The following is a 72089-nucleotide window of genomic DNA, read 5'->3' as shown; positions in this document are numbered from 1 at the left end:
CAACTTTCCTTCGTAATATACGTGCTCCATTCTGTGCGATAAAAGTTGTGGAATTTCCGCAAGGTTGGTATCTCTTTGAGTTGTTCATAATATCGCAGAGATATCTGCTTAATAACACATCTATCCACGTCGCCAATGGTGCATACTTTGCCTCTCCTTTGGGGGTGTTACTTGAAGCCCAGATCACTAAGCATTGCTTCTCCTCCTGCCACAATTTGCACTCCGTGCACTCACACATCCCTGGCGCTTTGCTGCACCCCCCTCCCCCCTCCACGGGCCCCTTTTCTGTCAGCACTGAAATTCCTTTCTTCTTCCCATTGTCAATAAATAGAATTACATTGTCATTCTTGAAATCTTCCAGGCGTAAAGTGTGTTCCATGAAGTTTCGAGATTGCAAAAAATGGCTCTGAGCACTATGCGACTTAACTTCTGAGGTCATCAGTCGCCTAGAACTTAGAACCTAATTAAACCTATCTAACCTAAGGACATCACACACATCCATGCCCGAGGCAGGATTCGAACCTGCGACAGCAGCGGTCCCTAGGCTCCAGACTGTAGCGCCTAGAACCGCACTGCCACTCCTGCCGGCTTCGAGATTGCACCTGGATGCGTCGACTACTTGTCGTGATATTTCGCTTTTGGCGAGTGTGATGCACTGGAGATTGCTAGTTCATAGAGCTAACTATATACCAAAAATTGGTGCGGAGACGCATGCGCCAAGGCAAACGCTTTATGACCGATCTCTGTCAACTTTCGCTCCTTTTGAATATTGCTCCATCTACGGCGCGCAGGCGCATGCGCAATGGTGGTACTGCATGAGCGTTCCCTGTCGGAAAGCAGACTCACGGAATTAAAATTCAGATGTCAAATTGGTAAAATACACTGTTGCTGAACGAGTCATTAGTCGTAAAACGTTTCCTTTCAGAAGATTTTAAGGAAATCACCGGGTTCCTTACCTTATCCAGTTGAAAGGCTCCATCAAGATTAATAAAATCTTTCGCCAATCGTACCTCCACTGATTCCTTACTAAATGAATACCAAAAGGATTTCGTCGAGGCCAAGATTTCCTTGAAAGAGTAATTCATGAAATGTTCTGTCAAGATAGAATGCTCGGTTATGGCTGACTTATTGAGATGCGAAAGGCGAATGAAGTGACCATGTTCAACGCACCTTTCAGGCACTGATCATGTTTTCTGACTAATATAGTCTTTGCCGCACTGGCAAGGTAGTCTGTAGGTTTCAGCCCTCCATTGTCCCAGATCGTCTTTTACCGAAACGAGAAGAGTGCAAGCCTCCGTTGGTAGGCGGAAGATTACTTTGACATGATGTTTTCTTATGATTCTGCCTAATTTCGACGAAATACTGAAAAGGTACAAGATGATAGACCATCTGTTAAGACGTCGTGGAATAACTTCCAAACTAATGGAGGGAGCTGTAGAGGGTAATCAAACCAGTCAGCAGACTGATGACTTAAAAAAAATCAGGTCTGCACTGCTTTAAGAAGGAGTGACCACACTCAAGACTTCAGTATCGAGAGGAGAAGGTGCGGCTCAAGTCCAGGTCATTCCTCCCATTCGCCAGCAGTATTTCTTCGTAATTAGCCTAACTCTTAAGGAAACATCAAGACAAAGAATCTTCCCTCCACCCGAAATACCTGAGCTCTTCCCTGTTCAGCAAAGGACGATCTGGGATTACATAGTGTTGGAATCTGCAGACTACTTTGGCAGTATGGGAAAGCATACATTGGTCGGACAACACACACAGTGAGTAAAAGTTGCGTTGAGTATAATCGCCACATACACTTTTTACAGACCAGTAAGTCAGCCATAACTGAGCATTGAATTTCCACAAGGCATACCATTGATTTACCGCCACGGATACCTTGACCTCGACGACATCCTCCTGGTATTCAGCTATTAAGGAATCGGTGAAAATACAATCAGCAGAAGATCTTACGAAGGGAGTTCAGTAATTAACGCAACACATTTTTTTTCTGGAAGCAGGTTGGTTTTATTCAGGGTTCCAATACACCACACTATTCTCCACTCTTCTGGCTATAGCTTCCTATTTTTCAACATAATCCCCGTTCAATGTGACGACTTTACACCACCTTACTGATCGAGATCTGGGCCAACGTCTTGTTGCATCAATAAACTTCTCATCATTCACGTGCTGCTTAACGCAGAGTACATCTTCCATTGGGGCAAACAGACTGAAGTCGGAAGGTGCAAGATATGAGCTGTAGGGTGGATGAGGGAGAACTGTCCAATGAAGTTTTGTGAGCTCCTCTCGGGTGCGCAGATTTGTGTGAGGTGAAACGCCCTGCTAAACCCGCAGGACAGGACAAGTAGCAGGAATTGCGGAAGGGGGCAGAATGAGCGGCTGTCAGTTGCACTCCAAACGTAACACTTTATTTAGTTGTCCAAACATTACAGCACAACTTCTAAGCTTGACTATCGACAGGAAACGTCTTTAATCCTAAAACGGCTAAGGCCTATGAATTAAATACAACCGCTTTTTTTTCAGACAGAAGGCTCTAGACTTTAACCTTAAATAGTATTTAAGGACAAGCGATGTAAGACTTGACAAGTCAGATAGCTTAAGTTTTTAAAAGCGGCTGAAGGCCCATAAATTTTAAAACAACATAACTACAATAACCTTTCAATAGGCAGAAGGTGCAAGCTTTGTGACTAATAAGAAACTTTACTTCAAACGGCTGAAGGCCTTTGTTTAAAATAAACTGCAACCAATTTTCCAAGGGAGAAGGCCCAAAGTTTTTAGCCTTAAATAGTATTTAAGCCCAAGCGATGTAAGACTTGCTAAGTAAGAATCCAAAATCTTAGTGCGGCTGAAGGCCCATCATTTTAAGAACACCACAACTGCAATAAATTTTAAACAGGCAGAAGGCCCAAGCTTTATCTTCAGACAACATAAGACTTGCCCAATTTAGAAAAGCTTACTTTTAAAACAGTTGAAGGCCATTGTTTTTAAAAACACAATTACAAGCATACAAATTCCAAGCGAGCCATTAAAAATACACAATTAAACTCTAATAAGAACGCAGTATAGGTAACGGCGCTCAGAAGTTTCCAGGGGGCTCGGTGTACCCTTGAAATATGAACATTCGCTTAGGTGAGACAACACTCGATCAGCCAGCAACACACCCAAGACATAGTCAGGGACCCACTGACAAGACGACTTGCTAACCACCGACCAGTATACGAGAATTACAAAACCAAAGCGTTACAGACATAGCCACCCACAACCAAAATACATTAAGCTGTCAAAACTACACACCTTGTTGGACAGCGACAACAGGTGATGAAAGACACTGCCTGAATTTACGTCAGCGACCAAGGCAAGTAACCGGAACATTAACGGCCTCAAGGCAGAAAATTCCGCTGGTGCACTTGAAATTCAAACCGACAAAATAGTTAATTCCACCACACGGCGGCTAAATCTTCACCAACTCGGACACTCGCTGTTACTCCCAGGAATACCGCCAACAGCGAACCAGCAACCAAGGGGACAACGTGAACAGACGTGGCGTCGGTAATAAAATCACCACTCAACTTTCATGTCCTGAGTCGGTGAGCCACGAACCTCGTAGCACTCAGAATAGTCCCCACACGCTCCGACACTGCATAGAGACCGCCAGCGGGCCCGGCCGAGTGCGCCACGTGGAGACTTACCTGCTGACCCGCTCCAACCAACCAACTGGCTGCACACCGCCTAGTCGGAACTATAAGCACTAGACCAAACATAGTATACGGTGCAAATATCGATACACACCGGTGCTGCCACACGTAGAAACAGGAAGAACTATGGCATAACCGCAATAACCACGGGGAACTAAACTTAAAGTAACAGCCAAGTTGTAAAGCTGCGGTCAGCACGGCTCATGAGGCCTTACATTTGCTTTTTGTGGCGACGAACGAGCTGAAACCATATCTTCAGTTCGCTGAGGGTAGCACAGTACACTTCCAACTTGATCGTTGCACCATGAGGGAGCGCATCGAACAGAATAACCAGTTCAGAGTCCCAGAAGATCGTCGCCATGACGGGTGAGGGCGCTTCTTTGAACACTTTCTTCGCAGGAGAGGTTGTGTGGCACCACTACATGGATTTTCAGAACCCATGTTGCATCTCCCGTGACAACTTTCGACAAGAAATGCCACGGTCAGCCCAGTAACGCGTAAGCAATTCCGCTCAGATGTTCTTCATGTTAGGCGGCGAGAAACCCTGCGGGCACCCCAACTGGTGGACGTGTACGTCAGCACTGCCACCAGAAACCTCCAGCTGAGCAGCGAGGTGTTCCATACTGATCCGTCGACCATCTCGAATGAGAGTGTCCTCCCTGTCTAACAATGCAGCAGTCACAGCCGTGTGCGGCCGGCCGGCACGCTGGGGGTCGGACTGGCTTTCAGGACCTGGTTGCGACGATGACATATGCCTCGCCCAATGACTCACCGTGCTTTTGTTCTCTGTCAGGTCTCCGTAGACATTCTGCAAGCGCTTAAGAAGATCGACGGTGCTTTGATTTTCCGCCAAAAGAAGCTCAATGACAGTCTCTGGTTGGATCACTCCTCCATTGCAGACGCCATTTTGAAGGCTATGTATAGCGTCGTCACCAATCGGCCCTTCATGAAACCACATCGACTGAATCGGGAATATTTCACGATGTCTCACAATAAATTCCGCATGTTTTTAGCTGAAAAAGATTTTGTTGCGTAAGTTATTGAATTCCCCGTGTACTAATTGTGATGGCTGTTTTCAACTGGATAAGGTATGGAACCCTGTGATTTTCTTAAATCTTCAGAAAGGAAACATTTCATGACTGATGACACGTCCAACTACAGATAATTTATTAAAATGACGTACGAATTTTGACTCTGCGAACCCGCTTTCCGACGAGAACGCGCTCGCAGTTTCACCACTTCGCATGCGCCTGCGGCTGCTCGCCGTAAATGAAGCAATATTGGAAGAGGTCGCTGATGCAGCGTTTGCCTTTGCGCATACGTCTCCGCATAGGTTTGGTATAAAGTTAGCGATTTGAACTACCAATCTTCAATGTAACACACTCGTCTGAAGATGGCTTAATGGTTGTCAGCCGAAAAATCGTGGGAGGAACACGATATCGTTCGGTTGCCATCCCGAAACTTCATTGAATGGAAGCAGGGTCGGTGGAGCGGTTTATTACTCTGAGATTTACTCCTCCTAACTACCATTAATGACTAAACCGAATGCTGGAATCTGATATAACATGAGTTGCATACTATTATTAATATATGTGCTATTATGAAGGTTGAAACTTAAATAGTGGCAATTATTTATTCACAAGCGATACGAAGGAGTTCCATGTTTGTATCTGTTACTGTCCTTCAGAGTAATCATCAGCGTTGTGTAGAATCCGTTGCCAGCGATGTGGAAGGCGTAGTATACCGTTAGCAGAGCCTGTTCTGTTGAAGGCGCGAATGAAGCGGTCTAAAGTTATGGTGATTCTCGTGTGCGACTGTGATGGTGTTATCCTAACGCAGGATACCAGGAGGCCTCGGAAAAAAGAAAAAAAAACATTTCAACTGATTATTACGAAAACACAAACTATTAGAAAACATATAAAAAAGGTTAGTTAAATTTCGTTCATAGTGGCCTAATTAGACCAAAATTCGATATGGCTCATTCAAGTACTTTCCAATGATGGCTGCAGAAATTTAATCGTTATGACCATGCCACTACGACCTTTCAGTCATTGATACTATCAGTACAAGAACATAACGCAAATCTAACACTTTTTCGCTGTTGCTTTGTGTCTTCGTGGAACAGCTCACCACCAAGGTGGCAAATCTTCGGCAACAGGGGGTAAACTAACTTAATGACAATTAGAATGTTCCTGTTGCCTATTTCCACTGAGACATCAGCCCATCGATGGAGCAGGCCCATCAATATCGATCTCACTGTACATGGTTTACCTGCTACATACGGCGGACAGTTGCGCAGATCTGCCAGACGTTAACATGTGGAAGCATGTAGTGCACTTGATGCGGTTTGCTAGTTTGTTGCATGCTGTCTTCATGGTGTTGGCCGGGCGTGGTGGCCGAGCAGTTCTAGGCGCTACAGTCCGGAACCGTGCGACTGCTACGGTCGCAGGTTCGAATCCTGCCTCGGGCATGGATGTGTGTGATGTCCTTAGGTTAGTTAGGTTTAAGTAGTTCTAAGTTCTAGGGGACTGATGACCTCAGATGTTAAGTCCCATAGTGCTCAGAGCCATTTGAACCATTTTTCATGGTGTTGGGATTTTAATTTCCATTACTGTGAAATTATTCGATATAATGAACTTGATTTCCTATTTACAGTTCCCAAATTTTATCCATGTTCGTTAATCTTCAGCAATCTGGCGCTCGGCGACCATTAACTCTCTGCACGGAACATCTTTTTTTTTTTTTTTCATCAGTTAAGCGGAACTACGGCCCTTCAGACCAGTATAATTTTGTTAGCCATTTACACGCTTTAAAATAGGTTTCAGTTACCAGGATTTTTAAAGAAATAATTACAACTTAATAGACTTTATTGATCAAAAATGTTCAGACGTGTGTGAATTCCTAAGGGACCAAACTGCTGAGGTCATCGGTCCCTAGACTTACACGCTACTTAAACTAACTTATGCTAAGAACAACACACACACCCAAGCCCGAGGGAGGACTTGAACCTCCGGCGGGAGGGGCCGCGCAATCCGTGACATGGCACCTTAAACCGCGCGGCCTCTCCGAGCGGCACTTCATTGTTCAATTCATATTCGTTTATAAGTGAAAATCGTTCTGATTACTACTGGAATACATGTAGCGCTACTGCTGTTGCTAATATTGTAGGATACACAATTATCAGAGGTGGTAATATGGACCAAAACAAGAAAAAATGTCTGATAAACATGGACTCTAAAATACATACCTTAAGAGAAAAGAGCGCTTGTTCAGTTGAGGAAATAGATTGCACACACAAGCGAAGACGAACAAGTGCTCATAGTCCCTGAGGTATGCATTTTATAACCCCTGTTTACCAGACACTTTTTCTTGTCTTGGCCCATACAAACACATCTGATATTGTGTAGCCTACAATCTTAACAACAACAGTACCGGTACATGTATTCCACTGTATCAGAATGCTTTTCGCTTGTTACTGTCTACTCGTTCGTTTCCGAACCAAGAACCCTTACCTCAAATTGATACATTTATCCTTCTGCATCAACCTTGAGGTTTGTAACATCATCACGGGATCACCCTATGTATGCATACATTTACAGGCACCTGAACCTATAACTTTGACGCTCTACAGCGTCGTTGAATGCCGTTTTCGGATGTGGGTTTCTACATCTACATGACTACTCTGAAAGTCACATTTAAGTGCTTGGCAGAGGGTTCATCGAACCACAATTATACTATCTCTCTACCATTCCACTCCCGAACAGCGCGCGGGAATTCAAAATATTATGTACTCACTCTCCTCTACAAGTCCTAGAAGTTTGTAAGGGGAATTCTCGAACAAAAGTGTGGTAACTACATACATAAAAATGTTCCTAGCTTCGTAACATAATGTTAGTTCGTAATTTGTGTTCCTTGAAATACATTTTGTATTATATATGTATAGGAACACAGATTAGGAATTTGTGCTCCTTGAAATGTATTTTATAAATACAGGAGCACAAATTAGGAACTAACATTATTTTATCAAGCTAGGAACATTTTTGCTCAGGTAATTACCACACTTTAATCGAAACGAAAATAAAATTACATACAGATGCCACTACGGAAAAAGCGTAAAATAAAAAGAAACAGAAAAAAACAACACATAAATAAGGGGAAAATGTACAGGGTGAAAAGTATTTAAACCGACAAACTCTGGGAGGTTGTAGGGGGTATCAAAACAAATATTTTTCCCTAATGTCATTTTTTCCTATGAGGATTATTTAAACCGGTGGAGGCCGTATTACGCTCTTCAGTTGTTAGAGGCCGTATTACGATCTTCAGTTGTTAGAGGGCGTATTACGCTCTTCAGTTGTAGACAACTGTTGTCCCCCAGTGTAGTAGTGCTTTGTCTCTGTTTACTAATGGAGCGATACACCTGGAGTGAGTACACTGATATGGATTGGTGCGAACTACGTAGCGCACCACAACGGACGAGCTGCACAGCGGGTTTATCAACAACAATATCCCAATCGCCGTATCCCGCTTCATACGACCTTTGCTGCTGTGTACCAACGTCTGCGTGAGACCTGCTCATTTAGCAGATTACCTGGACAGGGACGCCGTCGCACGGTAAGAACGCTGCGATTTGAAGAAGCTGTCTTGCAGCATGTGGAGCGGGATCCTTCAATCAGCACTAGTGCAAGTGCACGTAACATGAGGACGAATCAGACGAATGTAAGAACAGTCCTTCGAGAGCAGTTGTTACGTCTATTTCACTTACAGCGTGTCCACAACCTGGAACCAGTTGATCATCCACCCAGAGCACAGTTTTCGCAGTGGTACCTGGAACAGTGTGAAATGCATCCTACATTTCCATCCTCTGTGTTGTTTACCGACGAAGCAAAGTTCGGGCGTGATGGGGTCTTCAACATGCACAATTCGCATGTTTGGAGTGAGGATAACCTACATGCCACATTTACTAGCGCTCATCAAGTGCGTTTCATAGTTAATGTGTGTGTCGGTGTTGTTGGGGACTGTTTAATTGAGCCGTATCTGCTACCTAGGCCATTAAATGGCAGACACTATTACAATTTTCTCGCCAGAGCATTGTCAGAATTGCTGTAAGATGTCCCGCTCCCTACAAGACAAGGCATGTGGTTCCAACATGACGGGGTGCCGGCACATTTCAGTCGTCGTGTGCGTCGATTCCTGGACCGACAGTCCCCAGAAACGTGGATTGGCAGAGGTGGTCCTGTACCATGGCCTGTTCGATCCCCAGATATGTCCCCTCTGGACTTTTTCGTGTGGGGAGAGATGTGCAACCTTGTTTACGCAACTCCTATTGCATCAGAAGAGGATCTGGTTGCCTGGATACTAGCAGCAGCAGGAACAATTCAGGATACTCTTGGAGTTTTTACCCGTGTCAGACAGAACATGATTCGACGGTGTAACCTTTGTTTACGTGTCAATGGAGGCATTTTTGAAAATCTACTGTAATTGAAATTGGGTTGTGTTAATGTGTTGTGTCTTGTTCATAAAAGATGGAAAAATGTTTGTTGGTTTAATTAATTTGCCGCCAGAGAAATCTCCCTCCACCGATTTAAATAACCGTCATAGGAAAAAATGACATTAGGAAATAATGTTTGATTTGATGTCCCTTACAACCTTCCAGAGTTTGTCGGTTTAAATACTTTTCATCCTGTATAAAATAAAAAAACAATTTAGACCAAAAATGACACTCTCCTTGAGAACATCAGGGGTAAAATGAGAGTCCTCAAACGTCTTCAGCGCTGGGCTGAAAATTTATCACGGGGCCTTGGAATGTAGACGTTTTAATTTTTATAATATTTTTGCTGGAAAGAAAGTTTATGGATTGGGCGGGGTCTTTCTTCCAAATAAAATTCCTTCCTCTAAAATCACTCGTTGAAATGCCACTGTCTGTATCCTCGTGGCTCTCTTGGGTAGTAGGTGACCCCACCTCTTCTGCTCTCACTGTAGTTGCGCGTCCGCCTTCATCACACGAGAGCAGTCTGTCAGAGCTGTGTTGTGACATTTCCCCATCACCTCCTGAAGGACCATAAGAGTCTTTTGAGTCGATATTGATATCTGACTCCTCGTCCAAGCCAGCAACTAAAAAAAGTTCCAAAATTTTTCTGGTCCGCACAGAAACTTTGCTGAGTCTGCCAAACTAAAACAATCGATGCAGATGCGATGAATCACATTGTAGGAGTCACGTGCAGGCGGACGGTGAGCTGTGACGTCACCGTCAACCCTCTCCCCACGTCGCACTGCGTTGAAGTTTTAGGCATACGGTGCTCACATGTTTAACTAGTACGCAGATATCGATGTAATCAAGATCTTCCAACTTTTAGTGTCTTATTATCATGATTATTTATTATTAAGCTTTATGTTAGACTTTTCTCGCCTCGTTGGTGAAATTGTTTAAAAGCCAGTTCTTCCCTGAAACATTTACGTGATCAGTTAGTTTACCATTCAAATGGGCTAATTCGTGGTGTTTGCGTTTAGCTCTATAATTAACATATCCTGCCATCATCTCTAACAGCTCAACATTGTCAGTGTGTGTGGGTGTTGACGAGTTGTGCAACGGATTTATCTGACACGTTCCCTTTGGCTTCTGCAAGAAGCAGTTTCCACCCCACACTACTACAGAAGTCAGACAGACGCTCCTAACATACCAAAACGAAATGACTGACAAACCTTCAGCAATAAATATCTTCTGGAGTCGTCAGCTGTAAGGAAAAGACCCAAAAATATTCTATTTTCTTACGTAACTAGTGGGATACTTTGGTACTGGAGTATTGCTAGTTAATGTAAGAAAAACATTAAACGAACTGAAAATGTTATTTATTGCAAAATTTAAGAAAAATCAAATGAAACTTTTATTTATAAACTGATACACAAATTTCCAGTTTCTTTTACGAATAGGAGGTTGCCTCTTATAGATAGGAATCCTGTGAATGACATTTATATACAAAGTTTGAGAAAGCTCCTTTATCCCTTTTCTTTAAGAACGTTATTTACTTGGCAGAGTGGCTGAGAGCCGCGCCTACTCAACTTGAATAATTATTCGATTGAATTTTTCTAAGTACGGTCGAGGATGTCGCGTGAGAAATGTAATGAAGTGACATGAATGAAGTATGTTATTTCTAATGGAGGAAAGATAGGGCTCGCCTCTTGCTGTAGCGCACAATACCATGAGCTGCGACGACTGCTGCTTGCGTCGTTCGCCGCTGAAAAATAACAAAACTATCTCTTTCTATATGGATTAACCTTCGCCAATCGAACTCTCACTATGCCACGATGAAGTCAAGGACTTCTATCTGCCCCTAGGCTAACTATTGGCGTGGTACACCGGTCAGATAACCAGTCCACCGCGATGCCACTCAATGTTCACTTGCAGGCGCTAACTAATACTCTGTCTGTGTTCACACCGCACATTATGTGTCGCGGCCAACACAGTGAACAAGCGCTTAATCGTGAGCGACTCAATATAGAGTATCACTCCGATTCGCTAGCGAAAGAGGTGCTCTCTCAGTGCAGTACTGAGTAGAGACTTTGTTCCTCGCTCTCTGCGTACATGCACGAGCTCACTAGCTCCTACTACGTGTTCCTGCTACAAGGGCGTCACTGGAATGACTTCCCTCCACGCAAAATGCGAAAGGGTGTATCATCTGCTGTCTTTCCCTCACTCCTCCAGCTCATTGCATCACAAGTAGTCCACCAATCAGCGTTAATCTTACAAACAGGAGAATGGCTAAACCGACCAATCCGGAAATATATAGCAGCTGCATTAGGCATTTACTGCCCACTTGTGAGAACTCTGAAACTGCACAACTAGGTCCATCAAAGAAATGCATATGCTGGGGCTCTCCCAAATAATACAGCAGGTTTTGCTTTTAAGGTGAACACGAAGGCCATTATCCCTTTTCTCTGGCAAAAACTGTTTTGGTTCGTGGGCAGTCAGCTGGCCAGTGCAGCTGCGTGCTAACTCACCCTCCTACGGACTTTCCAATGGGCTGGTTGCGTCCGCTGAACAAAAACTCCCTGGCCGTTGTGTCTTGAATGTTTGTCCCTATCGAGTTTGGGCTTGAATGAAATGTCTTGATACGCAGAATACGATGGTGAGGTCGGAATACGTAAGAAATGAAGGTCAGGAGACCACGCCACCTTACAACATTTTCCTTCAAATCAGGAACATTTTCTCCTTCCTAATCGATGGAGTTCTCAAAAAAAAAAAATCCACCTTCGAAACTATCTCTTCAACTTCCTTGTTGTTGCATTCACTTTCCTGCAGACAACAAGTGCCTTGCTTCTCAAAAGATGACAGTTCTATAATCGTATCTTGAGTTTCCGCCAGTACTGCTGCGGTCACAGCAGTAATTATTTTCATGGCTAATGTTTTGTTAGGAAGTAATTTCTTAGTTAGTTGATAACACATTTACACATAAAATGTCTTCTACTTCTTTATGGTATAGCATCGTTTTTGTGTTCAAATATTTTTCTCTTTATTAAGCTCATTACTATGCCCTAAATCAGCTCTGGAATATGGTTGATTTAGAGTTGAACAGTATCAGCCTTCAGCTTGGGTTCGAAGGAGTATTCAGCAGTTCACGTTTCAAATTCCTTTCATAATCCGAATTTGTGAAATATATTGAGCAAACACGAGCATTCAACTGAAAATGAATCTGCCCGTTTACAAGCGTTTAACCATTTTCATTTTGTCTCATTTTTTTAGGAAATTTATGAAATTTAATTCCTAACTTACTTATTTGTCAGCTGCAGTTTGTTCAACTGGTGAACTCGCAGAAAATCATTATTTTTTACTTAAAAATTTACTCTAAAAAAACTCTCAATAATAATAATTATAGCGTGGCTCTGTGCTCACTAATAAAAATTCACTCTGCCATAAACAACTTTCTTTTCGTTCGTAACCACAGATACAATACAATGCATTATGGCAGTTGTGGGCTGCTGAGCGCTACATGGTTCCTTGCTACTGCACATGCACCTTGTGATCCGTAACATGTATGCTAGTGGCCGTGATACAGAGGGGTAATGGTTTGTCAGACCACTAAGAAACTTACCTTATAGGGAACACCAGTCCAGGAGACCCAGCAGGTGTCGGAATGGCGGGAATGGGTGAAAATGTGCTTCAGAGATCCGGACGCTGATAGAGCTTACCTGCTGTCCGAGGGTAGTATTGAGAGCCTCTTAGAGATGGGGCGAGTGGGGCGACAACCTGCGCACTCTGCAGCCCAAACTCGTAACTACATCGGTCCCTCAGGCTGGTGTTCCACGCAGAGCGTTAAAAACCAGCTGGTGTGTAAGAAGGGCTACTATCTAATTGGCACCCAACGAAGGGTTAACAAGGAACCACTTGAGTGCGAGGTCGCGAAAGGCCAATGATATTTATGGCACTCGACACCCCTCATGTTCTCTAACACGCAGCCACAATAATGGCTGCTAACGGCAACAGGGGGAGGGACTGGAGGTATGCAATGCTGAGCACAGCATAAGGGTATGGAATGTAGTAACTGCTTAGTCGACAAGTAACTCGCAACAGTGCTGCAGTGTTAGTGGTGTTGATACAAAGCAGAGCAATAGAAAATATAAACAAAGCAAAGATTCCATTATACCTACAAGAGTTACCGAAGCTGACATTTCGTCATAAAGAAACCCAAGGAATTTCGCAGAATGGGAAAGAAATGGCAGATGAAATATTAGCGTTTCTGCAAGATGAGTCAATAGAATGTGTGGTTTCATATACTCTCGACTGTGCAAACAATGTGCATCGGGAGTATAGTGGTGATGATAAGTGATTCACAAGTGAAAGTGATACTGAAACAGGTATCAGGTCACGTACTGCATCATTCTTGTCGGACAGAGAGTAACAAATACCGCTTCCAGTAAAGAGCAATCACTGTTCAACGAGCGGGTACTACACATGATTGTGTACCTGGAGGATCATCTGCAGCATAGTAAAAAATGAAAAAATAAAAAAAAAATTATGGACAGATTTCGAAGAAGTCCACGGTAATATGACCATGTAGTGCATAAGAAAACTACAGATGTTCAAGCGAGTACAGGGCACACTTGTTACAGAAACGTATTTGCGCGTTCCAAGGATGCTCGATACAATTTACAGTATGTGAATGATACTGTCTCACTGCGTTATGCCCATCAAATTGGGGGCAACATAGATTAAAGTGATTTCAAGGGAAGCAGAGAATGGTTGCGTAACTATAAACAGTGCAGCTGTATTGGAAAGCGTGCGATAACGAAATTTCAAACAACCGTCGACTTGAAGCATTGCAAACTGTGGAATCAGTTCGAAAAGTAGTAGATGAGATAAACAAACTTATCCAGTCGTTCAGTAAGGAATTTGTTTTGAACTTCGGCAAACAGGTATTTGAAGAGGAAACCACTGGAAAAATTCAGCCTCTCGATGTCTGTTTTTTGCGTGCTTATAAAACATGTTATTGCACTGTCTGCAGCTACGCCCTAAAGGATAGCCAGTTTCTGATAAGCTACACAACAGACTGTTTCGTATTCTGTTTTATGCCACCACATTCCATCAGTTACCATTGCCCAGTAATACCAATACGAATCCATATGCGTTCTTTAAGAATGAACACCTAGCTAAAATTGCTGCACAGTTCGTTACTCACCTTTGATGTGTATGGTGGAAACATTTATGGTCACTGTGGCGAGCCAGTTTTCATTCGGTGTTCATAGCAAATGGTTTGTTTTGAACATTTCTGGAATGTGGACAAGGTTCATTTTATGAAGTGTAATTCAGAAGGTCGATCTCTGCGCCTCCCCGACACTCATTTTCTGTCGCCCTCCTGATTCACATGATGAGTAATTAGCAGCTATTATCCAGGGTGATTTTTTCAACCGGGTATAGACGCTAGGGATTGATCGATGAGAGGATACGGAGCAAGAGAGGTCTAATGAACTTGTGCCCAGAAATACAAGGTGTCCATGCAAGAGATCATTTATTCAAGCACACATTGCTACAGAGACTACGGTGTCATACGGTCTGTACCATGCACCCAGAGTTACAGTATGTGTTGAAAATGGTTTCCATGCGCCTCAACGGATGCGTGTACACTCCGTAGCATGTTCTCTCTCACACGTTCACGTCAGCCAAGCTGCATCCGAACAGTGTCAAAGGCAGCATGAATATGCTGCTCCAGTGTCTACACATTGGAATGGGCTCTGCATACCCGGTGCTTTTTAGATGCCTCCATGACAAGAAATCGCGCGGGTTGAGAACCGGTGAACGAGCAGGCCATGCAAATGGACCCCCCTCCCCCGATCCATGGAACTGGGAAGACACGGTTGACATGCATCCGGACGTTAAAGAAGCACTATCATGTGGCAACCACATAACCCTTCAAATCATCAGTTGCACCTCTTCCAGCAGGGGAGACAGGGTCAAACGCAAGAAACGCCGATAGTCCCGGCCTGCTAGGCGATGCTGAAGGAAAACTGGTCTCAAAATACGATCGCCAATTATCCTGGCCCACACACGCTGGTTGCACCGAGGATGATGATTCGCTGTCACCATACCATGGTGGTTCTGTTATGAAAGTTGAAGATACTACTCCACATAAAAGTGGACTCAAAAATGGTTCAAATGGCTCTGAGCACAATGGAACTTAACATCTGAGGTCACCAGTCCCCTAGACTTAGAACTACGTAAACCTAACTAACCTAAGGACATCACACACATTCATGCCCGAGGCAGGATTCGAACCTGCGACCGTAGCAGCAGCGCGATTCCCGACTGAAGCGCCTAGAACCGCTTGTCCACAACGGCCGGGTAAAGTGGGCTCATCTGTGAGTCGGATGGATGACTTCCACAGTGTTAATCACACTTTCCTCCAAGTCTGGTCTCCAAACATTTCGGGTACGTCCTTCATGATTTCCTGCTTCCTGAAACGACCCTGTCTGACACAAACGGTGGAAAATTGTCGCAAACCTTGAATGCTGTGGTTGTTGTCGGCGGGGATGGGTCTCCTCGTACAGCCTTGCTGCGCACCGCCCGTTGCCATTTGCCTTTCCATAAGTAAACGCCATGTCGGCAGGCTCTCTCGACTCGAATACGGAACCACGGTGTACAACGCTGTACCACATCCACTACAAGGCGAGGCAGCAAGAGAAGTGAATCACCAATTACTATGGCAGGAGTGGGCGCTAGGGCATGACATCTAAGGAACATTAGCACCCTCTAGGGGGAAGCCACGCATACTGGAACAATGGCTGCATGGTACAGCGCGTATTAGACCCAGTTTCAGTAACGAAGTATGATTGAATAAATGGTCTCTAGCATGGAAATGGAAACCATGAATTTCCGGACAGAAGTTCGGTCTCTGCTCATCGATCAATCCGTGGAGTTTGTACACGGTGGAAAAAAAACCTGGCTGTGTTTTTTCTGTTATAATTGTTAACACACCACTTTCAAATGAAAGGCTCTAAAGACTGAACTTGGGATCTCGCAGTCAAGGTGTTCCTTGTGAAGAGGACGGGCGAGGACGGCGACACCCTGAGCACTCGGCCAGTCCCATAGGCCGGTGCTCCGTTCAGAGGGTTAAAATCCAGCTGATACGAGTGAAGGAAGGTGGCAGGGGTAAAATACAGGGAGCGAAAGGCTATTTACAATTTGTACAGTTATAAGAGTCGAGGGGCATGAAAGGGAAGCTGTGCTTGGGAAGGGATTGAGACAGGGTTGTAGCGTATCCCCGATGTTATTCAATCTGTATATTGAGCAAGCAGTGAAGGAAACAAAAGAAAAATTTGGAGTAGGAATTAAAATCCATGGAGAAGAAATTAAAACTTTGAGGTTCGCCGATGACATTGTAATTCTGTCAGGGACAGCAAAGGACTTGGAAGAGCAGTTGAATGGAATGGACAGTGTCTTGAAAGGAGGGTATAAGATGAACATCAACAAAAGCAAAACGAGGATAACGAAATGTAGTCGAATGAAGTCGGGTGATGCTGAGGGAATTAGATTAGGAAATGAGACACTTAAAGTAGTAAAGGAGTTTTGCTATTTGGGGAGCAAAATAACTGATGATAGTCGAAGTAGAGAGGATATAAAATGTATACTGGCAAGGGCAAGGAATGCGTTTCTGAAGAAGAGAAATTTGTTAACATCGAGTATAGGTTTAAGTGTCAGGAGGTTGTTTCTGAAAGTATTTGTATGGAGTGTAGCCATGTATGGAAGTGAAACGTGGACGATAAATAGTTTAGACAAAAAGAGAATAGAAGCTTTTGAGATGTGGTGCTACTGAAGAATGCTGAAGGTTAGATGGGTAGATCACACAACTAATGAGGAGGTATTGAATAGAATTGGGGAGAAGAGGAATTTGTGGCACAACTCGACTAGAAGAAGGGATCGGTTGGTAGGACATATTCTGAGGCATCAAGGGATCGCCAATTTAGTAGTGGAGGGCAGCGCGGAGGGTACAAAATGGTTCAGATGGCTCTGAGCACTATGGGACTTAACATCCGAGGTCATCAGTCCCCTAGAACTTAGAACTACTTAAACCTAACTAACCTAAGGACAGCACACACATCCATGCCCGAGGCAGGATTCGAACCTGCGACCGTAGCAGCAGCGCGGTTCCGGACTGACGCGCCTAGAACCGCTCGGCCACAACGGCCGGCGCGGAGGGTACAAATCGTAGAGGGAGACCAAGAGATGAATAAACAGATTCAGAAGGATGTAGGCTGCAGTAGGTACTGCGAGATGAAGAAGCTTGCACAGGATAGAGTAGCATGGAGAGCTGCATCAAACCAGTCTATGGACTGAAGACCACAACAACAACACGAGTGAAGGGTAACTAACTAATGTGCGTGTCATTTACGATGGCGGCCGAGTTTAGGTTCGTTCTGCGCATCTGACGGTCACAAAACACAGTCAGTCAGTGAACAGAGAACGACGTTGCCAGAGTTCGACTGCAGTGCAGAGCAGGGACGAGTGTCTTCAGTTTTAGAAACGTCCAGTCATAAATAAAGTAACTGAACAAAAGCAATGTCTTGATAGCAGACATTCTATGAAAGAATGTTCGGAAAAAGCATTCTTCATTCCAATTGCTTCATATTCTGTTAATTAATTAAACCAAACAAGCAATAAGACTCCTAATTCAGACAATAGCAAGAGCAGTAATTGTTTATTTCCTGATGTACTTCGATGAAACGTGAGTGATAGTCATACTAACAGTGTTTGTTGGTATTTTGCGTGCTGCTTTAAAGTCCTCAAGGAACTCTGTTGAATGACGAGCTATGTTAGCATAATGGTTAAAGTGTTTGGCTGCTAAGCAGAAGGTTCTGAGTTCAAACCTTGTTCGACTGCAGTGCAGAGCTCAGACGAGTGTCTCCAGTTTTAGAAACGTCCAGTCATAAATAAAGTAATTGAACAAAAGCAATGTCTTGATAGCAGACATTCTATAAAAGAATGTTCGGAAAAAGCATTCTTCATTCCAGTTGCTTCATATTCTGTTAATTAATTAAACCAAACAAGCAATAAGCCTCCTAATTCAGGCCTTGTTCGATGCTTAATATTTTCTTTATTTAAAAACAGTATTGAAGTGTCTTACTTCATGAATTTTATTCGTTTGAATGTAATTTTTTGAAATTTCTAGTGGCAACTAAAATCGACCATACGAAAAATATACGCTGTGGACTTTTGCCTCCGCAAACTCTTCAAAATTTCGTGCAGTGGTTTACTACATTTAATACTGCACAATAGCTGCGTTGAACATCGAAACAAAATTAAGTCATTTATGGGGGGAAGGTATCAGTCAAGAAGTGTGTAAAAATCAAATTTTTGGGCCAAATAGTTTTTGTGAAATCAAATGATAAGTGTGTCAAAACAGTCGAAACACCGGGTGTCTGCACAGGCGAGCAGTGCAGTGACGACAAAATCGCGCACAGCGCGGAATGCGGGGAGCACGTCTCTGTAGCAGCGAAAGGGTTAATGCGGCCATGGTGGCTTTACTTCATAAACTACGCTCTCCCCCCTAAACGTAAGTTTGCGAACTATACTATACTATGGCGCTGCTTCTCTCGGCGCGTGCAACTGGCAACGCAGCAATCTCCCGCGTCTGGGCGGGCATGCGCGAGTCACCAAGATAAAAGAATTGAACTATAGTACCCAGAGAAGGGGCAAGGAGTAGTAGGTTGTGGAGGTATGACGCACGCATAATAGCCTGCCCAGGGGGAGTATGTTTACGTGCGGAGGACACGCCATCCGCTTTAAGCTGCAGCCGCAGCCGCGACAGCGCGCAGGCTGGCCTTTGCCGGCATTATCCATTAGCCGGCGCTAACAGCCGCCGTGTAGACGGCCCCGCTCCCCTGGGTCGGCCGCAGCTACTAGCCCCCCCCCCCCTCACCCCCACCCACGCCACTGTGCTGCGGCCGCCACGAGCGCCGCTTTGGCCGTCGCCGCCGTAAAAGCGGCCTCCGTGCGCCCCGGCGGTCTGATTGTGTCAGTGTGGCCAGCCGCGTGTGTCCCGCATTCCCCCGGCAGGCGCCATAAACTGCCCGTGGCCGCGGCCGCCCTCAAAGTACCTAACGCTCCTTCGCCTTTCGATGTGATCGCGTTCGCTTTTAACGAGGCCTTTTAACCGCCCCGCGTTTCCGGCTCAGCGGAGGAGGCGACATTGCCGAGCCGTGTCGTTACGCTGCGCCTGCTGTGCCCTGCTGCTTGTCGATAGCGCCGGGAGGTGTGAACGGCGTACTGGAAGTCAAACTTCGCAGCAAGCTCCGGAGGTCACTGTGGTTCTGCCACAAATTGCAGCCTGCAATTTCAGTGTCAATAACCTCCCGAAGTCGTGTATGTCATAAGGAATACCTACTAACGTAAAAAGGAAATCTGTTACACCTAGCGATTATACAAGGATTGCCCCGAAAGTAATGCATCGCATTTTTTTTTCTTCAGCAATTGTTTACTGAACATAAGTTACACAACGAAAGAATGATGTTTTATCTACACACCCTGTTTTTCTAAGTGGCTGGCCGGTGTGGCCGAGCAGTTCTAGGCACTTCATTCTGGAACCACGCGACCACTTCGGTCGCAGGTTCGAATCCTGCCTCGGGCATGGATGTGCGTGGTGTCCTTACGTTAGTTAGGTTTAAGTAGTTCTAAGTTCTAGGGGACTGATGACCTCAGAAGTTTAGTCCCATAGTACTCAGAGCCATTTTCCGCGTGATCTCCATCCCGTTCTATGGCCTTCTTCCAGCGCGAAACAGGGGCGGCTGTGCCCTGTCTACATCTACATCTACATCTATATCTACATGGATACATTGCAAATTAAATTTAAGTGCCTGGCAGAGGGTTCATCGAACCACCTTCACAATTCCCTATTATTCCAATCTCGTATAGCGCGCGGAAAGAATAAACACCTATATCTTTCCGTACGAGCTCTGATTTCCCTTATTTCCTGTGGTGATCGTTCCTCCCTATGTAGGTCGGTGTCAACAAAATATTTTCGCATTCGGAGGTGTAAGTTGGTGATTGGAATTTCGTGAGAAGATTCCGTCCCAACGAAAAACGCCTTTCTTTCAATGATTTCCAGCCCAAATCATGTATCATTTCTGTGACACTCTCTCCCATACTTCGCGATAATACAAAACGTGCTGCCTCTCTTTGAACTTTTTCGCGATGTACGCCGTGAGCCCTATGTGGTAAGGATCCCACACCGCGCAGCAGTATTCTAAAAGAGGACGGACAAGCATAGTGTAGGCAATCTCCTTAGTAGCTCTGTTAAATTTTCTAAGTGTCCTGCCAATAAAACGCAGCCTTTGGTTACCCTTCCCCACAACATTTTCTATGTGTTCTTTTCAATTTAAGTTGTTCGTGATTGTAATACCTAGGTATTTAGTTGAATTTACGGCTTTTAGATTAGACTGATTTATCGTGTAACCGAAGTTCAACGAGTTCCTTTTAGCACTCATCTGGATGATCTGTTATTTAGGGTCAACTGCCACTTTTCGCACCATTCAGATATTTTGGTTCAAATGGCTCTGAGCACTATGGGACTCAACTGCTGAGGCCATTAGTCCCCTAGAACTTAGAACTAGTTAAACCTAACTAACCTAGGGACATCACAAACATCCATGCCCGAGGCAGGATTCGAACCTGCGACCGTAGCGGTCTTGCGGTTCCAGACTGCAGCGCCTTTAACCGCACGGCCACTCCGGCCGGCCTCAGATATTTTTTCTAAATCGTTGTGGAGTTTGTTTTGATCTTCTGATGACTTTATTAGTCGATAAACGACAGCGTCATCTGCAAACAACCGAAGACTGCTGCTCAGATTGTCTCCCAAATCGTTTATAGAGTTAAGGAACAATTACTACGAACTGTAACCTCTCTGACAGAAAATCGCAAATCCAGTCACATAACTGAGGCGATATTCCATGAGCACGTAGTTTCACAACGAGCCGCTGGTGTGGTACAGTGTCAAAAGCCTTCCGGAAATCCAGGAATACGGAATCGATCTGAAATCCCTTGTCAGTAGCACTCAGCACTTCATGTGAATAAAGAGCTAGTTGTGTTTCACGGGAACGATGTTTTCTAAACCCATGTTGACTGTGTGTCAATAGACCGTTTCCTTCGAAGTAATTCATAATGTTCGAACAAAATATATGTTCTAAAATCCTGCTGCATATCGACGTCAACGCTATGGGCCTGTATTTAGTGGATTACTCCTACTATCTTTCTTGAATATTGGTGTGACCTGTGCAACTTTCCAGTCTTTTGGTACGGATCTTTAGTCGAGCGAACGGTTGTATATGATTGTTAAGTATGGAGCCAACGCATCAGCATACTCGGAAAGGAACCTAATTGGTATACAATCTGGACCAGAAGACTAACTTTTTTAAAGTGATTTGAGTTGCTTCACTACTCCGAGGATATTTACTTCTACGTTGCTCATGTTGGCAGCTGTCGGTACCAATCCTTGCCAGGCTGGCTTCGCTGTGTGAATCACCTCCTCATCGTCCTCAAAATGTCTTGACAAATGCAGTCCAACTGCCGAGTCGTAATGCGTCTGTCCTCGCGAATGACATCAGCTCGCTGCATCATGTCAGGTGAGACAGCCGTGGATGGTCTCCCCGACCGCTGCAAATAGTTGAGCTCCGTCGAACCGCCTTCTGATGACCTCACCCTCCGTACCCAGCGACTAACTGTACTTCTGTCGACAGCAGACGCTCCGTAGACTTTGCACACATTTCATTTCTCTGCAGTGAGAAATTCAATGACCACACGTTGCTTGTGACGTACATCACCTACAGACGCCATTTTGACACTGTGCTGCAGCTACGCCATCTGTCGGAAGTGACGGAAACTTGGCGCGCTCACTCAGGAGGCTTCACGTAATATATATTTAACTTTTCGCATTCGTAGCGTTGTTTCCGGCTGAGAAAAAAAATGCGATGCACTACTTTCTGGGAAACCCTCATAATTAAAGTGCATCTACTCACAGAGTTTCAGTGTGGGCTGTAATTATCGTGAGGCAGCGAAACTTGGCAGATATTCTACTGCATTAAGGCAGAACCGATTTACGCTGGGGCCAAATTATTTCCTTTTTGTACTTGTAATGGGTTAGGAATAGAATGGGAGCAGTAAGGGTCAAACAAGTGAGGAAGGCATGATGTTGATTTTATTACTAACCACAAATTAACACAGTCGGCAAGATGCTGTACAGCGCCAGATTTGCTCCTAGTGGCCACAATTGGAACCAATTTTTTCCAGTGTAAATTGGTTCTGCATTGAGGGTTTGGCGTATCTACCAAGTTTCGCTGTCATACGATGATTACAGCCCACACTGGACCTCTGTGAGTAGGTGCAGCTTAATTATAATCACGCAGTATTTATTACTGGTCTCTGAGTACACCAGCACAGCCAGTTCAGTTTTACACAGCTGCTTCTGAAACAATAACAAATACATGGTATTGTATGGAAAAAATCGGCCTTCCTCGGAAGGATAGTCCTAGTACCCACAACTGCTGCCTGTCCCGCCTGTCGGCCAGAGCGGAATTCAAGGAAGGTAACCAGATTCAGTGTGTTATTCTACCTGCAAGAAACGCTTAGAGTGACGTACTTTGGAACGGACGCTGAGTTCCCCTTGGTCACGTTAAAGTGTTCACGCGCAATTTCGAGTAAACAGTTTAGTGTGTGCGGTTCAGAATGTGAGCGTGCCGGCCCATTTCATCTCTCCACTATCGACAGCTTCTAGTTGGCGTCTCACCAGCTGGCGCGCGTTACTCCCTTGTGTGGTTATTGCTGCCCTGGCTAGCCTTCAAAAGCGAGTACTAGACTGGCGTCTGGGGAGCCCTTCGAACAGCACATTTCAAGCAGTTTACGTGTAATCTTCGCTCAGTATAGAGCTAGGGCCAGTGGCAATGCTTGGAGCAACGGGCACGCAGTGCGGGTCGGCGTCGTTTCCGGGTCGTCTTTCACTCTTCTTTGCTAGGACGGGGTAGAAGGCAAAACGTATGGTTCGCCTATGCCGTGCGTATCTGCTTGTTCAGCTCCGTGCACCGACTTCCAATTTCGCAAGCTGTTTGAGCAGATGGTCGTGTTTGTATTCATTGAGTCTTCGTGCACGCCTTGATTATCTGACTCGGTGTGATTTAATGACAATTTAGTGCCCTGTTTGCTCTGTGTGTTTTTTTAAGTGACTTGTGTTAATCTGCTGGCTAGGGTTGTCCCTAAAAATTTGCCTTGGTTATTGTTGTAACGGCGATTTGTGTTACTATGTAATGTGCCCAGCTTTCACGCTTACCCGGCCGGGGTGGCCTAGCGGTTCTAGGCACTACAATCTGGAGCCGCGCGACTGCTACGGTCGCAAGTTCGAATCCTGCCTCGGGCATGGATGTGTGTGATGTCCTTAGGTTAGTTAGGTTTAAGTAGTTCTAAGTTCTAGGAGACTGATGACCTCAGAAGTTAAGTCCCATAGTGCTCAGAGCCATTTCAACCATTTTTCACGCTTAATTACACCAAGGGCCTATGAATTATCTACGTTTTTTTATTTTGCGTTTTTTATGCGAGAGAACAAACTGTTTTTGAATTTTAATATTTGTTTTGACAATATTTTAGAAGCTGATAATATTATTATTATTATTATTATTATTATTATTATTATTATCCAGCACTTTAAGTCTTGTTTCCTATGATCTCCAGCTAATGGCAAGACCGTAGTGAGTTGTCATTTATATTCCTCCCTTCACAGTAGCTTTTGAGCAGTTCTCTTTTAACCTTACACTATTATCTTGGCCTGTTTCCTATGGCGTATCGTCTTAATTGAAAAGGTTCTATACGTCCAATCGTGTTTAAAGAGTAACTTTCAGTTGTAGTGTAATTCAGTTGATAGCACCAAATAAGTTGTAGGGATAGCAGTCCCTGTTAGATGCTTCTTGCAGCGTTGGCCTGGTTTGCTTGCAGCCTTGTGGAGGCTCTCGAGCTTTTCCTAGTGCGTGATGATGATGATGTTTGGTTTCTGGGGTGCTCAACTGCGCGGTTATCAGCGCCCGTACAAATTCTCAACCTTTGCTCAGTCCAAACTCGCCACTTTCATGAATGATGATGAAATGATGAGGACAACACAACCCAGTCAACTCGAGACAGGTGAAAATCCCTGACCCTTCCTAGTGCAACTTCCTATTTGTCTGCGGTCTCGTGTCCCTACTGTCTGTGCTCATAATGAGTACCTTACGTTATCTGGCTTGCACTGTGCATGAAATTTTGCTGTCGGTCGAGAGGCCCTTAACTGATTCATTGGCTTCGCTCAGTGAAATTTCCCTTCAATGTAATTGTTCTGTTTTATACATATTGTAACCTTTTTCTAAATGTTATTTTAAATTATTTGGTGTAAACAACTTGGGTAAGCTGTAAAGGCGAAATGTTATGTCTTATTAAGTAGTAAATATTTATCCTTTAGTGGCCTGCCTAATATCTTGGTTTTGAGCTCGCCTACAGGAATTTTTTTTAGGCCATTATTGAATCTTTTTTAGGGCCGTGAAAAACTGCGTTATTCACATTTTCAACGCCAGCCGGAGTGGCTGAGAGGTTCTAGGCGCTACAGTCTGGAACCGCGCGACCACTACGGTCGCAGCTTCGAATCCTGCCTGGGGCATGGATGTTTGTGATGTCCTTAGGTTAGTTAGGTTTAATTAGTTCTAAGTTCTAGGGGACTGATGACCTCAGAAGTTAAGTCCCATATTGCTTAGAGCCATTTGAACCACATTTTCAACGCCTTTGAAGTGTGTAAATTTAACATGGTAGACTAACTTGTAAGTTTCCTAAAGGGGATCTGTTGTTACTCTGAAAAATAAATGTCTGTCGTCAAAAAGAGAAGTTAGTTAAAGGAGTCACTTTCCTGATTCTGGTAAAACCCGATCAATATCTTTGACGGATTTGGATAGCGATATCGGTATCAAGCCACCAGCAGAGTTTTAGGATTTCACGGTCTCACTGCGGTCGGTGTGGACTTGGCGTGAGTTGGTAAGACACTCTCATACAATAGGCAATGAGTAAAAAGAGTGCGCATTCCTCGGCCAATTGTGTTTACGTTTCTCAAGCTTTGTGGTCGTCGACGTCACTATTCACACACTGTGACATGCCTGTTTTAGGATATTCACTTGGTTTGTTACACAGGTTTTGCTGGTACGCCGAAGACAGCTTTTTGGCTTCATATCTGACTTCCTTTCGGTTTGTCCTTTCGGAAATGTGGAAGGCTAATCGGCGTCCACTCAGTCTTTTTCCGTCACTTACCGCGTTCCTGAGAGACCGCACTGCGGTGCTCCGCCACTGAGATAGCGCGTTACGAAAGTGGCGACAAGGCTGACTCCTGCATTCAAAATAGATCATAACGATCGATCAACACTTTCAGCAATGAATGTGGTCGCGACACCAAGTACAGCAGGAGCAGGTGCAGGAGCTGATCAAGCAGAATGCGGAGCTGATCAGAAATTTCGGAGGATAGCTTACGGGTCCAGCACCTGTGCGGCAATATTTCAAGATGCTGTAGAGAGGTGGGAAAATTACCTGCGCAGACTTAACGCTGATCAGCCAGAACATTATGGTCACCGACCTGCTACCGATATATACTGTAGTGTAACGACGTAAGTTTTGTATAAATGATTTTCTTTTGACATATGACCATGTGCAGACTTCGTCACCTACGTCAGTTACAACACACTTCAAAATTATTTAAATTCTTTTTAAATTGTCTCTGAATGGTTCTTGAACGAAACTGTAAAACATCATCATTTGAGTCGTATGCGCAGAATTACGTCACTCAGTCCAATTGGTTTACGCAAACTTTTTTCAATTTAGATGTCGTTTGTTTCTTCTCAGACATTATATTAATGCAAGTTATCTGCTTTGATAAATATTAAAACCACATTGAATAAACTTTCGAGACTCAAACTCGCGATGAACGTTGTCAAAAATTAATAATCTTGTCAAATAAATTGGTAATTCATTGACATAATTCTTCATAAATAAATTCTCGGAACACGTATTTCAACATTAGTAACATCCACTAGTTTAATATCTTCCTACATATAGACGTGAACCTGTGCCTTGACAAGATAGGACTGAACATTTACAACAAGATTAACTTTCTATGACGTCATTGTTGTGGAAACATTACAAATTCTTATTTTTTCAGTTTTTAGAAGCACGACGCAACAACTCGGTTTCAGGATCTTCTGTTGCTCTCTGGCTGTCGACCCGCAACGTATAGTGGCCAGCAATTTTCTCTCTGGCCCCGGCAGTGAAGATGCTGTCTCCGTTCGTTGCGCCGCCCTCTCCGTACATGAAACATAAAAAATAAATACAAAACTTTAGATAATTCACAACACTTACAAATATTACAAAATACATACACAAAACACTAAATTAAACTTATATTCACCTGCAAAGTGGGCTGACACTGGTGGATGGGTGACGCTTCAATTTCGCGTCCCACTACAATACCCGTTCAGGCGATAACAGCGTCACCTGGCGAGAAATGACTGTTAGTCAGACACACCCACGGTGCATGTAGTATCAGTGAGGGTGCTGTCCGTGTATAGATGGGGAAGGCGTGCCATCTATCTGATCTGACCTAGGACAGATTGAGACATTACAAATGTCGGATGTCGTAGACTGAGCTGACTAGAAAAACTTGACAGGTGGCGAACTGTGGCTGAATTAACATCAGACTTTAATGCTGGATGGAGTAGAAGTGTGTCTGAACACACAGTGCATCGAATAAACCTAATGGTGGGCCTCCGCAGCCGATGACTCATACAAGTACCAATATTAACACCACGACATCGGCATGTACGGCTCAAGTGGCCACCTGACCATCGGCACTCGACGTCGGAGCAGTGATACAGCGTTGCATGTTCTGATGTACCCCGATGCCTTCTTCTTCATGCCGATGGGAGAGCGCGAATCAGTCGTCTTCCAGGGGAACACAACTGTACTGAAGGACGGAGACAAGCTGGCGGCGGCTCCATTATGCCCTGGGAAGTGTTCACGAGTGCATCTTTGGGTCCACTGGAGCTCGTGCAATGCTCCACGAGGGCCAAGGAGTATCATACGCAGTTTATATACCACGTACACCACTTCATGGCGATCATGTTTCCCATCGGCAGCGGCACATTTCAGCAAGATAATGCGTCATGTCACAGCGTCAGGAGTGTCATGGAGTGGCTCCTCGAACACAGTCGCACGTTCCAATTTATGTGCTGACCCCCTCCCCAACTCGCCAGACCTGAACCCGATCGAACACGTCTGGGATTTGATTGAACGTGATGTCAGAGCTCCTCGGAATTTACGGGAATTAAGTGACTTGTGTGAGCAGATGTGTTGCCAACTCTCTCCAGCGACCTACTAAGGCCTCATTGTTTCCATGCTGCTGTTATCCGCGCCAAAGGTGGACACACTGGCTATTGCGTAGGTGGTCTTAATGTTCTGGCCTGTCACTGTATGCTGTATTGCAAAGCAGGAAACATACCAGATACTATGTCCAGGCTATTCCGTTGCTTAGCAGTAGTAGTAGCAGCTTCTATGAAACCGTGCGAAAGCTTCATCTGCAGACGGACGCTGAAGCATTGGAATTTACTGAATTCTGCAGTCTGTTTAGTAAGCATTTCTGCCATCAGACCTATACTGCGGGTGAGCGACTGCAGTTGAACCAGTATGTGAGAATAGTGATTAGTCTTATGTACTATGAATAGCGGATTTGCAACGCTTCGCCTGCAAATGCAAGTTTCAATGTATGGACTGTGGGGACTCATACACGATTCTTTAATCAGTGGCGTAGATGTCAGATTAACACAAAATAAGGAGGCCCAGTCAGTGGCTTTGGTATCATCAGATCCCGAACTAAGCACAATCGCGAATATTGTCAACATGTTTGAGATGACGGTAGCATGCATTTTCAGATAGTTGGCAAACAGCGTGCCGACAAGTTAGTCCTCTGCATGATGCTCAGGTTATAAGTCCTATGCAAGGAAACACTTCTTGCTCCCAAGTAGATTTCATTGGACGTAGTAAACACATGCAACATCGCCGGGCATCTCGACACAGATCACGTTCTTTAGATAGTAGGAAATGTTCCCCTGTTCCCCTCAGTATCAGATTCATTCCCACTGATACCTAAATCCTGTCTGCACTGTTGCACCCACAACGAATTTCGCTTGTGCCCAAATATTTTTGACACACGCTACGTCTGTGGCAATCGAGAACACTTAGCAGCAGTGCGTCTGGGCAGGGAAACAGCACTGTGGGCGGAAGTGCAGGTATTCTCCAGTCCACAGGAGGCAGCAGAAACTGACCAAGCGTCGGTGTTCGCCTTTACCCCTGTGTGAGCAGAACATGGCCCAGTGCCTGTCGAGCTCCTGATTGAGTTGATTTCTATGGTACTCCTCTCCAAGCTCTTCATCGCACAGCAGTTCTCGCAACCTACGTCCTCAATAATTTGTTGGATTTATTCCAATTTCCGTCTTCCTCTACAGTTTTTACTCTCTACAGCTCCCTCTAGTACCTTGGAAGCCATTCCTTGACGTCTTAACACATGTCCTATAATCCTGTCCCTTCTTCTTGTCAGTATTACCTATATATTCCTTTCCTCTCCAATTCTGCGAAGAACCTCCTCATTCCCTGCCTTACCAGCCCACCTAATATTCAACATTCTTCTGTAGCACCACAACTCAAGTGCTTCGACCTTGTATTTTTTTGGTTTTCCCAATGTTTTACTACGATGCCATGACCTGTTCCAAACGCACATTGTAAAGTTCCTTCCTCAAATTAAGGCCCATGTTTGATACTTGTAGACTTCCCTTGGCCAGGAATTTCTTTTTTGACAGAGCCCGTCTGCTTTTAATGTCCTCCTTCCTCCGTTCGTCATAGATAATATTGGTGCCTACACAGCAGGATTCCTTCACTTCATCTACTTATTAATCACAAATCCTGATGTTAAGATTCTCGCTGTTCTCACTTCTTCTGCTTCTCATGACTTTTGTCTTTCTTCGATTTATTCTCAGTCCGTATACTGTACTCGTTAGGCTTCATATCATTCAGCAGATCCTCTAATTCTACTTTAACAGTTTCCTCAGCTAATCTTATCGTTCATATCCATTCACCCTGAATTTTGATTCCACTCTTGATCCTTAGTTTTATTTCCATCAGTGTATAGATTGAACAGTAGTGGAGAAAGAATACTTCCCTGTCTTATTCCATTTTTAATCCGAGCACTTATTCTTATTGTTCCCTATTGGTTCTTGTACATATTGTATATTACCCGCCTTTCCCTATAGCTTACCCCTATTTTTGTCAGAATTTCGAACATTTTGCACCATATTACATTTTCGATCGCTTTTTCCAGGTCGACAAGTCCTATGAGCGTGTCTTGATTTTTCTTCAATCTTGCTTCCATTATGAACCGCAACGTCAGAACTACCTCTGTGGTGCCTTTCCTAAAGCCAAACTGATCGTCATCTAACCCTCAATTTTCATTTTGTTTCTTCTGTATATTATTCTTGTCCACAACTTGGATGCATGACCTGGTAAGTTGACTGTGCGATAATAGTCGCTCTTGCCGGCTCTTGGTATCCTCATAATTTTGTGGATGATGTTTTTCCAAAAGTCTGATGGTATATCGCCAGTTTCATATATCCTACACACCAGTGTAATAGTCGTTTTGTTGCCACTTTTCCCAAAGATTTTAGTAATCCCGACAGAATGTTATCGGTCCCTTCTGTCTTATTTGATCTTAAATCTTCCAAAGCTCTTTTAAATTCTGATTCTAATACTTGATCTCCAATCTCTTCCTTGTCGACTGCTGTTTCTTCTTCTACTACATCATCAGACAAGTCTTCCCCTAGTAGAGGCATTCAATGTATTATTTCCACCTATCTGCTCTTTCCTCTAATGTAACAGTGAAATTCCCATTGAATTGTTTGTGGTTTAACCGAAGGCTGGTTATGCTGCCCTACCGACAATCATTTATTTTTCAGTTTCTTCACTTTCTCATGCATCCATTTCGTCTTAGCTTCCCTGCGCTTCCTCTTTATTCATCCTTCGGCGACTTGTATTTCTGTACTCCTGAATTTCTCTGATCGTTTTTGTACTTCGTCGATCAGCTGAAGTATTTCTCCTGTTGCCCATGGTTTCTTTGGCGCCTATGTTTTTCTTCCCTATTTCTGTGATTGCCCTTTACAGAGATGTCCATTCCTCTTCAAGCGAACCACCTATTGAGCTATCCATTATTGCAGTATCTATAGCCTCAGAGAATGTCATCATTCCTTAGTACTTACGTATCACACTTTTCATGTTGCTTCTTCTTGACTAATCTCTTAATCTTCAGTCTGCTCTTCATCACTATTACATCGTGATCTTGAGTCTACATCTGCTCCTGGGTACGCAATACAATTCAGTACCTGATTTCGGAATCTCTTCCTGAGCATGATGTAATCTAACTGAAATCTTCCCGTATCACCCGGTCTTTTCCTAGTATACCTCCTCCTCTTGTGAGTATCGAAAAGAGTATTCCGTATTACAAGCTGAAATTTATTACAGAACTCAATTAGTCTTTGTCTTCTCCCATTTCTTGCCCCAAACCCGTATTCTCCTGTAACCATTTCTTATATCCCTTCCGCTGCAACTTGCAACTGTATTCCAGTCCTCCATGATTATTAGATTTTCGTCTCCATTTACGTACTGTATTACCCTCTCACCATCCGCATATACTTTCTGTTTCTTTTCATCTTCAGTTTGCGACGTCGGCATGTATACAGTGTGTTTACTGTAAGACGGCAGAGTTGCGAGGGGAGTGCGGGGAGAGGAGGAAGCAAGCATTGGCTGGCGACGGGAGCGCAGCCGTTGGGGGGGAGGGGGGGGGGACAAGGCACGCCTACCAGTTGCAGTGCTGGCACTACAAATTGCGCGTCATGCTTACACGAAAGCAGACGAAAGGCTTGGAAGTAAAACTCGCTTTAAATGTTGTTCGGAACGAAACTGAAAGCGTCATATAAATGAATGTATGTATGTTTGTCTACTATGCGCTCACAAACCATTCATCCGACTGCAATGAAACTTTGGTGAGTTGTTCTCCGAACTGGAAGCAGTGTTCGCAGGCTCGGCACAATCTTCCGCACTGAATAAAATTCCGCTGTCGTGTCGCGAATGACGTGCTGGTTGAAATAATCGATCATTACTTCGGTTTATCCACTTCTTTTCCTAAGTTAAAAGAGAGAGAAAGATTTATAAGAAAATTCCTTCTACACTGCATGTATTTTTTTGAATTTGGAAATGTACTGTAATATGAATGTGTTTCGACATAATACAGTAACCAGTGGTGTTTCCATACAAAGCAATACGGTGGCAAGGAAAAATGAAATATAAGGTAATTCGGACGAAGTAGGGGGCTCCTTCAAAGTGATCGCGAACAAAATATCTGAAATGTAAACTCACCTTTTCTTGCCAGGCATTTGTGGTGATACTGAATCTTCCAATGCTACGCATGCTTTGTCCTGTATATGTAGCAGCTCTCACAGAAGATTTGTAAATGGGGTGAAGCTATTTTTTGTGCTCCCTTTTCCTTTCGCAGTATTCAATCACATGCAATATAATTTTGCGAGCATCGCTACGTAATATTGGTTTCCTTCTAACCGTAGGCCTACCGGTAGGGGTTGTTGGCGACTCCCGAGATGGGCCAACAACTGCCTCTTCACTCATTTTGATAATGTTTAGCACAACTGTACAATAAAAACACGCAGAACAGTACAGCGCAAAACAATAACGAAGCAGACGACAATGGCTACCTTGTACAACACAGTCAGCTACGTAATGTTGGTAGCAGTCGAAACTGCGTGCCTACCGAAGCCTCCCGACGTTTACCGACTTCTACCGATTCAGGACTAGGGAGAGATCTGCCATCTAAAAGTTTACAAACTGTACCTAACCATTGTTGCTGGTGGTGGCTTGCTATCGATCCTTGTAAGAACACTGAACTGTTCACAGTAACATGCTCTCTGCCCCACCTTCCTATTCATAACGAATCCTACTTCCGTTATACCATTTTCTGCTGCTGTTGATATTACCCTATACTCATCTGACCAGAAATCCTTGTCTTCTTTCCATTTCACTACACTGGCCCCCACTATACCTAGATTGAGACTTAACATTTCCCTTTTCAGATTCTCTAGCTTCCTCAACAGGTTCGAACTTCTGACATTCCACACTCCAACTCCTATAACGTTATCCTTTGATTTCTTATTGAACCATTTCTTAGGGTCACCCTTGGCAGTGCACTCCGGGAGATCTTAATCGGGGACTATTTCGGAATCTTTTCCCAATGGAGAGATCTTCATGGCGGTTTTTCAACTTTAGCCCACATTTCCTATGGATATACATTATATGTCATTAATGCAGTGGTTTCCGTAGCCTTCTGCATCCTTATGCCGTTGATCATTGCTGACTTTTCCGCCTTGAGGGGCAAGAGAGTGCCCTGAACCTCTGCCCGCTCCTCCGACCTTTTTGACAAGGCCGTTGGTAGAATGGAGAGTGACTTCTTATGCCGGAAGTCATCGGCCGCAAGTATTGATGATTTTTATTCAGAATTTAAGCTGTAGCAGGGTTCAAACGTCGGTCCGAAGACAATTAAATTTCTAATTAAAGACGCTACCCCTAGACCACGGGTGCTATCCCTGTATTTCACATAGTTGACAAAACATGCCTTTGCGAAGGCAAATTTCTGTATGGACCAAAAACAAGAATGTGGAACGGCAAGTGACTTCGTTGATCGTAAGTTCGCTGTCGGCTACTCATATTCTTAGTTGAAATACGTTAGTCGCATTTGGTTTCCAAGTATTGAATGAGGTGATCCTGGTATCCAGCTCAGTGGCGTTCCAGGATTTAGAGTTTGTTGTTATAAGCCAAAATTTTATCCTGGACGGCAGTTCCGTTCACAACGCATGGCGCAGTACAGGCCATGTTACAGAGATCACAGGACTCGGGAGTCATTGCGCCAAACTCAACTAGCCAGTAAGCGAAGAAAGCAAATTGCCCCATCAGAATTTGCTGTGACTTTAAGGTCGTGATTAACGCACAAAGTAAGCTCGACATTTACGCAGTCTCTTGGCCAAAGGAACTTTTAGTAAAGTGAGCATGGAAGCAGTGTTTTTCGTAGACTGACCTGGAGGATGCGCACTTACAGTTACCTCTAGACGCAGGATGCATACTTGCCGTTACCTGCCTCTAGACCCAAACACCCTGAAAATCCTGGTACGAGATACTCCATGCGCTTGAAGGACACCTGAGGTCGGCCCCATACACAGGGACATTCGCACCTTGCAAGATTGTAATCGACGTATCACGATAAAGGGTTGGAGCCATTCTCTCTCATAAGAGTGCCCTTCGGCAACCAATTGCAGGCACAAGAAATTTATTCAAAAATTGAGACGAAGACGTTGGCCATTGTGTTGTTGCCGTCTAGAAACTGGTTTGATGCAGCTCTTCGTACTTCTCTACCCTGTGCAAGCCTCTTGATCTCCGAATAACTACTACAACCTACATCCTTCGGAATCTGCTTATTCTACTCATATATTAGTCTCCCTCTACGATTTTTACCCGCTCCCCCACAAACATACTCTCTTTCCTCCAGTACCAAATCGGTGATCCCTTGATGTCTCAGAATGTGTCTTACCAACCGATTCCTTCTTTTAGTATGATTGTGCCGTAAATTACTCTTCTCCCCATTTCTATTCAGTACCCCCTAATTAATTACATGATCTACCCATCTGATCTTCAGCGTTCTTCTGTAGCACCACATTTCAAAAGCTTCTGTTCTCTTGTGTACGACGTTAAAAAGTTTTGCAGTCTCCTATGCGGGAATAAGTTTCACTTACTTAGAGGCAACACACCCCTCTTATTCACATTTTGGTCTCTATTCTCGTCTTCCAGACAAAACGGCGCAGTATTTATGAAGTTTGCCTCTGTTCTTAAGTAGTTTCCATTATGATACTTACGACCTACTGCACAGCATGCAAACGCCGATGTATAATTTCTCATCCCTATAGGTCCTGACGTCGAGTTTGACCGTCTGGAAGAAATGTGTTGTGCCGTAGACGAGGCTATGCACTACACCTTGTAAGATTTCGCACTTTCTGGAGCCCTTTCTGGGTAGAATTGTGTCTAGGGGACTTATGACCACAGCAGTTGACTCCCATAGTGCTCAGAGCCATTTGAACCATTTTTGAACGTTGTCAAAATTAATGATCTTGTCAAATAGATTATTAATTCATTCACATAATTCTTCATAAATAAATTCTCGGAACACGTATAGTAGTATACACTACTTTATTATCTTCATACATATAGACGTGAACCTGAGCCTTGACAAGATAGGACTGAACACTTACACATGATTAAACTTTCTATGACGTCATTGTTGTACAAAACATTAAAAAATCACAATTTTTCAGTTTTTAGAAGCACGACGCAACAACTCGGTTTCAGGGTCTTCTGTTGCTCTTTGGCTGTCGACCCGCGACGTATAGTGGCCAGCAATTTTCTCTCTGGTCCCGGCAACGAAGATGCTGTCTTCGTTCGTTGCGCCGCCCTCTCCGTACATGAAACATAAAAAATAAATACAAACTTTAGACAATTCACAGCCATTACAAAAATTATAAAAAATACAAAAACAAAAACTAAATCAAACCTATATTCACCTGCAAACTGGGCTGACACTGGTGTAGGGGTGACGCTTCAATTTCGCGTCCCACTACACCGGACAGGGCGGAAAGGTTTAGGGTTCCGGCACGAGGCGTGGTGTTGGGCTTTTCTCGTCACGCAGTGCATGTTGAGAAGAAGAGCTTGCCAGAGCGTGGCTTGCGTTAACCATTCGCCTGGGCACATGGTGTGTGTTCGACTGAAACAGGTGCAACTGTGTGCTTATGCATATTTGTTAATGGTTAACTAATGTTGTCTTCAGTGACGAGTCTATGTCAAAGTTACGTCACACGTGACATGATAACGGGGCTTGGGCTTTCCATCTTAGTTTCCTACCACTTGATGACGGATCTGCAGCTATACCAAAGGAAATCCGGTGAACTAGTCATTATTGAATGATGGTATATCTAAAATTGTTGTAACCTTGGTGATTAAGTACCAAAATTTATTTTATTTTATTCTTTTACGTAATTTGAATGTGCAATCGAAGATGTGCTGTTGTAGTTGATTTATGTTTCAGTTGGGCGGAGCGCAGTGTATTTCCGCCGGTAGGGTGGCACTTGACACCGGGGCTTGACTATTTGGCCGTTGCCAGTGGAACTGTGTTTCGTTAGAGCGGGCTCCATGTTGCTGGCCTTCTGCCTCAATCTCGTTCTTAAGTTAAGTATTGCTGTTCTCTTCGTTCCTGGCTCTGTCCGGTCGTTAAGCTTTGTAGCTAGTTCTTCCGCCGCCTCGGCTGATGCACCTTTCGCTCGAAATATGAATTTAAATTTGTAAAACAGAGTCACTCTGTACTTAGTGACCGATCAGATTGCTGGAGGCTCGTCCTTATTAATTCTGTATTCCCTTATCTGCCATTCCTATCATATTTCTGCCTTGTACGCTGATCGTGAAGTTTAATTCTTAGAAGGGAGGGTTTCGTGTGCGCATGTGCTCAGGAAATGTCCAGATACCGAGGTGCTGCTTTTTATTAATTTTTTGTTATTTAATTGGTGCCTACCTGTACTGGCATCAACTGGATTATTCCTGTGCCAGAAGTTCGTATGCCCGGTGTCTTCATTGCTGAGCGTTCAAGTTGCCTTATTGTTACTTGTGTGCTTTATGTTATGACTTAATGTTATACCTTGATATGAATTTATATTGCAAAAGAGAAGTCATTGTAGAGCATAGTCTTTCTGATTCAGATTGTATTAACAATTTACACCAACAGAAATTTTCTTAATGTTTTATGCAACTTTTATTTTGCTTGTTAAATTGACCGATTTCATTGTATTTAAATTGTGCAATCTAATAAACACTGTTTAGCACAAGCTGTGTGTGTTTGGTAATTAAGGCCCTGCTGCTTCTTGTCGTATTATTGGACGCAAATAGCGTGATCCAGAATCTCAGTGTAATGGCAGGGGTTGGCGGGCAGAAATCACGGACTGAGCCAATCGCGACGGTGGTAACTAACGCCCGTGTCTTACGTGGTGACTGGCCATTCTTACACGGACATCGAATATGATTCTAAAGGACAATCTCTGGTCAGTCATGGACTGGCGAAGTCTTTCATCTGAGGGAGCACCTCGGAGCTACGCCGCGGGGAACCAGCGTTGAGCCGTCTCCATAGCTTAAAGGCCACAGGTTAGAGGCCAGCGAAGGGTCGACTGCAAGTATGATGCTTTTCTTACTGAGCCGGAGTCGACGGATGATCTGGTAGGCAGCCGTAGCAGTATTCCTCAAGCATGCCAAACAACGTGATGCACTTCATACTTCTGACCTAGTTCAAGCGACCCCGAGAGCAGTGGTCGCTATTATTCACATTTGTAAATTATCCCTCCACACTCCTAATAAAAACGTTGATCCAGCGTTAAATCTATTTCTGGCTCGTAGGGCTGGAGACGATACAAGATGACGAACTTAACGATGCGAAGATGAGAGTAACTAGAGCAATGAGAGAAGCGTTCCATTACTTTGAAAGTAAAACTTTGTCAACCGATCTGAGTAAAGCACTAAGAGGCTTTGGTCACATGTAAAATCAGTCAGTGGATCAAAATTCATCTGTTCATTCACTCAGTGACCATACTAGCACCGGAATGGAAAATAACAAGAGAGAAGGCCGAAATATTGAATTCAGCCTTCCGAAATTGTTTTACCGTGGAAGCTTGTAACACGGTCCCTCCTTTCAATGGTCGTACGAACTTCTGAATGTGCAGACATTGACATAACCGATCGTGGAACAGAAAAACAACCACAATCGTTTAGTAGTGGGAAAACGTCAGGTCCAGGTAAGATACCTATAAGATTCTACAAAGAATTTACGAAAGAACCTGCTCGGCTTCTAGCAGTGAATTATCATAAATTGCCTCAGCAACGAAGGGTAGCTAGTGACTGGAAGAAACGACAGGTCATTCCAGGTTTTAAGGAGCACTGTAGGACAGATGCACAAAATTAGACATACATCGATGACGTCAGTCTTTTGTAGAATTGGTACATGTTCTATGCCCAAGAATTATGACGTTTTTGGAGACTAAAAGTCTCTTCTGTAAAGATCAACATGGATTCTGCAAGCAGAGATCTTGCGAAACTCAGCTCGCTCTGTTCTTCCATGAGATTCAGAGCACAGTAGCCAACGGCGCACAGTTTGATGCCTTGTTCTTTGTCTTCAGGAAGGTATTTGACACCGTCCCGCACTGCCTTTTAGTGAAAATAATAAGAGCTTAATGAGTATCGGAGCAGATTTGAGACTGGATTCAAGACTTTCTTGCACACAGAACTCAACACGTCGCTCTTAACGGAACAAAGTCGATAGATGTAAAGGTAAATTCCGTAGCAGGCCAAGGCACCGTTCGTGTTCACATGATATATAAATGATCCAATAGAAAGCGTCGGATGCTCTTTACGGCTGTTCGCAGACAATGCGGTTGTCTATAACAAAGTAGCAACGCCAGAAGATAATAACGATTTGCAGGATGACCTCCAGAGAATTGATGAATGGTGCAGGCTTTTGCAGTTGACCCTGACCGTAAATAAACATAACATATAGCGCATACATAGGAAAAGAAATCCACTACTGCACAGGTGCACTATTGATAGTAAACCGTTGTCAAACAGTAACTGCCGTAAAATATCTAGGAGTAACTATCAAGAGCGACCTTAAGTGGAATGACGACATAAAACGAATAGTGAGAAAAGCAGATGCCAGGCTGACATTCACAGAAAGAATCCTAAGGAAATGTAACTGATCAACGAATAAAGCGGCTTACAAGGTTCTTCTTCGACCGACTGTTGAGTATTGTTCATCTGTCTGGGATCCGTACCACCTAGGACTGATAGAAGAAGATCCAACGAAGAACGGCGCGTTTTATCGCGGGATCTTAAAAGTCAGCTCGAGAGAGTTACGGAGATGCTCAGCAAAGTCCATTGGAAGACGTTACAAGAGAGTCGTTGCGCATCAAGGAGAGATTTACTATTGAAATTTCGAAAGAGCACTTTGCAGTAAGAGGCGGACAATATATTGCGTGCCCCCACAAACGTCTCGCTTAATGCCCACGACGACAAAATTCGAGAAATTAGAGTCAATACAAAGGCTTACCGACAGTCATTCTTATCATTCTTACCACGGTCTATTCGCGAATGGAACAGGGTTGGAGGGCTCAGAGCTCTTTTTTTTTTTTTTTTTTTTTTTTTTTTTTTTTTTTTTTTTTTTTTTTTTTTTTCCATCTGACTGGTTTGATGCGCCCCGCTACGAATTCCTCTCCTGTGCCAACCTCTTCACCTGCATGTCAGAGTAGCTCTTGCAACCTACGTCCTCAATTATTTGCTGGCTGTATTGCAATCTCTGTCTTCCTCTACAGTTTTTGCCCTCTACAGCTCCCTCTAGTACCATGGAAGTCATTCCCTCATGTCTTAGCAGATGTCCTATCATCCTGTCCCTTCTCCTTATCAGTGTTTTCCACATATTCCTTTCCTCTCCGATTCTGCGTAGAACCTCCTCAATCCTTACCTTACCAGACCACCTAATTTTCAGCATTCGTCTGTAGCACCACATCTCAAATGCTTCGATTTTCCTCTTTTCCCGTTTTCCCACAGTCCGTGTTTCACTACCATACAATGCTGTGCTGCAAACGTACATTCTCAGGAATTTCTTCCTCAGATTAAGGCCTGTTTGATACTAGTAGACTTCTCATGGCCATAAATGCTCTTTTGCCAGCCCTAGTGTGATTTTGATGTCTTCCGTTAGTGATACAAAAGTACTGTCCACCACCTTTAGACGGCTTCCAGAGTAAGATGTAGATGTAGGTCAATCTCAAGGTCAATATTATTCTCTCTTTAAGTAAACAGTTACCGAAGAAAAATGGTCACAAAGTCTGTGCATTTCAGATCAACAAACTAGTTGCCAAGTGGAGTACGCGAAATAAACACACACACACACACACACACACACACACACAAATCCAGACTAATCGGCTATATTTTAATGCCATCTTATAACAATAATTCCATTAACCATTTATAAATATTTATATTCATTTTTGTGAAGAGCATCCACAAATTGAAGAAAAGTAAGTATTTCATTTCAAATAGTTCGGGAAGTAGCCAGTCTCATTTCTTCCTGTGTCTAGGACAGGCTAAGTACACACGTGGTAAACATCTTGGATCTCACCGTAATGACAGTGCGATGTCGGTATGACTTGAATTCAGTGGAGGTGCTGTTAGAAGTGGCAGTGATTGAATTTCAGTTTGACAGTGATTATTACGAATAATCTTTTGCTCACTCTGCCATTGTAGTTCCGTTTTAAGTCCCACTTTTCAGCGTACCTTGCTCATTCCAATTTTTCTTTGGTCTTCAGTCTACGTTGATGCGTGCTGAAACTAATTCCTCTTTTGCGCCAAAATTTCAGAGTAGAACTTGTACATTAAGTTCTTAATTACTTCTTGGAAATAATTCAATCTCTGTCCTCCCCTACGATTTTTACGTTCTACAACTACATTTAGTACCATGGAAGTTATATCCTGCGCATTCTTCTTTTCAGTGTCTTCCATCTGTTCCAAGTCTAAGCAATCTAAGCACTTTTGGAAAAGCGTATGGGAGGGCAGCAACAATAGGTACGGCAGTTAATGGAGCCTGGCCAGTGGACAAAGATGTCTTTAAGGATCACCACTTTCCTGTCTGTAGTGGAGTTCATTCTGATCCATCCAATGAAGAGCTACCAGGACAGATAGGGACAACATCACCAGCACCAACATTGGTGGAAGAGGCGTTAGGATCAACACCATGCTTAGAAACCTCAGAAAGACCACGAACAACTGCATCATGCTTAGAAACCAGCAAGACCACCAACAGCCGCACAGGACATCGAAAAAATACTGCTGGACCAAGTCTTTAGGCTGTTCCTTTAGCAAACATTTTTCCTATTCCCAAAGCTAATACGTCACTGAAGCTCAGGTTAAGAAAAGGCACACAATAAGATTTAATACCGGCATGTTCTCCATACAAGGATCAATTAGGGCATATTGCTAACCTAAAGAGAAAACTGCCTATAGCGAGTCAAACGAAACAATTGAGAAGCACCAGCACCAGTGATTCGTTTTGTGCACTGTGTCAAAATCGATCAGTAGAAGTCATGATTCAGTGCATGGCACGTAGAAGTACTGCATGAAAACTACTCTGGAGTTAGGAAGAAGACTAAAAGATGCTTTTGTTTTAATTGCAGATAGGCTATATCTGTGTGCTATGGAAAAGTGTTTGATCTGGCTGATAGTTTGTCCACAATTATAACCAACGTCAATAATTTGAGGTAAACTAAATTCAAATTTGCCAACAGTGTCAGATTAGACGACCTATTTAAGGAGAGACCGCTGTGATATTAACATTATAGGGGTTACAATAGAAGCAACGCGGCAAACAGCTGCGAATAACCTACTAACAGAGCTATTAAGCCGCTTTTACTCTGATAAATTGTGTCAACGACGAAGGGCAGCCAATATTGGATCCTGTAATTAATGAACAGCAGTGCGAGAGTTCAAAAGAACATTTGCTGCGTAATCGACCATCCAGCGAAAGGCGAATCAATTTGCTGCAACCCGCCGCCTTCCATATTTACCGAGTGAAATTGATATTCGGCTCCGACCACGGGAATGTGTGTAGAGCATGTACCCGTTTAGCACTCTGAGCTAATCCAACAAATGGCATCACACGTACTGAATTTGCTAACAATTTCTCTCTAAAGCTTATCTCACAGTACACAAACACTAGAGAAGCGATTTATCCAGGAGTTGCGAACAAAGTGTGATGCAATTTTTGCACCTTCCAGACTATCTGTATTTGTTAACTAATAGTTTTACTTTTCTACTGAAAAATATTGATCCCGCCCGTATACGTAACTCCTGCTCGCTATACACTGAGTAGCCAAAGCATTATGCCGAGAGAGGTGGCGCAGTGGTTAGCACACTGGACTCGCATTCGGGAGGACGACGGTTCAGCCCCGCGTCCGGCCATCCTGATTAGGTTTTTCATGATTTACTTAAATCGCTTCAGGCAAATGCTAGGATGGTTCCTTTGAAATGTCACGGCCCGATTTCCTTCCCCATCTTTCCCTAATCCAATGAGACCGATGACCTCGCTATTTGTCTCCTCCCCCACATCAACCCAACGCAACCACCTCCTTAATACCCTGTTTGTCCGTCTTTGGAATGAAATACATCACTGATTCTGCGTACCAGGGATCCAACAGTTTGTCGGTAGGTTTGTGGAGATATATAGCATTAGATGACTACGCACAGCCATGTAATTCACGTAAATAACGGGCCACTGATTTGTGTAAGCGGTGATGACGCACGGTAATGAACAAGATGGGTTCTACAGGACTTGCATCAGGCGAAACTGATCACCGAGACATCAACGTGAGTTCACTATAACGCACCTCAGACTACCGTAGCACTGTTGTGGCTCCGAGACACGGACAGTTACGCTGCTGAAATATGACATCGCCGTCGGGGAAGACATCCAGCATCAAGGGATGCAAGTGGTTCGCATATGTCAGCGTGTCTTCGATTACTACCACAGGTCCCATGCAGAAGCAAGAGAATATCTGTCATAGCATAATATTGCCCCCACCAGCGCTGCCCGTTTCGAGCCGCCGTTCACACGATGACGGCGTTTGAGGAGACGATCATCGACCTAATGTAGACAGGTTTCCATTGATCGACAGTCGAATCCCGGTTGTCGAATACCCACTGTAATCGAAACTGACGTTGTTGGGTCAACATGTGAACACGTAGCGGTGTTTTTGTTGCAATGAAAACACTAAAGTGGGGGTTAGTGATGCTGTTATTGCTTTCAATGATGGCAACATTGGTAGAGTGTAAGTGCTACAGCAATGACAATTAATCCTGTAGCAAACTGCACCAGAGAACTTGAACGGATGGACAGGGTTCGCATTGATAAAGCAGAGTATGCAGCACAGTTGGCCACTAAGGAGTCCAGAAGGAAGAATAAAAGAAAAACCTTGGAAAAAGATCAAGAGGATGATATACAGTATGCTGCAGGGTGATTCTGAGAGACTAAAAATAAAAAATTAAGCATATATTAAGTGAGTTACACTTTTGAAACTTTAGAAGCCGTTAATGAAAATTTACATTTTCTGTTGCATTTTTCCCTAAATCTCAGAAACCAATTCGAGTATTCAAACTTCAGGGAGTAATAACATACATGAGTCTACTGAACTAAAAGAAGAACATAATGTTACACTACTGGGCATTAAAATTGCTACACCAAGAAGAAATGCAGATGATAAACGGGTATTCATTGGACAAATATATTATACTAGAACTGACATGTGATTACATTTTCACGCAATTTGGGTGCATAGATCCTGAGAAATCAGTACCCAGAACAAAAACCTCTGGCCGTAATAACGGCCTTGATACGCCTGGTCATTTAGTCAAACAGAGCTTGGATGGCGTGTACAGGTACAGCTGCCCATGCACCTTCAACACGATACCACAGTTCATCAAGAGTACTGACTGGCGTATTGTGACGAGCCAGTTGCTCGGCCACCATTGACAGACGTTTCCAATTGGTGAGAGAACTGGAGAATGTGTGGCCAGGGCAGCAATCGAACATTTTCTGTATCCAGAAAGGGGCGTACAGGTAATGCAACATGCGGTCCGGCATTATCCTGCTAGTATGGCGATGACGAATACACGCTTCTAATGTGCGTTCACCGCGATGTCGCCAAACACGGATGCGACCATCATGATGCTGTAAACAGAACCTGGATTCATCCGAAAAAATGACGTTTTGCCTTTCGTGCACCCAGGTTAGTCGTTGTGTACTCCATCGCAGGCGCTCCTGTCTGTGATGCAGCGTCAAGGGAAACCGCAGCCATGGTCTCCGAGCTGATAGTCCATGTTGCTGCAAAACGTCGTCGAACTGTTCGTGCAGATGGTTGTTGTCTTGCAAACGTCCTCATCTGTTGTCTCAGGGATCGAGACGTGGCTGCACGATCCGTTACAGCCATGCGAATAAGATGCCTCTCATCTCGACTGCTAGTGATACGAGGCCGTTGGGATCAAGCACGGCGTTCCGTATTACCCTCCTGAGCCCACCGTTTTCATATTCTGCTAATAGTCATTGGATCTCAACGAACACGAGTAGGAATGTCGCGATACGATAAACCGCAATCGCGATAGGCTACAATCCGACCTTTATCAAAGTCGGAAACGTGATGGTACGCATTTCTCCTCCTTACACGAAGCATCACAACAACGTTCCACCAGGCAATGCCGGTCAGCTGCTGTTAGTGTATGAGGAATCGGATGGAAACTTTCCTCATATCAGCACGTTGTAGGTGTCGCCACCGGCGCCAACCTTGTGTGAATGCTCTGAAAAGCTAATCATTTCCATACCACAGCATCTTCTTCCTGTCGGTTAAATTTCGCGTCTGTAGCATGTCAACGTCGTGGTGTAGCAATTTTAATGGCCAGCAGTGTAGTCAAAAATTGAGAAAACCATCAAAATATGCCAAAGTTTTCTAATTAATTGCTATCTCTCTTGGTGGGGTACAATATCGTGGAGTATTTTTCTATGCTTCAGTGAATCGATAAGATTTCAGTGCAATAATGGGATTCAGTAGTCTGTTTCAAAGAAAATAGGATTATTTCTTACCAGATTTGACTTGAGTGGTTTTATGAAACGTCTGCAAAATACTAAAGTGTGATCTGCCAAGTAGTCGTTTGGATATAGAATGCCTTAATTTCCCCATAACTGTGGCGTGGATATCATAATCTGAACAATACTCTGCAACTAGTTCATAAAATAAAAGTTGTAAATAAGCCGAATGACCGAGGTGCCAAGGTTCTGAAGAAATATAATACTTTATTTACAAAAAGAAGAAAAGTAGTAGTGCTGTTTGCTTCTGATTGTATCTGAAAATCTTCATGTTTCTTGAACATAAAGAGAGACTTTATAAGCATAGGTGCTAACCTTGCATTACTGATGTTGTTACAGCAATATTATTAATGAACTTGAAAGTAGTGAAGTTATTGGTCTGTCAGGTATTTCTGTACAGTATTTAGTGAGACAAAGAAATGACTGAGATTACCTGCTAGTGGGAATTGATTTAAATCATTGAGGAAAGTTGAAAATACGTGTCAGACCAGGATTCGAACATAGGTCTCTTGGTTACTCGGAAGGTGCGCCGACCACTGCGCCATTCAGACACAGTGGCCATCGCAGCTGCGCGGGCTATCATAGTGCGCCTTTCGCGAGGCCCAAATTCTCAAGTTATCTACACGCTACTGATGTAGTGCCTCTTTCCCATTATCCTCATTACTCGTGCCATTTCCTGGAAGAGTTCTAGCGTGGTCTGCATCTGCGCTGAAGTGATCAGTTGGTCCCCCTCGGCTTAATTTTCCACTGAAGAGCCAAAGAAACTGGTATAGGTATGCATATTCAAATACAGATGTATGTAAACAGGCAGAATACCGCACTGCGATCGGCAACGTCTGTATACGCTACAATGGTACGTTATTACAATTTAAGTGACTTTGAACGTAGTGCTGTAGTCAGCTCACGAACGATGGGACACAGCATCTCCGAGGTAGCGATGAAGTGGTGATTTTCTCCTGCGACCATTTCACGAGTGCACCGTGAGTATCAGGAATCCGAAAAACATCAAATCTCCGACATCGCTGCGGTTGAAGAAAGATCCTGCAAAAACGGGACCAACGAAGACTGAAGAGAATCGTTCAACGTGACAAAAGTGTAACCCTTCCGTAAATTCCTGCAAATTTCAATGCTGGGCCATCAACAAGTGTCAGCGTGCGAACCATTCAACGAAACATCATCGATATGAGCTTTCGGAGGCAAAGATACAGTTGCAAACCCTCGATGACTGCACGTCACAAAGTTTTACATCTCTCCTGGGCCCGTCAACACCTGATTTTGGAATGTTGATGACTGGAAACATATTGCCTGCTCGGACAAGTCTCATTTCAGATTGTAACGAGCGGATGGACGTGTACGGTTACGGAGACAACCTCATGAATCCATGGATCCTTCATGTCAGCATGGGACTGTTCAAGCTGGTGGAGGCTCTGTAATGGTGTGGGGCGTGTGCAGTTGAAGTGATATGGGACCCCTGATAAGTCTGAATACGACTCAAACAGGTGAACGTACGTAAGATCTTGTCTGATCACCTGCATCCATTCATGTCCATTGTGCATTCCGACGGACGTGGGTAATTCCAGCAGGACAGTACGACACCCCACACGTCCAGAATTGTTACAGAGTGATTTTAATATTTCCGCTGGCCACCAAACTCCCCAGACATGAAAATTATTTAGCATATCGTGGATGCCTTGCATGGAATTGTTCAGAATAGATCTCCACCCCGTCATATTCTGACGGATTTATGAAGATCCCTGCAAGATTTATGTTGTCAATTCCCTCCAGCACTACTTTCGTCATTAGTCGAGTCCATGCCACGTCGTTTTGCGGTACTTCTGCGCGCACGCGAGGGCCCTACACTATATTAGGCAGTTGTAGCAGTTTTTTGGCTCTTCAGTGTGTATATCGTGTCTGTTCTTTCAGAGATGTTGAGACTTTGGGTCTGACGGAAGGCACGCTAGGATAGTTCGTGCAATTGCAATGACCACGAAAAATATACGTATTCAAAAAAGAGAGTAAAAATTTATTTGACGCCTCCCTGATAGTCTCCACTCCTTCTAATTTAACAATGTAAATATAGACAAGATGTGGCTTTAATTCAGAGAAATGATATTGACAACAATTAAGAGATATATACCAAATAAATTAAGAAACGACGGAGCTGATCCCCCACGATACACAAAACGAGTCAAAACACTGTTGCAGAAACAACGAAAAAAGCATAAGACGTTTAAAAGAAATCAAATTCTCCAAGATTGGATATCTTTTACAGAAGCTCGAAATTTAGTGCGAACTTCAATCCAAGATGCTTATAATAGTTTCCACAACAAAACCTTGTCTTGAAATCTGGTAGAAAATCCAAAGAGATTCTGGTCGTATGTAAGGAATGCTAGTGGCAAGACAGTCAATGTCTTCTCTGTGCGATATCAATGGAAATACTATCGACAACAGAGCTGCCAAAGCGGAATTATCAAACACAGCCTTCCGAAATTCCTTCATCAAAGAAGACAAAGTGAATATTGAAGAATTCGAAACAAGAACAGCTCTTAACATGAGTAACCTAAAAGTAGATATCCTCGGAGTGGTGTAGCAATTTAAATCACTTAATAAAAGCAAGTCTTTGGTACATACTTTACACCAATTAGGTTCCTCTCAGAGTACGCTGATGCAATAGCTCCATACTTAACAATCATATACAACCGCTCGCACGACGAAAAATCCGTCCTCAATGACTTGAAAGTTGCACAAATCACACTAATATTCAAGAAAAGTAATAGGACTAATCCACTGAATTACAGGCTCATAATTAACGGCGATATGCAGCAGGATTTTGGAGCATACGTTGTGTTCGAACATCATGATTTACCTAGAAGAGAACGGTCTACTGACACACAGCCAACACGGATTTAGAGAACACCATTCTTGTCAAACACGACTAGCCCTTTACACACACGAAGTGTTGAGTGCAACTGACAAACGATTTCAAATCGACTCTCCACTTCTAGATTTCCAGAAGGCTTTTGGCACTGTATTACACAAGCGGCTTGCACTGAAATTGCATGCACAGTGAATATCACATCAGTTATGTGACTGGATTCGCGATTTCCTGTCGGAGAGGTCACAGTTAGATGTAAAGGTCATAACTTCAAGTAAAAGAAGAATTACAGTCATGAATAACTTAATTTGAAAAGAACACATAGAAAATGTTGTGGGGGAAGGCAAACCAAAGACTGCGTTTTATTGGGAGAACACGTATAAAATGTAGACTGCCTACACCACGCTTGTCTGTTCTCTTTTAAAGTACTGCTGCGCGGTTTGGGATACTTAGCAGAGAGTATTAACAGAGTTAATCGAGAAACTTGAAAAAGGGCAGCACATTTTGTATTATAGAGAAATAGGGTAGAGAGTGTCACTGACATGATAAGGGATTTGGGGCGGACACACATTAAAACAAAGACGCTTTCGCTGCGGCAGAATCTTCTCACGAAATTCGAATTATCAACTCTCTCCATCCAATGCGAAACTATTTAGTTGACGCCAGCCCACATAGGGAGAAACGATCATCGCAATAAAATAAGGGAAACCAGTGCTCGCATGGAAAGATATAGATGTTCGTTCTTTCCGAAGGCTGTTTGAGAAAGGAATAATGGAGAATTAGTGTCAGTAGCAGAAAAAAGTTCGTATGGCCCCACTCTCCAATGTTGGCAAATTTATTTAAGATGGCGGATCCAAGATGGAGGCGATAGATATGGCAATGTTGCAATTGCATCATTGGGAAGTTCAAATTTTGGCGGGAAAATAAGTCAATTGGGCAACCTCAACTAACATAGCACTCCCCCCCTCCCTCTACCCGTCCACTCCCATCCCCAGAAAATGAAATTGAAATTCCATCAGGACAATGCAACACACCATGGCTACCTCCATTAACCTAAGAAAATGGTGGGAAAGTAGGTCACTTTGGCTACTTCCACTAACATAAGTAATCCGACTGCCACCTCTTCCTAGGGATTGTTGGGAAAAAGCATCAGCCTGTGCTGGATAAGATGGACGTAAGTCTTTTTAATTTGGAGGCAGTCCTTATTTAAACAATTAGAGGCACTATCTCCATGCATTGTATTCACTATGAGGTTCAGAGTCCAACTGACCGAGTACACAGTACTGCCACCAGAGGGCACTGTCATCCCACCCATTATGTACTGCAAGATGGCGGTCTGGAGGGGCAAATAGCGGGAAAAGGACTCAGCTAGTTCTGGGCTACTGCAAAGAGGAAGGAGTGTACTGCAATTATTTTTCGAACAATTTATGTAGAGACGGATTTGACATAGTATACTTATTACACTGATACAAAAAAAGTGTACTTCAATTATTTTTCGAACAATGTATTTAGGGACATATATTAGGGACATAGTATATTTGACATAGTGTATATTTATGACACTGATACAAAACACTCCCTCTCACATGCTTGGGGTCACAAAACACAGTTTACAGACCTGCAAACTACTCGTAAATAATGCAGTACACTGATGTATACACACGCAGACAACTCGTAAATTACCGAAATAATGCAGTATACAGCATACAGACCCACAAACTACTCGTAAAACACCGAAATAATGCAGTACACTGATGAAGAGACATGCAAACAACTCATAAATTACCGAAATAATGTAGTACACAGCATACAGACATGCAGGGAACTCGTAAATTGTCAAAAAATAATGTATGTGTAACACTATGCAAAAACGCTCACAACGCTTAAACAGCCAAAAATAATGCAATGCACAAACACTCAATGCACTTAAAAAAACACTTTCGAACTATCATCAACCGCAACGTATCACAGGAACCAATGCTCGTACACATCGACCCCACCATGAGCCACTGTTGTTGCCGATGGCAGCCAGCAGGAGAAAGTCGCATCTACGGTTAGAGTTCTTCTAGTGTTATACAGACGTCACAGAACTCCAACGCGCGCATGCACCACCCGCTATCATCTGTCGGTTGGACCACACAGGAAGTGAAGAGACACGTACAGGTCTCCGTTCAGGTCCTGCAAGCGTGAGGTGTCGTATCCCCTTCATACTTGACACCAGAGAAATTCCTGTCGAAATATATGTTCACCTAGGCACTGTTGCTGGCATGATGACGCACAGCTGTGGTCTGGGTCCAGCACGTTAGAGATGTTTGCTTAGCAGCTAAAACGTTCTCAGTGCTATACTGATGTCACATGTCTAGGTAAATAACAGGCAAGTCACCACTCTGGATGCGCTATAGCAGTCTGTCCCAGAATAACATCGACTGCTTTCTCCCTAGATATCAAGAACATGGCAATATCGTTTCCATATCAATATCGTTCACGCAACATAATTCCGAAGCTACAGACTGAAAATTATTTCTCTAGAAACCTGTAACTTTAGTGGGATGAAGTGTGCTGTGAACCGCTGAGTAACTAGAAACTTATCCCGTCTGTAAAGACCTTTACGTGAAAACTCGAAAAAACTAGGGGAAACTGATATTTTCACTCACAAATATCGATGTCAGTGATGTAACAGATTCCCAATCATCCCTATAATTTACAAAGTCAACAAAGGTGTTTCTCATGTCTAGAGAACCAGCAAACATTTCTTCCACCTGTCTTTCACCTGCTAGATGCGCACACCCCAATCGAGTTCTCTCAACTAAATAAAGATGGGAAATGTGAAGAAGCAGGCTATCGAAAAATTTACATTTGAGGGAATAATGGTCCAGCGCAAACACATATCCATAATGAATCTTCTCAAATTTCCATGCGATCATGAAAGCTGTCCAGCACATACAAAGTATCAGTTCGCTAGTTGGCCGTCTAGAGGACGACACAGTTAAGGCAGATACATTCCTGCATCCCAATAGGTATCTCCACTGAGATAGCTCATACCGTTAGCAAGAAACGTGAATCATTCCCGTCACAGGCCACCGGCACTGCATGGCCCAACCCCCAGTCAGAGAATCATTCGAGGAAACCGGTCGCATATAAGCTACATTGAGACCTGGAATGTAGCGGTCTACTTCTGGTCGGCTGCAGATTAAATCGCTAATACTGCTGCAGGGCAGGCTGGTCAAAGACAGTGCGAGGGGGTCTTTCAATCTCTAATTTTATCCTAAGACTGTGTGACTCCCAACTGCGTAGATATAGATCGTAAATTATGCACTATGCTCGAGGCATTAGAAATATGCAGAGCACTGTCTGGTATACTTTGATGATGTATGTGTTCAAGAATTAACAATGAATGGACGTATTGCACAGCGATCTATCTACATTCGCAATGATACCCACAAGTTTCAGTTAGACCATCAGCGAGAGCGCACTGCTAGTTCCTGCTACTAATAAGGAGAGTACAGCGTTTGCTTGTTACGTATTTTTACGAGGTTCAAACAGGAGCGACTGCAGTAATGGATAGGAACTGTGATTGTTGTGTACATATGCGAGCTGAGCTGGCGACCCTTCGCTCACAGCTTCAGGCTGCGTTGGCCTCCGTCACACAGCTTGAGGCTGCTGCCAGGGGGCGTCACTGTGGGGGATCGGACGCAGGGATGCGAGGATCGTCGAGCACGACCCACGTGTCCTCCAATCAGTCCACTTCTGTGACTTCCTCGGGTATTGCCTGCACTGAGGTTGACCCCTCACCCGTGGTCCAAAGTCTGGCAGGCAGCAAAAATATTCCGAGGGGCCGATCGTAGGGCCCGCTCAGTTCGTTTGACGAACAGGTTTCTGGTGTTATCTGTGGCTGGCGATGTCTCTGAGCCGGATGCAGTCGTCCACCCTTCTCTAGGGGAAGCTTCTCGGCCCGCAAGGTCTGGACATTCACAGAGGGTGGGTTTGCTGGTAGTTGGGAGCTCCAACGTTAGGCACGTAATGGGGCCCCTTAGGAACATGGCTGCCAAGGAGGGGAAGGAAGCCAGTGTGCGTGTGAATTCTGAGGGGGGTCATCCGGATGTGGAAAGGGTGCTTCCGGATGCCATGAAGAGGACAGGGTGCAACTAACTGCAGGTGGTGGCTCATGTCGATACCAATGACGTGTGTCGCTTTGGATCGGAGCAGATTCTGTCTGGTTTCGGGTGGCTTGCGGAAATGGTAAAGACTGACAGTTTTGCTTCCGAGGTTAAGACGGAGCCCACCACCGACAGCATCGTCGATAGAACCGACTGTGTTCCTTTGGTGCAGAGCCGAGTGGAGGGTCTGAATCAGAGGCTCAGGTGCTTCTGTGACCGTGTAGGCTGCAGATTCCTTGACTTGCGCCATTGGGTGGTGGGTTTACGTGTTCTGCTCATTAGGTCAGGAGTCCACTACACACAGGAGGCGGCTACACGGGTAGCGGGGGCTGTGTCGAAGGCACTGGGTAGTTTATTAGGTTAGAGGGTCTCAGGGAACCACAGAAAGGACGTCCGTCAGAAAGTGGGCAGGTCAAACACAGTAAGGTAGTTGTAGAAAGGATTGGTATTGTAGTTGTAAATTGTCGTAGCTGTGTTGGGAAAGAACTAGAGCTCCAAGCCCTAATAGAAAGCACTGAAGCTCAAACAGTTGTAGGTACAGAGAGCTGGCTAAAGCCGGAAATAAGTTCAGCCGAAATTTTTTCAAACGATCTAACAGTGTTCAGAAAGGATAGATTAAATACAGTTAGTGGTGGAGTATTTATTGCTGTCAGAGGTAGTTTGCCTTGTGGCGAAATTGAAGTAGATAGTTCATGCGAAATAGTATGGGTAGGGGTTATAGCTGACAATCGGACTAAACCATTAATTGGACCGTTTTACCGACCCCCCCCCCCCCCCCCCCCCTACTCAGAAGACATAGTTGCTGAACAGTTCAAAAAAAACTTGAGTCTCATTTCAAATAAGTACCCCGTTCATACAATTATAATTAGATTAGATAGATTAGATTAGTTCTTGTTCCATGTATCTTGAATACGACACTTCGTAATGATGCGGAACGTGTCAGGTTAATAAAAGGTGTCTATACAAGATATTAAATTACACAGAATATTACATGACAATATTTTAATTCTTTTGTGGGTGTTGGGGAAATTAACCACTTACTATATCCAAAAATTCATCTAATGAGCAGAAGGAATGGCTATTAAGAAATTCTTTTAATTTCCTTTTAAATGCTATATGGCTATCTGTCAGACTTTTGATGCCATTAGGTAAGTGACCAAAGACTTTTATGGCAGCATAATTTACCCCCTTCTGAGCCAAAGTTAGATTTAACCTTGAGTAGTGAAGATCTTCCTTTCTCCTAGTGTTGTAGCCATGTACACTACTATTACTCTTGAATTCATTCGGATTGTTAATAACAAATTTCATAAGTGAATATATATATTGTGAGGCTACAGTGAAGATCTCTAGCTCTTTAAATAAGTGTCTGCAAGATGATCTTGGATGAGCCCCAGCAATTATTCTGATTATACGCTTTTGTGCAATGAAAACTCTTTTACTCAATGATGAGTTACCCCAGAATATGATGCCATAGGAAAGCTGAGAATGAAAATAGGCATGGTAAGCTAATTTACTGAGATGTATATCGCCAAAATTTGCAATGACCCTAATAGCTTAAGTAGCTGAACTCAAACGTTTCAGCAGATCCTCAGTGTGTTTTTCCAGCTCAACCGCTCATCAATGCATACACCTAGAAATTTTGAATATTCTACCTTAGCTACCGATTTCTGATCGAAGTCTATATATATTATTGGTGTCGTTCCATTTACTGTGTGGAACTGTATATACCGTGTTTTGTCAAAGTTTAATGAGAGCTCATTTGCAGAGAACGACTTAATGATTTTCTGAAAAACATCGTTTACAATTTCGCCAGTTAATTCTTGTCTGTTGGGTGTGATAGCTATACTTGTATCATCGGCAAAAAGACCAGCTTTGCATCTTCGTGAATATAGAATGGTATAGTCGATGGTGACTTCAATCTACCCTCGATATTCTGGAAACATTATACGTTTAAAGCCGGTGGCAGGCATAAAACATCATCCGAAATTGTACTGAATGCTTTCTCAGAAAATTATTTTGAACAATTACTCCCTGAGCCCACTCGAAGCGTAAATGGTTGCGAAAGCATACTTGACCTTTTAGCAACAAGTAATCCTGGACAAATAGTGAGTGTTGTGACGAATACAGGGATTAGCGACCACAAGGCAGTTGCTGCTAGGCTGAATACTGTAACACCTACAACCATCAAATAGAAACGCAATGCATATCTTTTTAAAAAAACTGATAAAAATACTCTTAACGCCTTTTTAAGAGACAGTCTTCACTCCTTCCGATCTGATCATGTAAGTGTAGAAAAGTTGTGGGATGTTTTCAAAACAGATAGTATCAACAGCAATTGAGAGATATATACCACATAAATTAATAAATAATGGACTGATCCCCCATGGTACACAAAACGGGTCAGATCGTTGTTGCAGAAGCAACGAAAAAAGCATGCCAAATTTAAAAGCACGCAAAATCCCCAAGATTGGCAAAGTTTTACAGAAGTTCGAAATATAGCGCGTACTTAAATGCGAGATGTTTTTAATAATTTCCACAACGAAATTCTGTCTCGAAATCTCGCAGAAAACCCAAAGAGATTCTGGTCATACATTAAACACGGTTTTCCGAAACTCCTTCACCAAAGAAACCGAAGTAAATATTCCTGAATTCCAATCAAGAACAACTGCCAAGATGAGAAACATAGAAGTAGATGTCCTCGGTGTAGCAAAGCAGCTAAAATCACTTAATAAAGGCAAGGCCTCCGGTCCAGATGGTATGCCAGTCAGGTTCCTCTCAGAGTATGCTGATAAAATAGCCCCATATTTAGCAATTATATGCAACCACTCGCTCACAGAAAGATCCGTACCTAAAGATGGAAAATTGCTCAAGTCACACCAGTACCCAAAAAGGGAAGTAGGAGTAATCCGCTGAATTACAGGCCTATATCACTAACGTCGATTTGCAGTAGGGTTTTAGAACATATACTGTATTCGAACATTATCAAGTACCTCGAAGAAAACGATTTATTGACATATAGTCAGCATGGATTCAGAAAATATCGTTCTTGCGAAACACAGCTAGCTCTTCATGCTCATAAAGTAATAAGTGCTATCGACAGGGTATGTCAAATTGATTCCATATTTTTAGATTTCCAGAAGGCTTTCGACGCCGTTCCTCACAAGCGTCTTCTAACCAAATTGCGTGCCTACAGAATATCGCCTCAGTTGTGTAACTGGATTCGTGATTTCCTGTCAGAAAGGTCACAGTTCGTAGTAATAGACGGAAAGTCATCGAGTAAAACAGAAGTAATATCCGGTGTTCCCCAAGGAAGTGTTGTAGACACTCTATTGTTCCTGATCTATATTAACGACATAGGAGACAATCTGAGTAGCCTTCTTAGATCGTTTGCAGATGATGTTATCATTTACCGCTTGTAAAGTCATCAGATGATCAAAACGACTTGCAAAATGATTTAGATATCTGTATGGTGCGAAAAGTGGCAATTGACCCTGTATAAAGAAAAACGTGAAGTTATTCACACGAGTACTAAAAGAAATTAGCTAAATTTTGATAACGCGATAAGTGACACAAATCTGAGGCCTGTAAGTTCAACTAAATACTTAGGGATTAGCGTTACAAATAGCCTAAATTGGAACGATCACATAGATAATATTGTGGGTAGAGCAAACCAAAGACTGCGATTTATTGGCGGAACACTTAGAAGGTGCAACAGATCTACCAAATAGACTGCTTACATTATGCTTGTCCGCCCTATTCTGGTGTATTGCTGTGCGGTGTGGGATCCGCATCAGGTGGGACTGACTGATGACATCGAAAAAGTACAAAGAAGTGCAGCTCGTTTTATATTATCGCGAAATAGGGGAGATAGTGTCACAGACGTGATACTTGATTTGGAGTGGCAGTCATTAAAACAAAGGCGATTTTCGTTGCGACGAGATCTTCTCATGAAATTTCAATCACCAGTTTTCTCCTCTGATTGTGAAAACATTCTGTTGGCACCCACCTACGTAGGGAAAAATGATCATCACGATAAAATATGAGAAATCAGGGCTCGCACAGAAAAATTTAAGTGCTCCTTTTTCCCACGTACCGTTTGAGAGTGGAATGGTAGAGAGACAGCACGAAGGTGTTTCGTTGAATCCTCTACCAGGCACTTTATTGTGAATAGTAGAGTAATCATGTAGATGTAGAAAGCCGAGAAAGGACTGTTTGGTTATGATACTGACATTGGGGAAACATGCTGTTGCATCATTGGTCGGTGTTGAAATTACTGTAAAATTGCTAAAATTGTTCGCACTATCAACTGTGATGCTTGTTATTACAATACATCGACGGTGTCTGTTCCACCCCATCTGTCCACTGGTAAGCTGTTGGTTACCACATAATGATTGAATGACATCACTTGTTTGAGTTGGAGAAAGAGTTTTGGTGGAGGGGCAACACCTTCTGGGGATTGCTAGCACCAAAACAGCGATCACTTACACGATTACAATATTAGGAATCAGTCGAAATGGAAAGCAGAGCTATCAGCTATTCCGTCACAGTGACAGATGACTTTAAATGCAGAGGTCGTCAATCGCCTTCGGACTTCAGTTTGGAAACTCTACACAACTCTTCCAGTTTTCTTAAGTCGTAACTGTGTTTTATTGAAAATCATCCAATGTGTGTGGTGTTTTATGGTAGCAGCAATAACAACATGACTTATACTGTGCGACGTCTAGTTTTCTGGGAGAAGCAATGGATCATAATGTGTTACTGTCAGTTTCGAACCTGACACAGACCTCGAAACCGTGCACAAAACAAAAAAAAAATGTATGGCACTCTACAATGCGTGTTAAAGTAGAAAAAAAAACAATGTTTTAAACAACAATACAGGGTCACAGGGAGGGTATTTTTGACTTATAGTATAGTTTGTGGGATACGGACATCCGCCTATAGTACATGTGATAAACCTTTAAATTGGTCTGTGCAGTTGATCAGTACCTCTATATTTAATAGGATCGTCATATGTCCTCGATGCCAGCATGCAGACAGTAATAGTTTTCGATATATGGGAGGAGAGAGATGTGGTAGAAACCTTATCAAGTTCTCTATCGGAAGAAGTTATTAGAGCTTTTATAGTTCATAATTTTCCTCTGTTGGATGGTTCAGAATAATAAAGATAGCATGTTGGGTTGATAGATGTGAATGGGCCCTGAGGGATGGGGATCTTCATCGGACTGTAGTATCTGTATGTAGTTTGGGGATGCACCAAAATGCAGTAGCAAAATCCTTATCCTTCTCCCAGTTCCCATACTGTCTTTTATACTATTTAGTGCTGCAGGAGCAGGCTTCATTTGGCACTGACCTTACACATCGCACACTGTTGGCAGAGCTACAACAACTTGTTCTCATTTCCACCATATGGTCAAAACATGGACCTATCACCTAAACTCAGGTGACTCTGTTTCTACACGGGTTGCAGAAGGTGGTGGGTATGGCTCTCTCTGACTTTTGTTCAGTTCTGACATAAATTAGAACGATTACATGCATCCAGAAATGGCAGCATTTAAAGATGCGTAGGGACTACCTAAAATTTTACAGCAGCAGATAGGTTCAATAAAGGTGAATCTTTTCGAGATATGAGAGTGCCAGTGGCTGTAATCATTAAAGGACTTCTCCATAGGATCCAAGGCAGGTATGTGGTTGAATGGAAAGGCTTTATTCCAAATCCCAGACAGCATTTCCAGCTGATAGCGTAACACTAGAAATCTGAAAAGCCCTTGTACATTTCTTATGACCTCAATCGGCACACCAGCTACTGTTTGTGATCCCTCTCAATCAACCTTCACATATAACCCAGTCGATATATCGCAGAATCTTTGACATGGCATTGAGTTACCAATACTGGAGAAATATGTATGTAGCTGTGGCTTGAGAGAGTTGCAAATACCGGTTTCATACCACGTTTCTTAGCTGAATCACTTTCTAAATTCGGTCATTTTATTACAAGGTTGCACAGTAGGCAACGTGTAACCGCACTGTTGGCCTGATAATATACACTGCTGCGATCACTGTCTATATTCAGTGTAATGGTATTTGTCTGGAAAAACAACTTCATTCGTATATAATGCCATACCTCGACATACCTCGATTTATAAAATCAGTATAGCTTTTAACATGAGTTCTTGTCTGCACCTGTAGAATCAAGACTGCTTGTGACAGTAATATGACCGTGTTCTGTAACATCTGACGGTTGGTAAGACGATGACGCCTCTCTTTCTATGACACAGTGGTACCACTCGCAAGAAAAACTTATGAGACATCGCTGATTTTCAGTCGGAATTATTTCGTATCGCTGGCATTCAGTTATTGGCCAAGTGTTATACTTAGTAGTAGGGGATGTGTGATAGGTTAACCTTGAGCATTTGGCTTAAGTATATATATATATATATATATGTGTGTGTGTGTGTGTGTGTGTGTGTGTGTGTGTGTGTGTGTGTGTGTGTGCTCCGACATGCACAAAGGAAATGACTATGTCCACTCGTAAAGAGGGTCCGGATTTGACACGGAATACTGTGACAGCAAAGGGAAGAGTATGTTAAGTTATAAGAATGGTGCAGATATTTCTGTCAGCAGGGGTATTTCCGATACTTCACTCATTGTCGAATGTTGTTCAACTGAGACAGTGATCGTAATATTTAATTTTAAGTACAGTGATAAAATATGTATGTGACCATTTTCCTAGAATGATTCTCTGACTGGGGGTGCGTACCGCGCAGCGCCGGTGGCCTGTTACGGGAATGATTCATGTTTATGGCTAATGGTAGGAGCTGCCCAAATGGAGAGACCTGTTGGGATGCAGGAATGATTTAACCGTGTCGTCCTCTACACGGCCGAGTGGCGAACTAATACTTAATATGTGCTGGACAACTGTCGTGATCGAGTGGAAATTTGAGAAGATTCAGTTTGGAATGTGGTTGCACATTTCACATCGTTATTTAACTGAGAGAACATCGACTGCGGTTTGCGCATCAAGCAGGTGAAAGAAGGTGAAAGACACGTTTTCGTATTCTCTAGACATGAGAAACACCTTGGTTGACTTTGTAAATTATAGAGATGATTTGAATCTGTTATATCACTGACATCCGTACTCGCGAGTGGAAATATAAGTTTCCTCTATTTTTCTTTTTTTCGAGTTTTCACATAAAGGTCTTCACAGATGGGATAAGTGTCTAGTTACTCAGCGATTCACAGCACACTCCACTCAGCTAAAGTTTCTGTATCTTCGGAATTATGTTGCGTGAACGTTACTGCTATGCAAACGATACTGCCATGTGCTGATATCTAGAAGTATCGCGTAAATGGTATAATATTCTGGCAAACCATGTGAAAAACACGTGTTCTTGTAATCCCCAGAGTCTGGAGATACGTGTAGAAACGAGCCTGTCTTCGTATAACAGTTCAGAGAGTGAATTCGGTCCGCTGAGGGCGCTCTGATCATGTGTCGGAAGTGGGTGACTTGTGACTGTCAGCTGTGGGACAATATCTAGTGCTGTGAGGAGTATATACGGTGCTGTCTGTCTTCCAGCATATGTACGAGTGTCTCGAGTGTCTGGTTGTTCATAGCTATATGAATGATGCAAAAGGGGTGATTTTCTATGGCGCAGGATACAAGTTGCATTTTTACTGCATTGACATAGTAGACAGTGACATATTACCGGGTTGGAGATCGGTTTCAAACCCTAGTGTTCAAGCTTTCATTCTCAGTGGCAGAGCAGTGTAAATGAGTCCTACGGTGCATGTGCTTATGCTGTCTGTCTTCGCAGTATATGTATGAGTGTCTGGCAGTTGATAGCTATATGAATGATGCGAGACGGGCGATTTTGTATGGTGCAGGAAACGAGTTGTATGTTTACTACATTGACACAGTACGCAGTGATTTATTGTGAGGTTGGAGATCAGTTTCATGCTCTAATATTCAATCTTCAGTCCTCAGTGGCAGAGCAGTGTAATTGATTAAAAGTATTTCCATCTTTGACGATCTGTATGCTCCTTTAGCAAGGAACAACTGTCCGTGCAATATGGCGATCTGTAAAAAAAAAAAATTGTCACTGAAAGTCTTATCTGGAGAAAACAATGGCAGACTGTGCTCCCACACTGTCAGCAGCAGCAGTTTGAAAGATATATTCTGTAACAAATATGCTGTCCCGTTAGGATTGCTAGGGAGAAAACAATCGATGTTATTCTGGAACATATTTCTATAGCACGTCCAGATGGGGAACTTGCCTGTTATTTACATAGACATGCAACATTAGTATAACATTGAGAACCTTTTAGCTGCTGCTCTCTCGCGCAGGACCTGCACCACAGCTGTGCTTCATTGCGCCAGCAACGGTGCCTGGGTGAACACATATTTCGACAGGAATTTCTCAGGTGTCATGTATCAAAGGGATATCTCCACCTCAGACTTGTGGGACTCAAACAGAAACCTGTGCATGTGTTGGTGGCTGATGGCCACGTCGTCACTTCATGGCCACCGCCAATGCATCCCGACTCCTGGGAGCATGTGTGGTAGTGTCCTGTGCAGTCGAGTGCCAGTCACATAAGTGTGATTTGCGGAGTATCCATTTAGATATAGATGAAGACTATGTCTGGATAGTGTAATAATCAGTGCACCTACCTAGCGAGAAGAAGTTTAGAATCCCAGTCCGGTACAAATTTTCAACTTTGCTAATTGATTTAAATCAATGCCCACTAGCAATTTATCTCAGTCATTTCTTTGTGTCTTGATTCATAATGGCTGTGGAATCGAAATGTGCCTGTTTTTTCGGGTGTGTTTGAAAGAACCGACACTACATGTATAAAATAAATGAGACATTATGCAACATTTCATTTTCCTCGAAATATAGAGGTCGACTGGCACTCCCTCTCCATTTCGTATTGAGCCTGTGTTACATACAGATGTATTTTTCGTGCAGGGAAACCATACTGTGGGGCTAGCGTGAAACAAAAGCTTGTCCAATTGAGCAACCCGACCTTGACGTTAAACCTAGACTCAAAACTTCAGTCTGATGATAACTCTTCAGTGCTCAGGTGCAAAATATATTTAAAATTTTGTAAGAGCAATTCCTGATCGTTCTATAAAATATCGAAATCTCTTCAATAATAAACATGCTGCTGGCTACTTGGATTGCTGTGGCAGTTACATACCTTGCAAGGGAAGCAGTTGTAATCATTATGTTTAACGTATTTTAATTTTAACTTCCATTTAAAGGTTTTTTAGAATTTGATAAGGTCGTTGTTGGACCATCGAATGTGAACACTGCTAGCTGTGCTCAGGGGGCACGCGCGAAGCATGAAAATAATCATCTTGTGGTGTTGCAGTTCTTCTTGTTATGTCCGTGTTGGCTACAAAAATAGGATAAGGGATTCCGCCTTGTGGAAGACACCTTTTTTCCGTTTTGTCTCACCCAGACATGTTTCGGCACTTTTGTGCTATCTTCAGTGGGTTATTTTTTATTTTATAATTGTAAAATTGTTGTTACATATTAACATTTAGCGAAACTTTTGGTACATAACATTTACGTTTGTGAATTAATAATTGTTGTAAAGTGATGTATAATATTTTGCAATAATTATTCATTCAAACTGTAAATATTATGTACCAAAAGTTTCGCTAAATGTTAATATGTAACAACAATTTTACAGTTTGAAAGTAAATACAACCAACTGAAGATAGCATAAAGAGTGCTGGAACATGTTGAAACGCCCGCTAAACCCTCTGGGCAGAACAGGTGATTGAGATTGTGGAAAGGGCCAAATAAGATTGGGGTCAGTTTGACCTTAAAATTGTAATATATTGTAATTTAATATCACATTTACAACCAAAGCGGCACATAGCCGAACTTTTAAAACTATGAGTTTCAAACTCCAAATCATTCACAGCTGAAGGCCTTCAAACAAGAAATCTTAAAAATCAACAAGGTAAATTTCAAGTGACTGAAAACAGGCAGTTAAATTACAAATAGTATATTTCAGCTAGGCTGATATATTAAGCTAGGCTGAAAGCGTCAAGGCAAGAGTGGATAGACAAACATAACCAAGATGCAATACAAACGGCTAAAGGCTCACAACTAAATTTTCAAGATTTTAAAATAAATTACCATAACCTTTCAAAGGCAGAAGGCCGCAATGTTTAAGCTTGAAAGGTAATTTTAAGAATAAGGTTCCAAGCCGCAATGTTTAAGCTTGGAAGGTAATTTTAAGATTAAGGTTCCAAGGCTGAAGGCCCACAATTAATTTTCCAAAATTTTAAAAAATTTAACCATAAACCTTAAGTATTTAGTAGATGAAACCGGACTAAAAGAAAAAACAACACAACGGCAATAACCTTTCAGCAAATATCCACTTGCCGGAATTCAAACTTACTTACATAAAACACAGTGAAACCAAGAACTTTCTTTTATCATTGGCTCTGATAGATTATAAACAGACAATTAAACACTGGTGAGAAAGACAGTAGAGACAACAGCACTCAGAAGCCTGTCGGTCTGCCCTCGTTCACTTAGGTGAGACAGGAGGCAACTACACTTGATGCCTCGGAACGCGCGGCTCACATGTCTGGGTGAAACAAAACAGAAGAAAGTGTCTTGCTTAAGGTGGAATCCCTTATCCTATAGCATGAAAATACGTTCTCAAGCCGTGCACAAGAATTGAGCCGGGACTGGGTGACCGCAGAAGCCCTCAGGGGGAGAAGGCGTAACTGACTTGTGCCTAGCTGCTTCCATACCAGACACCAGAGCTTCCTGGGGCAGCGCAGCGAGAGTTGGAGCAGTCGACCGACAGGGGAACGACCTGTTGGCCTTGTAGTCGGTGAGGTGCACCACTGTACTAACAGCAACAGACGCCAGGACGAAGGAAGGTGCGGGCCTCTTAGTGGTGGCCGCATCTACCTGAGAACCGTGAGCGTAACGGCTTTCTGCTGATCAATAACGCTTGAGCTTAAGCTACGTTTTCGGTTGCTACGAAGACAGTGTTTTTACGGCATATATACTCGTAGTTGCACTACCAAGATAGCCTGATTCGAGTGGCGTGTTGAGGATTGTGTTTCGAAAACCTGGTGCGAAAGCTGTACGGTCGACTTTATTGTTATTGAAGTTTAGATTTGCGTAAGCGAATTAGGAACTGAGCTCCTATTTAAAGTGAAGCGACTTACGACCGATTTTCCAATTTCAAGATTGTGCGGTCACTCAGTGCGGCAGTCAGTTATCTCGGTATTAAACTGCGCATTACTGTTCTCCAAACTGATACCACTGAATTAATTTACAGTTCATGCGCCTGCCACTGCGAGTCGCGCAAAATTAAAAAAAAAAAATCTTTGTTATACTACCGCCTTACCAGTGCTGTGTAATTTGTGGCTTTCTCTGTTATTTATATTGTGTGTGTCTACATAGTAAGGCGTCCTGGCACAGGGCGTGGCTCACCGGTGTATTTTCCTGTGCACGTGACTTCAATTTGGTACGCGGCCGCCACGAGGAAGGGGCCTCCCTCCGTTTTCATTATGGTTGCTAAAGTAACGAGGTAATTTTAAATGTTGTATTTGGGTGAAGATGTTTAGATCTGGCCAGATCATGAAAGTTACGACGCTGCACTTTGGCAGCGACCTGGGTAAACTGTCAGTTGTTTTTGAATTGAGTCAGTTTGTCAAAATGGTTCAAATGGCTCTGAGCACTATGGGACTCAACTGCTGTGGTCATCAGTCCCCTAGAACTTAGAACTACCTAAACCTAACTAACCTAAGGACATCACACACACCCATGCCCGAGGCAGGATTTGAACCTGCGACCGTAGCAGCAGCACGGCTCCGGACTGGAGCGCCTAGAACCGCACGGCCACCGCGGCCGGCAGTCAGTTTCTCAGTTATTGAAATTAAACCTTTGTAAAACATTTCTAACCAAGTCAATTGTTGCTAAACTTTTTTCGCTGTACTTGTCAATGACGTGGTCATGTTTTAATTAACTCGTTCAAAAGTCTACAATCATTAGTGTTGAGTTTTTTTTTTTAATTCATCTGTTCCTTGATCTTCATATATTTGTTGGTGATAATGGTTTAGAAGTAAATTTGTTCTATCTAAATTGAAAATTTTACTGGTATCAACTGTTCAAAGGTCTCTGAGAAGTTTTAATAGTTTATTAAGTCAAGATTTGTAACTGCAGTCATTACCTATGTTTTAAGTATTTGACCACATAAACTCTTGGTTTGTGTTTTTCAATTACCAATGTACGGAAGTATTTTCGGTGACAGCTAAAAAATGATGACAAGTGAAAATATTAAAGAAAAGGCTCAGTGGCTTGTACACGAAGGACCCCTGTGTCCAAGCCATCCAGCTCAACTGTACTTAGTGCATAGCGGAACTGACATAGGCTCAAGTGAAAGAGTGCAACCTTGTAAAAGTTCATATGAAGATTTATTATGTCAATATTTCCTTGCTACTACAAGCGTTGACAAATTAGTGCTATCTTAAAACGTGATAAGGATTTATAACAATTTCATCATTACTTACAAACTCTAGTTATTTCCAAAAAATAATCATTCTTAGTGTGCACCCATCACTCAGTGCGAGCATAAATATTTTTTGTGGCAACGTTTTCGGTTGTATACACCTACTACACCCAACAACCACTACGATTTTATTAGACTCTTCTGGGTTTTGTACGTCCGTAAAATCTTGGCGCTGCCGTACTCTTTGCTCGGCACCAAGTTAAATACCCACCACTGCCGTAGTTAGAATAACTGTAACCTGTAGCGGCTATGATAAGTATTTTGCATAGTCTATTTCTCTAACCCAGTTTTTCGAATTTCTTCGTGTTACCAAATGATATTTGTAGTTTACAAAGAGTAGAATCCGTAAGAAAAAGATTACACAGTAGCTTTCAGCAGAAAAATAAATTTCAACATATTAATATTACAACAAACCGAAAATAAAAGCCGTAAATAATGGATATTTTGCCATCGGTTTACATAGAGACTTTGAACTGCGTTTTGGGCCGTTCACATATTCTGAAAATTGTTATCTCTAGCGATTCATTGATTTCGTATTTACACTAATAGAGACCAAAGGTGTAAATACATAACAAAATTCTTGTAAAAACAGTCATATATGACAACGTAAGTTGTCTGCGTTTTGTGTTTGAATTTGTTTGAATATATTTTGAGGTTTACAGTAAATTTCCAAGTTTTTCAGTCTGTAATAGTCAGATACATAATTCTCGGCAAGGGAAAGCAGTTCTGTGAGAGCTATCAATCACCACTTTCGCAGGGGTGCATACAAAATACAATAACGTTGGAGGGAAAAAAGCCATGAGGAAATGACATTCAGGCAGGCTGGAAACATCGGTAAAGGGGCATTGGCGGGGAACAGGATTTCCATCCTGCGAGGCGAAAATATGCAAAAAGCTGAATAGAACATCAGAAAGTGCATAAGGGCACAACAAATACTTTGGAAGTACATAAAGTCATAGAAATAAGATCCCGAATAGTGATAAAAGAAAACCATATTTCCTACATTTTGAACTAATTGTTTCATCGTATAAGTCGGATATTAAAGTTAAGGGAGAAGAAATAACTTAAACATGTGCCGATGACATAAATCTGTCAGAGACCACAGGTCGAATCAACTCAAGGCGATGCTGAGAGAATTAGATTTAGAAATTACACACTAAAAGTAGTAGAGCAAAATAAGTTATAATGAGCGAAGTATAGAGTGTATGAAGTGCAGACGGGCAATAGCAAGAAAGACAGAGATTTGTTAATATAGAACGTAAATTTAAGTGTTAGGAAGTCGTTTCTGAAGGTATGTAGAGTTGTGAAGGCGCAGGGCAAAGCCAGGGCCCACTGGCCTATTGAATCCTATCGTTTGTGAGCCAGTTCTCCGGGAACCGTCTAGCCTTCAGGAAGTTTCATCGACCCTGCAGTACTGCTCTTCCGCAATTCGACGATACTGAAAATATGTGTCAGTGCTTGTCTTCCGCACTGAAAGGCACATTCTGGCTGTATATAAACCCATGGGCTAGCGGAGCAGGGCATGAGCGTGGCAGCGCTGCGCAACGACGCCCTCTCTGTGTCCGAGGCGGGTTTGACGACGCCTTTCTGGCGCAGGTACCATCATCACACAGCGGGTCTGTGCCTGACGTCCTTCACTCAGCCGTCACCTCCGGGAGACAGCCAGCCGGGAATCCTCCCCCCGCCTCATGGTCCGAGGCATCAACGCACGTCCACCCAGCTCCGTGCCGATGCGGTCCGTCGCCGGCTGACGCAGCGCTGCTGCTAATACTCTACTGGCCATTAAAATTGCTACACCAAGAAGAAATTCAGATGATAAACGGGTATTCATTGTGTAAGAGGTCCGAGCAGATGTAATTTCGATGTATTGCTCATGCGCTGCCTGCAATAGGCAAGGTATAAGAGAATCTCTGACCAGAGAGCAGTGTTGACTGCAGTAGGAACTATGTAGCTGTAGCAGTAAGTTGTTGCTAGTCTGGAGTCTGCTCTGGTCTGGTCTGGTGTATCGTGTTGGCTGGCCCGGCCGCGGTGCAGCGATGTCGGAGCCTGAGTATTACTGTGTAAGGTAAAATGCAGCTTCACGCATATTGTAAGTAGGCTGTTTAGGTTCTTATATTGGTAACGCCACGTAGCGCTCTGAAAATCACTATGTAAGTAGGCTGTTTAGGTTTTTTTATTGGTAACGCCACCTCTGTATAAAAATCACTGGCTGTGCTGTGTGCAGTCTGTGTCTAGTTTGCATTGTTGTCTGCCATTGTAGTGTTGGGCAGCGGCAGCTGGATGTGAACAGCGCGTAGCGTTGCGCAGTTGGAGGTGAGCCGCCAGCAGTGGTGGATGTGGGGAGAGAGATGGCGGAGGTTTGTAATTTGTCATGAACTGCTATATTTATATATGATGATATCAAGGTAAATACATTGTTCGTTCTCTATTAATATCTTTCATTTGCTAACTATCCCTATCAGTAGTTAGTGCCTTCCGTAGTTTGAATCTTTTATTTAGCTGGCAGTAGTGGCGCTCACTGTATTGCAGTAGCTTGAGCTGCGAAGATTTTTGTGAGGTAAGTGATTTGTGAAAGGTATAGTTTAATGTTAGTCAGGGCCATTCTTTTGTAGGGAATTTTGAAAGTCAGATTGCGTTGCGCTAAAAAAAATATTGTGTATCAGTTTAAGCACAGTCGTGTATAATTGTTCTAAGGGGACGTTTCAATATGTAGTAATGTTATCTCAAGTCGCATGTAAATGTTTTAAAACTCTCGTAACAATAATCTTCCTCATAAAAAGTAACTTTTAACAACCATTCATTTCAATTTAAAGAATTTACTAATTTCTCCCATCCGTGATCATCCCGTTTATTGCAATAGAAAAATCAGTTGCTTCCTTTCATAAATGACAGATAGGTCGACCAGCATTGCACAGAGCTGTGCCGGAAAAATTTATTGTAAGAGCAGATATATCCGGCGGCTTCATTGAGGTAATAATTTTTCCTTTTTTGTTCAGAATGATCTTTCAGGGCCATGACGCAGCGCTGCTGTAGTCCAGGATTTACCAGGTTAAATTCACAGTGAATTATTGAAAAGTTATAAGTGAGCGACAATTTAATTGAGAGGTTGGTTACATTGTATTATTACCAGGTTACTGAATTTATTTTTTTATTGGGACGTTACACTGAATGTGAACGACATAATTATAATTTTTACTGTTGAGAGGTTTAGGAATTTTTCTGTTTGGAGGTTACACTAAATTAGAATTTTATTCATATTATTTAATTTTATTTTGTGGGGAGGTTACACTTGGCGACAACCGGCCAGGATCGTATTTCTTTGTGAATCTCTGAGAAGTAGTCATATGTCTGCTCTTATTTACTTAAAAGTAGTTTGCATCTGGCGCAACGCATTTACTAAGTTGTTACTCTTTCTTTCACAGATCATCGGCAATTTATTGCTCTTTGTTGTAATTGTATTTGTTCCATTTTTGCTTTGACTTTGTTTCATTTTGTGCTTCATTTTGAAAAATGCCGCGTAAAACTGTTAACAGTACATCGCGATGTGCAATGAGTGAAATAGCCGAGTCGAATAATTTGATAGATAATACTTGCGACACTCAGTGTAATAGTGATAATCGTCTAATTACAGATAATCAGTGCCTACCGATCACTAGTAATGATTTTAATCCTAATGATGAGCAAACAAATGCAATTATGTCCAGAGTAAATGTAACAATTGATGACGCGGCACGTTCCGTTACAATGAACGCTGCCCAGCTTGACACACCCGATTTGCAAAATTTACGTAACGAACAGATAAATGTTTCTAACGAAGGTGAACAATGTACTCAAAGTACGTCAAATTTATTTGATTCCGATTTAGTGACTAACAATGCACATCCAAATGGCGAACCTGTTCAAGAATCAGAAAATGGCCAAATGATTACACAAAACGTGACAAATGTAGGTACATCAACACACAACATAGAAAATAGAGTCGCTAATTTTGGCTGGGATCAAGTTATGGTTTTATTACTTCAACTCAATGAAAATCACGACAACCATTTCAAACAACTTAATGAAAAGTACAACAACCATTTCAAACAACTTACTGAATCGTGCAAACAACTTAATGAAAGTTTCAAACAGTCGAATGAAAAACACGACAACCTTAACGAACAGAACAAACAGCTTAGTGAACAGATTACAGCCGTTGCTGTGCAATGTCATGATGCTAAAGAACAATTACGTGAGGATACTAAGACTTGTACTAGGAACAGTAGTGAAGAAATTAGATCTGTTGCACAAGAATTAAGTAGTACACGTGTAGCCACAACGAAATTACTTAGAGATGAAAGTAGTGCAGTAACTGAACAATGTTCTGAAAAAGCAACACAGTTACGCGACGAGTTTAGTTTAATGTCACCAGAACTTTCACACACTCTGGATACGGAAGTCGATAAGAAATGTGAACAGCAGAACAGCCAAATTGACGAACGTTTTAAAGTGACAGAAATGAAAAATGTTTCAGTCACTTACACGTCACAGCATACGCCACATTCCGAACATTTGTCACACTCACACAGCCAGTGTAACTTAGGTAATTTACAGAGACTACGTGACTTAGAATCCGAACAGACACAGACAAATAGATTCTCATTCAATCCTGAACCTGTTCACACATTCAGAGACGATAACGTTGATTATAAGCAATTTTTATCCGTAAAAAAATCTAAGATATTTAAAAATGACAGAGCACAGGTACACGCTTTGGACTGGATAAGACAATTTGCTTTTGTATTTTCATCAGCATTGCCTGTAATGCAGAAACTAGCATTGGATTGGATACAACAACTTGCTTTTGAATTTTTACCGGCATTGCCTGTAACACAGAAACCAAAAATTATTTGCAGCGCGTAATAGACCTCAGGGGATTCATTACACTTTGATGAATATGTGCCGTAGCGTGCACAGGGCCCCGAGCCGTATTAGTGCTGCCTTCTCTACTACTATCCTTTATATCTATCAAAACAGCTCTTCAACTATCGATCTATCTGGAATTAGGAATGAATAATGAAAACCTGATGTGACAAGTTTTACCGAAAGTGACAGTTTTCGTTAGACACTCTTGGAACGACAACCACCAGAACTTTAATAACAAACAAAATTTTAATCATCAGTATCGTCAGAATTATCAGCAACAGGAACCACATTTTGGTAACAATAGAGGTTTTTCCCAACAACAGCAACAAAACCAATCGGTTAGCATACCTAACCAACAATGTAATGTGCAAGGTCAACCAAGCTTTAATGTTTCGCCGCCTACACGTATAGCGTCGGCTCCGCCAAATAGTAACGCATAGCAACAAGGAAATCAGTACGTACAGAAAATACACCATTTTAACTCGTATCGCAACGCGCCCTATAGCAATGATTATTATGACAGACGTAAAAGTAATGTGCACAATTTTCAGCGTACGTATAATAACAGTCGGTATTACCAGCAGCAAAATCATCCGCAACAATAGATTATCATGAATGAACCAGACAGTCGGTATCATCCCGAACGTAATACGTCAGGAAGAAAAAACAGAACATTACAAATAGTTGAAATGCCACAGCATCCTCCCGCAAATAATAGCACGTCAGAAAGAATTTGACTAGATACAGTACAGGTTGCATCTTCCAGCAACGTAAGCAATACTTCAGATACACAGAATCTTGTTCACGAAAATGTTATTTGAAACATGCCTTGTTGAATGCACCTCTTTTATCACACCCAGATCTTACTAGAAATTTTTCCATTGCCACTGACAGTTCTAACACCGCATTAGGCGTACACATTCTTCAGGAAATTGAAGAAGATGGTTCTACAGTAATTAAAAACATCGCCTTTGCGAGTCGCATTCTGTCACCTGCTGAACGCAATTATTTTGTTACGGAACCTGAAACATTATGTGTTGTATGGGCATTTACGAGGTTCAGGCATTTTCTTTATGGAAGACATACGACCGTTTACACAGATCATAGAGCTATACAGTTTTTACTTTCCGCAAAATTTACACATGACAGATTAGGCAGGTGGAAACTTTATTTACAGGAATTTAATTTTACAATTGTTCACATTTCCGGTATACGAAATATTGTAGCAGACGCACTATCCCGTTCTCTCAGCAACAATCAGCAAGACATCGCAACCAACTTCTGCCAAGCAAATTTTAGCTTCATGTATATTCAACAAGTTGCATTTGAAAATTTCATTTCGGTGTCATTACAAGATATAGCACAAGACCAGAGTAAAGACAACGTATGGAAAGAATTTAAACACCTTTGGCAAGATAGGAATAATGTTACCATCAGAAACCATTACACTGTACGCAATAACATTCTGTTTCGCCGCTCTCACCCTGACAGTAACAGCTGGTTACTATGCATTCCTGACGAACTTGTTAACAAATTAATTTGGTATACTCATTTAAGTTACGCACATTACGGAGCCAGAAAATGTTTTCTTGTACTGAGACAGAACTGTTATTTTGCCAACATGGAGAAACGTATTCGACGAGTTTTAGCGTCATGTAAAATCTGCCAGAAAGCTAAGTCAGACACGACTTCACATGTTCCTCCGTTACATCCCATTGTACCTGTTAAATTGAGACACATGGCCGCTGTAGACATTTTTGGTCCGATTCCCAAAACTAATAGAGGTTTTTGTTACATCCTTGTTGCTGTTGAACTCACTTCAAAATTTGTAACCTTCACACCGTTACGCAAAACTACTGCTACAACTATTTCGAATGCATTTGTAAAACATTTTCTTTTATTCGATGTAGGGCATGTATTGAAAGTAATTTCCGACAATGGACTACAGTTTCGATCTGCTATATGGACACGTATGTTACGAGCTAGAAACATTTCTCCGATCTATATATCCAGGTACCATGCTTCTTCGAACCCTTGTGAAAGACTAATGAAAGAAATTGGTAAACTATGTAGAATATACTAGCACAAAAAACATATTGATTGGGATACACACATACTGTCATTCCAGGATGTAATTAACTCCATACCAAATGAATCTACTATGTTATCTCCGACTGTTATACTGAAAAATGTTGAACCACCTAACAAAATTAAAGAATTAGTATCCTTTCCTACATCTCGTCGACTACGACACCATGAAATAATTCACATTGCACTTAACAACATCAAACGTGCCGCAGAGCGCCGGAGAAGACAGCAAAAACAGGTTTGTACACGCCGTGACTTTCACGTTGGACAGAAGATATTAGTACGCACACATTATTTATCCAACAGAGGAAAGAGTAGATGCAGTAAATTTGAGCTTCTACATGCAGGTCCATACAGAATTCGCAGCATTCCTCACCCCAATGTAGTACACGTCGAAATTCTGAGAACCAGAAAAAGTAAAGGCAATCACAATGTCTCCAATATTAAACCCTTTATTGAATGACCATACTTTATGATTTATAACACTGTAATGCCATTTCCTGATTTTTATATGATCACTTATGCAATTATATTCATATGACTACTTACTGATGATTATCATATTTTTTTCTTGGCAAATGCCCGGCAAGGTAAGGTTAGTAGGTCGCTATTCTTGTCGTTATATATCAGACCGTGCACATTTTCCATTTTTCGTGTATGTATGATTGTTTTCCTGTTTTGTTTGTATGCACTACGAAATCTTTAAGATATAACAAACACTAGTTGACTTTAACATTTTTCCTTATGATATCTCAGTATCTTGACTATTTTACACTTTTTTTTTTTTTTTGCTACTACATTATGATACTCTGTGTACATTTTTTTTTTTTTTTGCACTTGAAAACTGTCTATGTTTTTGACATAATACGTTTTCTATCATGCTATGCTGTATGCTTAATTGTATCACTAGAAACCAGTTTTTATTTACTGGGTATATGATTTAAATGCAAGATATTAATCCTTATCCATCATTTTCAGAAAGCAATAACGTGTAAAAGAAATAAATTAAACAAATCACAATGGATTAATATGAAATGGGAATTTGACCTTTGGAATGAACGAAAGAAAATGGAATACCTTGTGATGAAGAGTAAATGGATCGGAATTAACAAGCACTAACAAGAATATACTATACACATCGTACAATAGCAGTCTTAACTAATTTTTTTTTTCTTTCAGAATACGAGGCGATTGATGCAGGCTGTCAGACAGGACTACACATCTTAGTTTTAGTGATGAAATATGCTAGAAATAAGAAACTCTATACTATGAATATATGTATGAAGTAAATGGTAATATGAATAATGAATAATGAAGTGTCTTCTTGCAGATGATGATGAATGATGATGAATAGTTATATGAAGAAAATGCTAATATGAATAATGCGGTTTTTCTTTGCAGCTGATGATAGTGATGAAGTTATGGT

The sequence above is a fragment of the Schistocerca serialis genome, chromosome 2 (genome assembly GCF_023864345.2).
Source record: "Schistocerca serialis cubense isolate TAMUIC-IGC-003099 chromosome 2, iqSchSeri2.2, whole genome shotgun sequence".
Lineage (NCBI taxonomy): Eukaryota > Metazoa > Arthropoda > Insecta > Orthoptera > Acrididae > Schistocerca > Schistocerca serialis.
This window is presented reverse-complemented; position numbering follows the sequence as displayed.